At 44.2% G+C, this 72,089-nt stretch overlaps 1 protein-coding gene across 1 annotated transcript; it reads left to right on the forward strand.

The window, feature by feature from the left end:
* The first annotated feature begins 37,366 nt into the window (after nucleotides 1–37,366).
* On the forward strand, nucleotides 37,367–57,925 carry LOC138670991 (aquaporin-5-like). The gene is made up of 4 exons (XM_069758818.1): nucleotides 37,367–37,816; nucleotides 39,386–39,547; nucleotides 44,920–45,000; nucleotides 54,813–57,925. Exons 1-4 carry the CDS (start codon nucleotides 37,454–37,456, stop codon nucleotides 55,029–55,031), a joined length of 825 nt encoding a protein of 274 aa, XP_069614919.1. The 5' UTR covers nucleotides 37,367–37,453; the 3' UTR covers nucleotides 55,032–57,925.
* The last annotated feature ends 14,164 nt before the right edge of the window (nucleotides 57,926–72,089 follow it).

The following is a 72,089-nucleotide window of genomic DNA, read 5'->3' on the forward strand; positions in this document are numbered from 1 at the left end:
TGGTTAGGGTTTTGTAGTGGAGTCTCTGGGCAATGGGGAGCCAGTGAAGGGATTGACAGAGGGGAGAGGCCGGGGAATAGCGGGGGGACAGGTGGATTAGTCGGGCAGCAGAGTTTAGAATAGATTGGAGGGGTGCGAGAGTGTTAGCGGGGAGGCCACAGAGCAGGAGGTTGCAGTAGTCAAGGCGAGAGATGATGAGGGCATGGACTAGGGTTTTTGCAGATTCATGGTTGAGGAATGAACGGATTCGTGAAATATTTTTGAGTTGCAGTCGGCAGGAAGTGGAAAGGGCTTGGATATGTGGTTTGAAGGAGAGATCAGCGTCAAGGATTACCCCGAGGCAGCGAGCTTGTGGGACTGGGGAGAGTGGGCAGCCATTTACTGTAATTGATAGGTTCGTTGGGGGGGTCGCGTGAGATGGGGGAAAGATGTACCCAACATCTGTCATTAATCCCTCCTAAAGAAGGCTCAGAGGCTCCCTCATTTCCCGTCAGACCCTGTCCTGGGGAATATATAATATAATAAACTTGGCACTCAACTTAGGTATCTTGGATGAAAAAGTATTTAATTCAGTCCCAAAGTAGTACAATCCAAGCGTTTCGGTCATGCAATGACCTTTCTCAGTGTACTAAGAAATATATATATTTATATATATATACTAGCTGTTTCCAGCCAGCTAATGCTCGGCATGCTCATTGCTATCTAATTAACGCTGCTGGTGATTAAACTAAAGTAAATAATGACAACATTCAATAGCGCTTACGCAGGTGGTAACTTAAAATGAAGTTAATAACAATAATAATCATGGCCTCACAAGGCCCATTCATACAAATAAATAAACAAACCAGACACTATTTGGAATGAATGGCCGTGTAACTTATTTTTGAGTTACTTGAATTTTAATATTCACCAATTTTCCTTAAATTAACTCTTAAAATAACCAACAGTTTAACCACCATAAAACCAATCCACCCGCTAAGGGCGATTTTCCCACAAAACAAATGATCACGACAGGAAAGAATACATAAAATAAGGGAGGGAGGGTGGGACCTTCAGTTTCTTCAGAAAACCATTGAATGAGGTAACCAAGCACCAACAGGGCTTTTTATATCCAATAAAAAGCCCGCCAACAACTAAACCAGCCAATGAACGACCGTTATTTTGGGCGCCAAAGGACTGGACAAAACCGGTTCTAACTGCTCATGGCATTAATGCCACAGCTAACTTGGTCTCCAAATTACCACACCAGGCACAGTAAAAAACATATGTAAATTGTTCCTTTAGGGTCTGTGAGGCTATGAGACCCCCCTATAATGTTTTTTGTTATGATGCGGTGGTCTAGGAGCAACATGGAACGAGCTCTGAGGGAAGTGGTAACTGTACTGACCGCAGACCCTAAGCTCAACACAACACTAGAAGCAGCCGTGGAATGCTCCTAACTCTCCCTAGGCATCTCGTCACAGCCTAAGAGCTAACTACCCCTGAAGACAGAAGCAGAAAACTATCTTGCCTCAGAGAAAATCCCCAAAGGATAGATTAGCCCCCCACAAATAATGACTGTGAGTGGAGAGGAAAAAGACATACACAGAATGAAACCAGGATGAGCACAGGAGGCCAGTCTAGCTTGATAGATAGGACAGGATGGAACACTGTGCGGTTAGTATAAAACACTACAAAAATCTACGCAGAGTAAACAAAAAATCTCCACACCTGACTAAAGGTGTGGAGGGTCACTCTGCTTCCCAGAGCTTCCAGCAAGACAGAAAATAATTCAAACTGATAATGCTGGACAAACAAAGAAAGCACAGAATAGATAAGTCCACAAACTATGGACAGAGAAAGTAAGCAAAAACTTAGCTTTGCAGAACTGGTCAGGATAACAGGGAACTCCAAAGAGACGTGAATCCAACCAGGAACCATTTACAAGTGGCACTAGCTGAAGGAACAGCCAGGCTTAAATAGGCGAGAGAGGAGATGATAAGTGATAAGTGATAAGATGATAATGTGTGTAAAGCGCTGCGGAATATGTTAGCGCTATATAAAAATAAAGATTATTATTATTATTATTATAAGTGGAGGCAGCTGACAACAGCTAACTCCAAGGAGCAGCCATACCACTTGAAACCACAAGAGGGAGCCCAAGAGCAGAACTCACAAAAGTGCCACTTACAACCACCGGAGGGAGCCCAAGAGCAGAATTCACAACAGTTTTTATTATGTACGGGGGAGGGCCGACATTAAAAATCTGAATAATACTAATAATACATTTTATTCACAGTGTAAAATCAAAAACAAACTGGATTCAGTAAGATGTGCGTTTTTTATTCATTCCAGCATCTAAACAAATTTCATTATGAAACATCAATTAAGTAAAAATTTCTCTGTAAACACAATCACATGAGTGAGGACGGAGCCTTGTGTGGTAATGTGTGGGGACGGAACCTTGTGTGGTAATGTGTGGGGATGGAGCCTCGTGTGGTAATGTGTGGGGGCGGAGCCTCGTGTGGTAATGTGCGGGGACGGAGCCTCATGTGGTAATGTGGGGGGGCGGTATTATGTGTGGTAATGTGGTGGGGGGCGGTATTATATGTGGTGATGTGGTGGGGGCGGGATTATGTGTGGTGATGTGGTGGGGGCAGGATTATGTGTGGTGATGTGGTGAGTGACGGGATTATGTGTGGTAATAAAGTGGGGGGTGGGATTATGTGTGGTGATGTGGTGGGCAGGCGGGATTATGTGTGGTGATGTGGTGGGGGGCCGGATTATGTGTGGTGATGTGGTGCGGATTGTGTATGGTAATGTGGTGGGGGCGGGATTGTGTGTGGTAATGGGGTGGGGGCGGGATTATGTGTGATGATGTGGTGGGGCGGAGCTACTGTGCAGGTGGCGGGATTAGTGAGTAATCACGATGCCTCTTATATATAGTTCATGCGGTTTTTTGGTCCTGGGGTTTTTGCCCCTATGCTGCTTGCCACCTGGGAAGAGCTCTGCTAAAGTTCCCCCTTGCCAAGACCTGGAGGTGAGTAAAGCGTATGCCCCGCCCTTAAGGGTGTGAGGCAGTGGGACAGCTAGCGCCAAGTGTGACCGTCACACTGTTCTTGCTGGCTAGCAGTAGGTCAGTTTACCATCACCCAGCATAACACTGACCAAGAGACTTTTGCAGTGACTCATGAGTCATGTAGGAAAATTGCCTTTTTAATCACATGATATTATAGAGCTAATGGAAATAAGAATTAGCTGTGTGGAGCCAATGCCAAAAAAAAAGTTATATTTTGGTCTCATCTGATCACATGACCTCCTTCCATGCCTCCGCTGGATACCAAATACTTATTAGCGAACTTCAAATGGGCCTGGACATGGTTCATATGCTGGTGTGTGCAGGGGGACCTTACATGCCCTACAGGACTTTAATCCATGACGACATAGTGTGTTAGGGTATGTTCCCACGGTCAGTAAATGCTGCAGGTCCAACCCACAACATCCAGATGTTACAGCATAGTGGATGGAATTTTAAGAAATCCCATGTCCATTATGTGTGCACAGGCACCCACGGCTTCCATGCGGAGACAGACATGCGGCGCGTCTTTCCAGACTGCAGCATGTCTATTTATCTTGTGGAGACGCTCAGTCTCCACGAGATAAATATCACCCGTACAATGTATTACACGCAGTGATTCCACACAGTTCAACACATGCAGAATCACCTGCTTTCAAAAGCCAGCAGCGCTTTGGACACAGTGGACATGTGCTGCGTCCAAAGCATTGCCTAATACTGAACATGTCCACATACCCTTATTAATGGTATTGTTTGAGACTTCCCAGCTCTATTCGGGTCATTGTCCAGGTCCTATAGTTCTGGGCTGATTCCTGATCTTCCTGACAATCATTTTTACCCCATGAGGCGAGATCCTGTATGGAGCCACAGACTGAGGAGGATTGGCAGTCATCTTGTGTTTCTTTCATTTTCTAATAATTGTACGAACATTTGTTGCCTTCTCACCAAGCTGCTTGCTTACTGTCCTGTAGCCCAAAATAGCTTTTTGCAGTTCTACGATTTTGTCCCTGGTGTCCTTAGACAGCTCTTTAGTCTCGGCTATGGTGGAGAGGTGAGTGCCAGCCGTGCCACACAAATCACACCAGCCCACATACTATAACACGTTCCACCCCCGATCAGTAGATTTTTATTTACTTACCCCAGTGGTTTGGGTTTTTTCCAGCGCTGGAATGGCGCTTCAAGTGTAAGCCTCCTAGCCCCAGTGATATTCTCATCCTCCAGCATCTTCCCCACTTTCCAGCACCGCTCCAGTCCCACGGCGCCATTATGTAAGCACAGCTTCTGATAGCCGGAAGTCACAAGTTACATCACAAGCTGTCAATACAATGTTATGAGAGCCAGAACAAGGCAAGGACTAGGTTCTCATAGACTTGTATTGAAAAGTGACCTCCACACCGCTCCATGAAACACTAGAGCTGCGAGTAGGTCACTTTTCACAGGAGACAAACCGGAGCAATGCTGGAAACCAATGAAGGCAGCGGAATACGAGAATGAGACAAGGGGCAGTGAACTTACTTTTAAAGTACTACTCCTGGCGTACAATAAAAAAAAAATACTGGAATGGTGCTTTAAAGGAGTTATTTGAGGAGCTACATGTGAATGGTGCCACAGTGCGCAGAATCAACCAAAGCTCTAGTTACGTGATGCCCTTCAGTAGGGTTGAGCGACTTTTACTTTTTCAGGATCGAGTCGGGTTTCGCGAAACCCGACTTTGTCAAAAGTCGGGTCGGGTGAAATCGGCCGATCATTGCGAAAAGTCGGGGGGCCGACTGAAACACGAAACCCAATGCAAGTAAATGCGGAATAAAAGTCAGCAGTGAGTGGAGGACAGAAAAACACCTACAGAGCCCATTTTAATGTCAAACACATCAATTCTTGTTACTTAAGCTTGTCAATCTTAATTAACCTTAAAATAATAGTTAGGTATTGAAAATTGGGGGTCATTTGGTTAAAGTTGTGGGGGGGGGAGGGCTGGCTCAATTTTTTCTTGGGCCCAGGAAATGTGGAATACGTCACGGCGGTGGAGCAGGGAGAGGTAAGTATTTCAACTGTGCAAGTGCTGTGATCCTGAGCAAGCAGGGGGGCACACTCGTTCACATTGCCACTGGCACAGGGCCCCTCAAAGTACGGCGTTGTGATTGACGGCGGGGGCGCCTCCCACCGGCAGAGACACTTTTGCGTACTATGAGGGGCCCTGTGCCAGTGACGTCGCCAATGAATATGCCCCCCCCACCTGTTGAAGGAACCTGCACTTTCATCTGCACCTTCCTCTTTGTCCCCATGTAAGGTGGTATAGTATGCGGGAAGGGGAACCTGAGTTTCAGCAGGGTCAGATTCAGGCTGTGTAGAGTGCAAGGGGAATGTAGTTGTCTGTGTCAATGTACCAGCAGACTCATCTAGCAGTGGCTGGGCAATGGGCAGGAATGAGGAGGAAACACAGATATAGGCCCAAAATAAAAAAATTGGTAACAGGAGTAAACAGGCGGCATTGGTTTGTTCAGTGGAGGAGAACAATAATCAGCAGCAGACACCGTTAGTAGGCCCAACCAAACAAGTAGGCCAAATGCAGTTTCATATTCTAAATATAGGCCGAAAGCCTGAAGATTGAAGCTCAGCTTTGTGTAGTAGAGGAAAACAAGAGGCAGCAGCAGACAATGTTACTAGGCCCAAACCAAGAACTAGGCCAAATGTAGTTTCATATTGTTGTTACAGGCCGAAAGCCTGAAGGTTCAAGCTCAGCTTTGTTTAGTAGAGGAAAACAAGAGGCGGCAGCAGACAATGTTACTAGGCCCAACCCAACAAGTAGGCCAAATGCAGTTTAATATAAAAAATATTTAAACGAAAGCCTGAAGATTGAAGCGCAAGAAAAATAAACCAGGAGAACACCAAGGAGCGGCAGACACCGTTAGTAGGCCCCAACCCAACAAGTAGGGCAAATGCAGTTTAATATTTGAAACGGGACAACAGTTGAAGTTCAGCTTTGTTCAGTGAAGGAAAAAAAAGATGCAGCGGCAGACACCGTTATTACGCCCAAATAATAAAGACAGTGGTAGTAGGCGCAAAGTATCAAATGGAGTCCAGGGCCCCTGTATATTTTAACTATCATCTATCATTTCAAATAATTCGTATTGGCAGTGCCATTTCAGGTTTTACCCGAACAGACTACACAGTGGTGGAGCTAGGAGAGGTAGTATTGCAAGTGGTAGAGCACAGTTCAATCTGGGGGGGAACACTCTCTCGTGGGCGGCGGTACTGGCACAGGGCCCCTCATATTACGACGGTGTAATATGAGTTGTGGTTCAGTGTCTCCCCCCCCAAAAATGAGGAAGTCTGGTGGAAGGGGCCGTGGGCGGGGGTTGCCAGCTGGTACTGATGGTGCTGGTGGTGTTGCATCTCATGGTAGTGGCAAAAGCACAGTAGCACCTAAGGCTGGAGGTGTTCAGCCTGCGTCATCGTTTGGCTACACAAGGCCTCAAAGGCTCCCTTACCTGGGAGTAGGAAAACAGCTTTTAAAGCCGGAGAAGCAGGAAAAAGTGTTGTCTTTCCTTGCTGACTCACCCTCTAGCTCTTTCTCCTCCTCTTCCCAAAGTTCTAAATGTAAGAGCAGCCAGTTGTCAGTGGATGCTCCCGGTCAGGAAAAAGACGTTTCCTTGTGTCCTTCTCCCAAACCAAAAGTGAAGGATGCAGCAGGCGACACTACAGGTTACTCCATGAAGCTCTTTACACATACCGTGCCTGGGTTCGAAAGGGAAATTGTACACTGCCAATTACAAGAAGATTAGGACATGGAGTGCACTGATGCACAGCCACAGCTAGATTGTGATGCTGTTCCATTGACTGTGATCACTACATTGCCCTCGCAGTTTACTGAGCCAGAATGTGACCCTGATGAGACTATGGTGCCCTGTCCCGAACGATATAGCACCTTACACGGTGACACTGAGGAAGGTGCACATGACATTGAGGAGGAGGTGATAGATGACCCAGTTGTTGACCCAGATTGGCAGCCATTGGAGGAAGAGGGTGCCGCTGCCACTAGCTCAGAAGCGGAGGAGGATGATCCGCATCAGCCATCTATATTGCAACAGCTGTCATCTGGCAGGCCCGTATCAGGCCAAAAATGATTGCGAAAAACAAAAACAGTGTTAGGAGAGCATGGTCATTCGGTGAAAGTAGCACAGCGCACAATGCCTGAAAAGGTTTTCGATAGTAGGAAGAGTGTAGCGTAGCAATTCTTTCACCAAGATCAGAATGATCAGTCAAAAGTTATCTGTAAGAAATGCTTCAAGACCTTTAGCAGAGAGAAGAATCTTCAAAATTTAAACACAACGTGCATGCTTAGATATTTAACCACCATGCACTTGCAAGCCTGGACTAACTACGAAACATCCCGTACCGTTGGTTCACCTGCTCGGAGTGAAGGTAGTCAGCAATGCTACATTGCTTCCCTTACTGTAAGCCCACTGGTTAGGACACCACCAGCAGCAAATGTGGAGGTATCGTCGTAAGGCCAAAGCAGTCAGGGAATCACAAGGTTATTGGTAGGAAAGACTCTATGTTGGGCAACAACAAGAATACCATAACAAACTCTCTCTCAATCCGCCATGTCCACCACCACCACCACCGCTAGTTCCGCCATATGCAGCTCTCCAGTCCAGCTCACCCTACAAGAGACTCTCATTAGGAAAAGAAAGTACTCATCCTCTCATCCGCGTACCCAGGATTTGAATGCCCACATTGCTATACTAATCTCATTACAGATGATGCCCTACCGTTTGGTTGAAAGCGAAGCTTTCAAAGACCTGATGGCCCACGCAGTACCACGCTATGACCTACCCAGTTGACATTTCTTTGCGAGAAAAGCCATCCCAGCCCTCCACCAGCATGTCAAAGACCGCATTGTCCATGCCTTGAGGCAATCAGTCAGTGGAAAGGTGCACCTCACAACAGATGGATGGACCAGTAGGCATGGCCGGGGAAGTTACGTGTCCAATAACAGCGCACTGGGTTAATGTGTAGGATGCAGGATCCACAGGGGGCAGCCATAGTGCGACAGTTCAGCCTATCCCACAGTCTCAGGAAAAAGTTGGCATACGGCGTTCGCAACTCCTCCTCCTCCTCCAAAAGTGAAAGCTCGTGCACAGAGCGCAGTCGCCCTACCACTCCATCCGCAGCTGCCAGTGTTGCACACGGGGTGTCCCATTATCGAACAGCTAGTGGTAAGCGTCAGCAGGCTGTGTTGCAAATGAAGTGTTTGGGCGACAACAGACACACCGCGGAAGTACTGGTGGAGTACTTGCAGCATCAAACTCAGTCATGGCTGGGCAGTGTACATCTTGAGGCAGGCAAGGTATTCAGTGATAACGGAAGGAATTTTATGGCTGCCATAGCCCTTTCAGAACTGAAACACATACCTTGCCTGGCTCACACCTTTAACCTGGTGGTGCAGGGCTTCCTCAAAAATTATCCAAAGTTACCAGCCCTGCTCCTGAAGGTGCGAAGACTTTGCTCGCACATCCGCCGGGTGCCCATACACTCCAGCCGTATGCTGAACCATCAGCGATCGCTGAATCTTCCCCAGCACCGCCTAACAATCAACGTTGCAACAAGGTGGAACTCCACACTGCACATGATTCAGAGGCTGTGCGAACAGAGGCGTGCTGTTATAAATTTGTGGGAGGATACACGGGCAGGCACTTGGATGGCAGACATGGAGTTGTCTGGTGTGCAGTGGTCGACGCCATCATAAGCATTAACATCCCAATTATGCGTCTGCTGATGCTAAGTTTGATGCACATTAAGGAGCAGGCGTCTGCAGCCGAGGAGGAGGGAAGCCTTGATGACTGTCAGCCATTGTCTGCTCAGGGAACTGTACAGGACGAATTGGCGGACGAAGAGGATGAGGAGGAGGATGATGGGGATGAATATGTATGGGAGGAGGATGATTCTCAGGTGGCAATAGAAACTGGTGGCATTGCAAGGTCTGGTACAGGTTTATTGCGGGACACTTGTGATGTTGATTTGCAAGAAAGTGGGCCTCAACCCAGCAGAAACAGTTAATTCACACCTGGAACATTGGCCCACATGGCTGAGTATGCCTTGCGTATCCTAAAAAGGGACCCCCGCATTTTTAAAATGATGACCGATGACAACAACCGGTTGGCCTGCCTCCTGGATACAAGATATAAAGGAAAACTGCAAAATATCATGCCACATGAGAACCTAGGTCAAATATTGGCTACCAAACAAGCAACTCTTGTAGACCGTTTGGTTCAGGCATTCCCAGCACACAGCGCCGGTGATGGTTCTCACACTAGCTGCAGGGTGCAACATGGCAGAGGTGCTAGAGGTGCAGAAATCCGAAGTGGCGTTGGACAGAGGGGATTTACGACAAGGTTGTGGAATGATTTCGCAATGACCGCTGATACGACAGGGACAGCTGCATCGATTCAAAGTGACAGGAGACAGCATTTGTGCAGTATGGTTACAAACTACTTTTCCGCCCTTAACGATGTTCTCCCTCTCAGGTCATTCCCCTTTGATTACTGGGCATCTAAACTAGACACCTGGCCTGAATTGCCAGAATATGGATTACAAAACCTCGATTGCCTTGCTGTCAGTGTGCTTTCAGAAAGAGTGTTCAGTGCTGCTGGTTCAATACTGACCGAAAAAAGGACACGTCTGGCTACCAAAAATGTTGATGTTCTAACCTTCATTTAAATTAACCAATCATGGATTTCACATTCTTTTGCCCCACCTTCCCCTGCTGACACGTAGCTTGCCTGAAAGATGACTTGCTTTTGGGGGGAGACACAGAACCCCAACTCTGGCCCTGTGGTATAACACAACACTATGAACGCGGAAGAAAGTGTCTGCCTGATATACGACGCACTAGCAGTACAGCTGAATATACACTGTGTGAGAATTTGAATCTCCATTTTTGGGGGGGAGACACTGAACCCTAACTCTGGCCCTGTGGGATAACACAACACTATGAACGTGGCAGAAAGTGGCTGCCTGATATACGACGCACTAGCAGTACAGCTGAATATACACTGTGTGAGAATTTGGATCTCCATTTTTGGGGAGGAGACACTGAACCCTAACTCTGGCCCTGTGGGATAACACAACACTATGAACGTGGCAGAAAGTGGCTGCCTGATATACGACACATTAGCAGTACAGCAGAATATACACTGTGTGCGAATTTTAATCTCCCTTTTTTTTGGGGGGAGACACAGAACCACAACTCTGGCCCAGTGGTATAACAGTAAACTATGAACGTGCCAGAAAGTGGCTGCCTGATATATACGACACACTAGCAGTACAGCTGAATATACACTGTGTGCGAATTTTAATCTCCCTTTTTTTTGGGGGGAGACACTGAACCACAACTCTGGCCCAGTGGTATAACAGTAAACTATGAACGTGCCAGAAAGTGGCTGCCTGATATATACGACACACTAGCAGTACAGCTGAATATACACTGTGTGCGAATTTTAATCTCCCTTTTTTTTTGGGGGGGGGAGACACAGAACCACAACTCTGGCCCAGTGGTATAACACAACACTATGAACGTGCCAGAAAGAGGCTGGAATTATTATTTTAAAAAAATAAATAAATAAAAAAAATAACAAGCTCCCTACAATGAGCTCAGGACAAGTATGGCAGCAATAAAAAGGACTGATTAACACAAAAAATGTGGACAAATAAACAAGATAGGTAACTGTGCAGAAAGGAGCAACAGGAATTTTGCTTTAAAAAAAGCAGTTGGTTTGCACAGCACCGTGCACACAGCTATGCAGCTGCTGCACTAAAATACGACCTCCACTGTCCCTGCACAAAAAGGTGGTGTGGGACAGTGAAAATCGCTCCAGCACAAGCGGTTTGGGGGTTTATATTTCCTCCCTATCTCTGTCCCTGCTTCTGACTAACTGCAGCAACACCTCTCCCTATGCTCAGATCGGCAGAAGTAAGATGGCGGTCAGCGTGCACGCACCTTTATACCCCCTGTGATGCCACAGACAGCAAGCCAATCACTGCCATGCCCTTCTCAAAGATGGTGGGGACCGAGACCTATGTCATCACGCTGCCCACACTCTGCGTCCACCTTCATTGGATGAAAAACGGCGGTGACAGCGTCATATGAAACGCGACTTTGGCGCTCTAATCGTGTACCGCATGGCCGATCCCACTGTAGGATCGGTTCGGGTTTCATGAAACCCGACTTTGCCTAAAAGTCACCGATTTATGAAAATGACCGATCCGTTTTGCTCAATCCTACCCTTCAGAGCTCCAGTTCTCGAGATTATGGAGGTCCCAGAGATTGGCAAGTTATCCCATTTACCCAGGAGAGGGAGTTACTTGGGGTAACCCATTTAAACAGATTTTCCAAGATTTCTTTTTGCTTGGCCATAGGAATATACAAAATAAACCAATAATGACAATCCAGATGTGGAATTCAGCCTCTCGGACAACATGACAGGAGAAGTGGTACTGTACAGTGTATATATGCAGAATAAGTCCCGTTCACACGTTCAGTATTTTACATCAGAATTTGTAAACCACAACTACAGCCTGCGCAGCAGCAGCTATCGGTGTATATAAAGGTTTTTTTTCTCTATAAAGAATTTTTTTAATGAATTTCAGGATAACATTTAACCCCTTAACCCCCAAGGGTTGTTTGCATGTTAATGACAGGGCCAATTTTTTACAATTCTGACCACTGTCCTTTTATGAGGTAATAACTCTGGAACGCTTGCATGGATCACGGTGATTCTGACAATGCTTTCTCGTGACATATTATACTTCATGTTAGTGGTAAAATTTCTTTGACTTTTTTATGGACCGCATCACATTTAAAGTCACTTTGAGGGGTCTATATGATAGAAAATACCCAAAAGTGACAGAATTCTGAAAACTGCACCCCTCAAAGTGTTCAAAACCACATTCAAGAAGTTTAGTAACCCTTCAGGTGCCTCACAGGAATTTTTGGAATGTTTTTAAAAAAATGAACATTTATTTTTTTTTTCACAAAAATTTACTTCAGATCCAATTTATTTTACCAAGGGTGACAAGAGAAATTGGGCCCCAAAAGTTGTTGTACAATTTGTCCAGAGTACGCTGATACCCCATTTGTGCAGGTAAACTACTGTTTGGGCGCACGGCAGAGGTCGGAAGGGAAGGAGTGTCGTTTGACTTTTCAATGCAAAATTGGCTGGAATTGAGATAGGACGCCATGTCGCGTTTGCAGAGCCCCTGATGTGCCTAAACAGTGGAAACCCCCACAAGTGACACCACTTTGGAAAGTAGACCCCCTAAGGAATGTATCTAGATGTGTGGTGAGCACTTTAAACCCCCAAGTGCTACACAGAAGATTATAATGTAGAGCTGTAAAAATAAAAAAATCATATTTTTTCATAAAAATGATATTTTTGCCCCCATTTTTTTATTTTCCCAAGGGTAACAGGAGAAATTAGACCCCAAGAGTTGTTGTGCAATTTGTCCTGAGTATGCTGATACCCCATATGTGGGGGGGAACCACCGTTGGGCGTATGGCAGAGCTTGGAAGGGAAGGAGCGCCGTTTTGGAATGCAGACTTTGATGGAATGGTCTAGGGGCGTCACATTGCGTTGGCAGAGCCCCTGATGTACCTAAACAGTAGAAACCCCTCACAATTGACCCTATATTGGAAACTAGTCCCCCAAGGAACTTATCTAGATGAGTTGTGAGAACGTTGAATCCCCAAGTGTTTTGCAAAAGTTTATAACGCACAGCCGTGAAAATAAAAAAAATCCTTTTTTCCACAAAAATTATTTTTTAGCCCCCAATTTTGTATTTTTCCAAGGGTAACAGACGACTTTTACCCCAAAAGTTGTCCAATTTGTCCTGAGTTTGCTCATACCCCATATGTGGGAGAAAACTACTGTTTGGGCACTGATGGAATGGTCTGCGAGCGTCTTGTTCCGTTTGCAGAGCCCCTGGTGTGCCTAAACAGTAAAAAAAAACATGTGACCCCATTATGGAAACTACATGTTTTATGTTTCACTAAAGTTTATAACGTAGAGCCGTGAAAATATTTCTTTCCCACAAAAATTATTTTTTTAGCCCCAAAATTTTTATTTTCCCAAGGGTAACAGGAGAAATTGGACCACAAAAGTTTTTTTCCAATTTGTCCTAAGTAGGTTGATACCCTATATTGGGGGTAAACCACTGTTTGGGCGCACGGCAGGTCTCGGGAGAGAAGAAGCACCATTTTACTTTTTCAATGCAGAATTGGCTGGAATTGAGATCGGACACCATGCACACCCATAACTCTAATCGCAAGGCTAACCACAACCCTAACCCCAACACACCCCTAACCCCAACACATTCCTAACCCTAACAATAACCCCAACCACACCCCTAACCCTGACACACCCATAACCCTAATCCCAACCCTAATCCCATCCCTAACCCAGGGTTAGGATTGAGGCTAAAGTTAGGGTTAGGGTTGGGGCTAAAGTTAGAATTTGAATTATGTTGGGGTTAGGGTTGGGATTAGGGTTAGGGGTGTGTCAGGGTTAGGGGTGTGGTTTGGGTTATGGTTAGGGTTGAGATTAGGGCTGGTATTAGGGTTAGGGGTGTGTTGGGGTTAGGGGTGTGGTCAGGGTTATGGTTAGGGTTGGGATTAGGGTTAGGGGTGTGGTTAGGGTTATGGTTGGGATTAGGTTTAGGGGTGCATTGGGGTTAGGGTTGGAGTTAGAATTGGTGGGTTTCCACTGTTCAGGCACATCAGGGGCTCTCCAAATGCAACATGGTGTCCGATCTCATTTCCAGCCAATTCTGCATTGAAAAAGTAAAAAGGTGCTCCTTTTATTCCGAGTTCTGTCATGTGCCCAAATAGTGGTTCCCCCCCACACGTGGGGTATCAGCATACTCAGGGCAAATTGAACAACAAATTTGGCAGTCAAATTTCTCCTGTTACCCTTGTGAAAATAAAAATTTGGGGGCTAAAATATTTTCGTGGAAAAAAAATATTTTTAATTTTCACAGCTCTGCATTATAAACTTTAGCAAAACACTTGGGAGTTCAAAGTTCTCACAACACATCTAGATAAGTTCCTTGGGGGGTCTAGTTTCCAATAAGGGGTCACTTGTGGGGGTTTCTACTGTTTAGGTACATCAGGGGCTCTGCAAAAGCAACGTGATCATTCCATCAAAGTCTGCATTCCAAAACAGCACTCCTTCCCTTCCGAGCTCTGCCATGCACCCAAATGGTGGTCCCCCCACATATTGAGTATCAGTGTACTCAGGACAAACTGGACAACTTTTGAGGTCCAGTTTCTCCTGTTACCCTTTGGAAAGTAAAAAATTGTGAGCTAAAAGATCATTTTGTGAAAAAAAAGGATTTTTTAATTTTCACGGCTCTACATTCTAAACTTTAGTGAATCAATCGGGGGTTCAAAGTGCTAACCACACATCTAGATAAGTTCCTTAGAGGGTCTACTTTCCAAAATTGAGTCACTTGTGGGGGGTTTCCACTGTTTAGACATATCAGGGACTCTCAAAACGCGACATGGCGTCCTATCTCAATTCCAGCCAATTTTGCATTGAAAAGTCAAACGACACTCCTTCCTTTCCGAGCTCTGCCATGTGCCCAAACAGTGGTTTACCACCACATATGGACTATCAGCATACTCAGAACAAATTACGCAACAACTTTTGGCGTCCAATTTCTCCTACTACCCTTGGGACAATAAAAAATTTTTGGACGAAAATATAATTTTTGTGAAAAAAATATGATTTTTCTTTTTACGTCTCTACATTATAAACTTGTGTGAAACACTTTGTTGCTCAAAGTGCTCACTGCACATCTAGATTAGTTCCTTAGGGGGTCTACTTTCCAAAATGGTGTCACTTGTGGGGGTTTCCACCGTTTAGGCACATCAGGGGCTCTCCAAACGCGACATGGTGCCCGATCTCAATTCCAGCCAATTTTGCATTGAAAAGTCAAACGGAGCTCCTTCCCTTCCGAGCTCTGCCATATGCCCAAACAGTGGTTTACCCCCACGTATAAGGTATCGGCGTACTCAGAACAAATTGTTCAATTACTTTTGTGGTCCAATTTCTCCTGTTACCTTTGGTAACATAAAACAAATTGGATCTGAAGTAAAAATTTTGTGAAAAAAAAGTTAAATGTTCAATTTTTTTTAAAACATTCCAAAAATTCCTGTGAAGCACCTAAAGGGTTGATAAACTTCTTTAATGTGGTTTTGAGTACCTTGAGGGGAGCAGTTTTTAGAATGCTGTCACTTTTGGGCATTTTCTGTCATATAGGCACCTCAAAGTCACTTCAAGTGTGAGGTGGTCCCTAAAAAAATGGTTTTGCAAATTTTGTTGTAAAAATGAGAAATCGCTGGTCAACTTTTAACCCTTATAACTTCCTAACAAAAAAATTGTTTCCAAAATTGTGCTAATGTAAAGCAGACATGTGGGTAATGTTATTTATTAACTATTTTGTATGATATGACTATCTAATTTAAGGGTATAAAAACTAAAATTTAAAAATTGCAAAATTTGCAAAATTTTTGCCAAATTTCCATTTTTTTCACAAATAAACGTAAGTCCTATTGAAGAAATTTTACCACCATCATAAAGTACAATATGTCTCGAGAAAACGTTCTCAGAATCACCAGAATCCGTTGAAGTGTTTCAGAGTTATGACCTCATAAAGTGACAGTGGTCAGAATTGAAAAAAATGGCCTGGTCAGGAAGTTGAAAACAGGCATCGGGATGAAGGGGTTAAAAGGTGTTTGATTTATGGTTTATAGGCACGAGCATATCATTTTCTCAAAACTGAAAATAATGATTAAACAACAACCACAAGTCTGATTTCATCACCAGGTATCATTTTAATCAGTATAACGGCGCCAACCTGACGACACTGTGTGTACAGTCATGGCCAAAAGTTTTGAGAATGAGACAAATATTAATTTTTCCAAAGTCTACTGCTTCATTTTTTCTAATGGCAATTTGCATATACTCCTGAATGTCAGAGTGATCAGCTTAACAGCAATTACTGTACTTGCAAAGTCAATATTTGCCCAGAAAATGAACTTTAACCCCCAAAACACATTTCAACATCATTGCAGTCCTGCCTTAAAAGGAGCAGCTAACATCGTTTTAGTGATTGATCCATTAACACAGGTGTGGGTGTTGATGAGGACAGGGCTGTCGATCAATCAGTCATGATTAGGTAAGAATGACATCACTGGACACTTTAAAAGGAGGCTGGTGCTTGGTATCATTGTTTCTCTTCAGTTAACCATGGTTATCTGTAAAGAAACACGTGCAGCCATCATTGCACTGCACAAAAATGGCCTAACAGGGAAGAGTATCGCAGCTACAAAGATTGCACCTCAGTCAACAATCTATCGCATCATCAAGAACTTCAAGGAGAGAGCTTCCATTGTTGTCAAAAAGGCTCCAGGGCGCCCAAGAAAGACCAGCAAGCGCCAGGACCGTATCTTAGAACTGTTTCAGCTGCGGGATCGGACTACCAGCAGTGCCGAGCTTGCTCAGGAATGGCAGCAGGCTGGTGGGAGTGCTTCTGCACGTGCTGTGAGGCGGAGACTCTGTGAGCAAGGCCTGGTTTCAAGGAGGGCAGCAAAGAAGCCACTTCTCTCCAGAAAAAACATCAGGGACTGACTGATATTCTGCAAAAGGTACAGGGAGTGGACTGCTGAGGACTGGGGCAAAGTCATTTTCTCTGATGAATCCCCTTTTGGATTGTTTGGGACATCTGGAAAACAGCTTATTCGGAGAAGAAGAGGTGAGCGATACCACCAGTCTTGTCTCATGCCAACTGTAAAGAATCCTGAAACCATTCATGTGAGGGGTTGCTTCTCAGCCAAGGGAATTGGCTCACTCACAGTCTTGCCTAAAAACACAGCCATGAATAAAGAATGGTACCAGAATGTCCTCCAAGAGCAACTTCTCCCAACCGTCCAAGAGCAGTTTGGCGCCCAACAATGCCTTTTCCAGCATGATGGAGCACATTGCCATAAAGCAAAGGTGATAACTAAATGGCTCATGGAACAAAACATAGAGATTTTGGGTCCATGGCCTGGAAACTCCCCAGATCTTAATCCCATTGAGAACTTGTGGTTAGAGTTGAGCGACCTTGACCTTTTTAGAGTCGAGCCGGGTTTCGCGAAACCCGACTATCTCAAAAGTCGGGTCGAGTGAAATCGGCCGATTATGACGTAAAGTCGGGATCGACCGAAACACGAAACCCAATGCAAGTCAATGGGGCAGCATAGTCGGCAGTGAGTGGGGGCCAGGAAAACACCTAGAGTGCCCATTTTAATGTCAAAACCATCCATTCTTCTTAATGAAGCTTGTCAAGCGTAATTTACCTTATAATAATTGGAAGGCATTTGAAATTGGGGGTCATTTGGCTAAAGTTGTGGTGGGTAGGGCTGGTTCAAGTAATTAGTGGGCCTAGGAAATCTGGACCACGTCACGGCAGTGGAGCAGGGAGAGGTAAGTATTTCAACTTTGCAAGTGCTGTGAACCTGAGCAAGCAGGGGGGGGCCCACTCGTTGGCATTGGCACTGGCACAGGGCCCCTCAAAGTACAGCGGTGTGTTTGCACGGCGGGGGCGCCTCCCACCGGCAGCAACACTTTTGCGTACTATGAGAGGCCCTGTGCCAGTGACGTCGCCAACTAGTATTCCTCCCCCCACCTGATGAAGGAACCTGCACTTTCATCTGCACCTTCCTCTTTGTCCCCGTGTAAGGTGGTATGGTATGCGGGAAGAGCAACCTGACTTTCAGCAGGGTCACAATGTTGTTGTGTAGCGTGCACGGGGAATGTTGCGTTATGGGTCAATGTACCAGCAGACTCATCTATCACTGGCTGGGCAATGGGCAGGATGAGGAGGAAACACAGATATAGGCCCAAATAATAAAGTGGGCTAAATGCAGTTCAAAATTGGTAACACAGGAATAACCAGGGGGCATTGCAGTGGAGGACAACTGGAATGAGAGGCTGACACAGAGAGTAGGCCCAAATCAGTAAGTAGTCGAAATGCAGTTCAAAATTGGCAACCGTAGTAAACAGGCGGCACAGCTTTGTTCAGTGGAGGAGAACAGCAAGGAGTGGCAGACACCGATAGTAGGCCCCAACCCAACTAGTAGGCCAAATGCAGTCTAACATTAACAACTACTTAACGAGCGCCTGAAAACGGAATTTCAGGACAGGAAACCAGGAGAACAGCAAGGAGCGGCAGACACTGTTAGTAGGCCCCAAACCAACTAGTACGCCAAATGCAGTTGTTCCATTTAACCACAATTTAACGAGAGCCTGAAGATAGAAGCTAAGGAAAGGCAACCTGGAGAACACCTTGGAGTGGAACACACCATCTCTCTCCACCCCATACCCATTTTGTAGGCCTAATGCTGTGTAGTTTTCTACAACTACTAAACGAGAGTCGGAAGACCGAAGCAATGGCAAGGCAACCTGGGGAACACCTTGGAGTGTAACACACCATCTCTCTCCACCCGATACCCATTTTGTAGGCCTAATGCAGTGTAGTTTTCTACAACTACTAAACGAAAGTCGGAAGACCGAAGCAATGGCAAGGCAACCTGGGGAACACCTTGGAGTGTAACACACCATCTCTCTCCACCCGATACCCATTTTGTAGGCCTAATGCAGTGTAGTTTTCTACAACTACTAAACGAGAGTCGGAAGATCGAAGCAATGGCGAGGAAACCTGGAGAACACCTTGGAGTGTAACACACCATCTCTCTCCACCCCATACCCATTTTGTAGGCCTAATGCTGTGTAGTTTTCTACAACTACTAAACGAGAGTCGGAAGACCGAAGCAATGGCAAGGCAACCTGGGGAACACCTTGGAGTCTAACACACCATCTCTCTCCACCCGATACCCATTTTGTAGGCCTAATGCAGTGTAGTTTTCTACAACTACTAAACGAGAGTCGGAAGACCGAAGCAATGGCAAGGCAACCTGGGGAACACCTTGGAGTGTAACACACCATCTCTCTCCACCCGATACCCATTTTGTAGGCCTAATGCTGTGTAGTTTTCTGCAACTACTAAATGAGAGTCGGAAGATCGAAGCAATGGCGAGGAAACCTGGAGAACACCTTGGAGTGTAGCACACCATCTCTCTCCACCCCATACCCATTTTGTAGGCCTAATGCTGTGTAGTTTTCTGCAACTACTAAACGAGAGTCGGAAGACCGAAGCAATGGCAAGGCAACCTGGGGAACACCTTGGAGTGTAACACACCATCTCTCTCCACCCGATACCCATTTTGTAGGCCTAATGCAGTGTAGTTTTCTACAACTACTAAACGAGAGTCGGAAGACCGAAGCAATGGCAAGGCAACCTGGGGAACACCTTGGAGTGTAACACACCATCTCTCTCCACCCGATACCCATTTTGTAGGCCTAATGCAGTGTAGTTTTCTACAACCACTAAACGAGAGTCGGAAGATCGAAGCAATGGCGAGGAAACCTGGAGAACACCTTGGAGTGTAACACACCATCTCTCTCCACCCCATACCCATTTTGTAGGCCTAATGCTGTGTAGTTTTCTACAACTACTAAACGAGAGTCGGAAGACCGAAGCAATGGCAAGGCAACCTGGGGAACACCTTGGAGTGTAACACACCATCTCTCTCCACCCGATACCCATTTTGTAGGCCTAATGCAGTGTAGTTTTCTACAACTACTAAACGAGAGTCGGAAGACCGAAGCAATGGCAAGGCAACCTGGGGAACACCTTGAAGTGTAACACACCATCTCTCTCCACCCGATACCCATTTTGTAGGCCTAATGCAGTGTAGTTTTCTACAACTACTAAACGAGAGTCGGAAGATCGAAGCAATGGCGAGGAAACCTGGAGAACACCTTGGAGTGTAACACACCATCTCTCTCCACCCCATACCCATTTTGTAGGCCTAATGATGTGTAGTTTTCTACAACTACTAAACGAGAGTCGGAAGACCGAAGCAATGGCAAGGCAACCTGGGGAACACCTTGGAGTGTAACACACCATCTCTCTCCACCCGATACCCATTTTGTAGGCCTAATGCAGTGTAGTTTTCTACAACTACTAAACGAGAGTCGGAAGACCGAAGCAATGGCAAGGCAACCTGGGGAACACCTTGGAGTGTAACACACCATCTCTCTCCACCCGATACCCATTTTGTAGGCCTAATGCAGTGTAGTTTTCTACAACTACTAAACGAGAGTCAGAAGATCGAAGCAATGGCGAGGAAACCTGGAGAACACCTTGGAGTGTAACACACCATCTCTCTCCACCCCATACCCATTTTGTAGGCCTAATGCTGTGTAGTGTTCTACAACTACTAAACGAGAGTCGGAAGACCGAAGCAATGGCAAGGCAACCTGGGGAACACCTTGGAGTGTGACACACCATTTCTCTCCACCCGATACCCATTTTGTAGGCCTAATGCAGTGTTGTTTTCTACAACTACTAAACGAGAGTCGGAAGACCGAAGCAATGGCAAGGCAACCTGGGGAACACCTTGGAGTGTAACACACCATCTCTCTCCACCCGATACCCATTTTGTAGGCCTAATGCAGTGTAGTTTTTTACAACTACTAAATGAGAGTCGGAAGATCGAAGCAATGGCGAGGAAACCTGGAGAACACCTTGGAGTGTAACACACCATCTCTCTCCACCCCATACCCATTTTGTAGGCCTAATGCTGTGTAGTTTTCTACAACTACTAAACGAGAGTCGGAAGACCAAAGCAATGGCAAGGCAACCTGGGGAACACCTTGGAGTGTAACACACCATCTCTCTCCACCCGATACCCATTTTGTAGGCCTAATGCAGTGTAGTTTTCTACAACTACTAAACGAGAGTCGGAAGACCGAAGCAATGGCAAGGCAACCTGGGGAACACCTTGGAGTGTAACACACCATCTCTCTCCACCCGATACCCATTTTGTAGGCCTAATGCAGTGCAGTTTTCTACAACTACTAAACGAGAGTCGGAAGATCGAAGCAATGGCGAGGAAACCTGGAGAACACCTTGGAGTGTAGCACACCATCTCTCTCCACCCCATACCCATTTTGTAGGCCTAATGCTGTGTAGTTTTCTACAACTACTAAACGAGAGTCGGAAGACCAAAGCAATGGCAAGGCAACCTGGGGAACACCTTGGAGTGTAACACACCATCTCTCTCCACCTGATACCCATTTTGTAGGCCTAATGCAGTGTAGTTTTCTACAACTACTAAACGAGAGTCGGAAGACCGAAGCAATGGCAAGGGAACCTGGGGAACACCTTGGAGTGTAACACACCATCTCTCTCCACCCGATACCCATTTTGTAGGCCTAATGCAGTGTAGTTTTCTACAACTACTAAACGAGAGTCGGAAGATCGAAGCAATGGCGAGGAAACCTGGAGAACACCTTGGAGTGTAACACACCATCTCTCTCCACCCCATACCCATTTTGTAGGCCTAATGCTGTGTAGTTTTCTACAACTACTAAACGAGAGTCGGAAGACCGAAGCAATGGCAAGGCAACCTGGGGAACACCTTGGAGTGTAACACACCATCTCTCTCCACCCGATACCCATTTTGTAGGCCTAATGCAGTGTAGTTTTCTACAACTACTAAACGAGAGTCGGAAGACCGAAGCAATGGCAAGGCAACCTGGGGAACACCTTGGAGTGTAACACACCATCTCTCTCCACCCGATACCCATTTTGTAGGCCTAATGCAGTGTAGTTTTCTACAACTACTAAACAAGAGTCGGAAGATCGAAGCAATGGCGAGGAAACCTGGAGAACACCTTGGAGTGTAACACACCATCTCTCTCCACCTGATACCCATTTTGTAGGCCTAATGCAGTGTAGTTTTCTACAACTACTAAACGAGAGTCGGAAGACCGAAGCAATGGCGAGGAAACCTGGAGAACACCTTGGAGTGTAACACACCATCTCTCTCCACCCCATACCCATTTTGTAGGCCTAATGCTGTGTAGTTTTCTACAACCACTAAACGAGAGTCGGAAGATCGAAGCAATGGCGAGGAAACCTGGAGAACACCTGGGAGTGTAACACACCATCTCTCTCCACCCCATACCCATTTTGTAGGCCTAATGCTGTGTAGTTTTCTACAACTACTAAACGAGAGTCGGAAGACCGAAGCAATGGCAAGGCAACCTGGGGAACACCTTGGAGTGTAACACACCATCTCTCTCCACCCGATACCCATTTTGTAGGCCTAATGCAGTGTAGTTTTCTACAACTACTAAACGAGAGTCGGAAGACCGAAGCAATGGCAAGGCAACCTGGGGAACACCTTGGAGTGTAACACACCATCTCTCTCCACCCGATACCCATTTTGTAGGCCTAATGCAGTGTAGTTTTCTACAACTACTAAACGAGAGTCGGAAGATCGAAGCAATGGCGAGGAAACCTGGAGAACACCTTGGAGTGTAACACACCATCTCTCTCCACCCCATACCCATTTTGTAGGCCTAATGCTGTGTAGTTTTCTACAACTACTAAACGAGAGTCGGAAGACCGAAGCAATGGCAAGGCAACCTGGGGAACACCTTGGAGTGTAACACACCATCTCTCTCCACCCGATACCCATTTTGTAGGCCTAATGCAGTGTAGTTTTCTACAACTACTAAACGAGAGTCGGAAGATCGAAGCAATGGCGAGGAAACCTGGAGAACACCTTGGAGTGTAACACACCATCTCTCTCCACCCCATACCCATTTTGTAGGCCTAATGCTGTGTAGTTTTCTACAACTACTAAACGAGAGTCGGAAGACCGAAGCAATGGCAAGGCAACCTGGGGAACACCTTGGAGTGTAAGACACCATCTCTCTCCACCCGATACCCATTTTGTAGGCCTAATGCAGTGTAGTTTTCTACAACTACTAAACGAGAGTCGGAAGACCGAAGCAATGGCAAGGCAACCTGGGGAACACCTTGGAGTGTAACACACCATCTCTCTCCACCCGATACCCATTTTGTAGGCCTAATGCAGTGTAGTTTTCTACAACTACTAAACGAGAGTCGGAAGATCGAAGCAATGGCGAGGAAACCTGGAGAACACCTTGGAGTGTAACACACCATCTCTCTCCACCCCATACCCATTTTGTAGGCCTAATGCTGTGTAGTTTTCTACAACTACTAAACGAGAGTCGGAAGACCGAAGCAATGGCAAGGCAACCTGGGGAACACCTTGGAGTGTAACACACCATCTCTCTCCACCCGATACCCATTTTGTAGGCCTAATGCAGTGTAGTTTTCTATAACTACTAAACGAGAGTCGGAAGACCGAAGCAATGGCAAGGCAACCTGGGGAACACCTTGGAGTGTAACACACCATCTCTCTCCACCCGATACCCATTTTGTAGGCCTAATGCAGTGTAGTTTTCTACAACTACTAAACGAGAGTCGGAAGATCGAAGCAATGGCGAGGAAACCTGGAGAACACCTTGGAGTGTAACACACCATCTCTCTCCACCCCATACCCATTTTGTAGGCCTAATGCAGCCTACTTTCCGACAACTACTAAGCGAGAGCATGAAGATCGAAGCTCAGGAAAGGCAACCTGGGGAACACCTTGGAGTGTAACACACCCTCTCTCTACACCATGGAAGGGCTGATTCTTAGGAAGGAAGGCTGTCGGAAAGAAGCAGGGCGCGTCCGAGGGTGATTATATTCTTATTAGGTATATACTCACCCTCGGACGCGCCCTGCTTCTTTATTTGTAATGAATGTTTATTTGCAATGTGGTTTTGACTTACTCTATTTTTTTGGTAAATAATGATTTTATTATTTTCATTGTTTTGCATCTTCTTGGCAATAATATAAAGAAGACGCAACAGGACAACACTCGGTGGATGCCATATCTGTGTTTTAAATTGAAAAAAACTTTCAGTTAACTACTTGCAGGAGAAAGTTATTGTAGCTGGTGGCCATTTTTAGTACTGTACCAGATTTTTGTTGTATGTGTTTGTTTTTAATGTTAAAATGTCTGCATTTGATATCTCTCCAGTATTTTCTTTTTTATAAGCAAAATACTTATTTTTATATTTTCTGATGTTGGTTCAAGGGGTACACGGGCAGCAGTAGACAGGTCAGTGGAGGCCTAGTGGAAGGAGGGACCGCAGACAGGCTTCGAAGCCCTAACATAATAAATTGGCCTGGCTGTAGGCAATTTACAATTGGTTCCAGGGGAACACGGGCGGCAGTAGACAGGTCAGTGGAGGCCTAGTGGAAGGAGGGCCCGCAGACAGGCTTCGAAGCCCTAACATAATAAATTGGGCTGGCTGTAGGCAATTTAAAATTGGTTCCAGGGGAACCCGGGCAGCAGTAGACAGGTCAGTGGAGGCCTAGTGGAAGGAGGGACCGCAGACAGGCTTCGAAGCCCTAACATAATAAATTGGGCTGGCTGTAGGCAATTTAAAATTGGTTCCAGGGGAACCCGGGCAGCAGTAGACAGGTCAGTGGAGGCCTAGTGGAAGGAGGGACCGCAGACAGGCTTCGAAGCCCTAACATAATAAATTGGGCTGGCTGTAGGCAATTTAAAATTGGTTCCAGGGGAACCCGGGCAGCAGTAGACAGGTCAGTGGAGGCCTAGTGGAAGGAGGGACCGCAGACAGGCTTCGAAGCCCTAACATAATAAATTGGGCTGGCTGTAGGCAATTTAAAATTGGTTCCAGGGGAACCCGGGCAGCAGTAGACAGGTCAGTGGAGGCCTAGTGGAAGGAGGGACCGCAGACAGGCTTCGAAGCCCTAACATAATAAATTGGGCTGGCTGTAGGCAATTTAAAATTGGTTCCAGGGGAACCCGGGCAGCAGTAGACAGGTCAGTGGAGGCCTAGTGGAAGGAGGGACCGCAGACAGGCTTCGAAGCCCTAACATAATAAATTGGGCTGGCTGTAGGCAATTTAAAATTGGTTCCAGGGGAACCCGGGCAGCAGTAGACAGGTCAGTGGAGGCCTAGTGGAAGGAGGGACCGCAGACAGGCTTCGAAGCCCTAACATAATAAATTGGGCTGGCTGTAGGCAATTTAAAATTGGTTCCAGGGGAACCCGGGCAGCAGTAGACAGGTCAGTGGAGGCCTAGTGGAAGGAGTGACCGCAGACAGGCTTCGAAGGCCTAACATAAGAAAAATGTCAATACAATGGTATTGACAGTGCCAGGCATTGAAGGATGTCAGCGCATAGACTAAACATTGGTGGAGCTGTGAGAGAAAATTTTGCAAGTGGTAGAGCACTGTTTGACCTGGGGGGGGGGACTGTCTTGTGGCCGGCGGTACAGGCACAGGGCCCCTCATATTACAACGGTGTGTCTGACGTTGGGTGCGCACCACCACCGCCAGACACTTTATTGTACTATGAGGGACCTAGTGGCAGTGCCGTCGACCAAAAGCGGGCACACCCACCTCTTCAGACAAACAGTACTCTCACGGGTGCTGGCGCCAAGTGGCGATACCACGGCCCCGTGTGGGGACTTTGGCCATTTAGGGAGGTGTTAACATGTCGGATGCTGGACAATCAGGTGCTGCAAATTACGAGATTGGAAAAGTCGTTCAGAATAGTCCACAGGCAAGACCTTTACATAGGAAAGCTAGGTATCAGCCGGGCAAGGTGGGGCAAAAGATTTCGAAATCCAGTTGTGGTTCATTTTAATGAAGGTTAGATCATCTACATTTTGGGTAGCCAGACAAGTCCTTTTTTCTGTTAGTATTGAACCTGCAGCACTGAATACTCTTTCTGATAGGACACTAGCTGCCGGGCAAGCAAGCTCCTGCAATGCATATTCTGCCAATTCTGGCCAGGTGTCTAATTTTGATGCCCAGTAATCAAATGGGAATGACGGTTGAGGGAGAATGTCGATAAGGGATGAAAAATAGTTAGTAACCATACTGGACAAATGTTGTCTCCTGTCACTTTGAATTGATGCTGCAGTACCTGTCCTGTCTGCGGTCATAGCAAAATCACTCCACAACCTGGTCAGAAAACCCCTCTGGCCAACGACACTTCTGATTTCTGCCCCTCTAACACCTCTGGTCTGCTGGCCCCTGCAGCTCGTGTTAGAACGATCACGGGCGCTGTGTGCAGGGAATGCCAGAAGCAAACGGTCAACAAGAGTTGATTGTTTGGTTGCTAATATTAGTTCCAAGTTCTCATGTGGCATTATATTTTGCAATTTGCCTTTATAGCGAGGATCAAGGAGGCAGGCCAACCAGTAATCGTCATTGTTCATCATTTTTGTTATGCGTGTGTTCCTTTTGAGGATACGTAAGGCATAATCCGCCATGTGGGCCAAAGTTCCAGTTCTCAAATCTGTGGTTGTGCTTGGTTGAGGGGCAGTTTCAGGCAAATCCTCGTCACTTGTGTCCCTCCAAAAACCAGAACCCGGCCTTGCCGCGCCAACAATTTCCACTGGCCCCGGAAAAGCTTCCTCATTAAAAATATAATCATCCCCATCATCCTCCTCGTCCTCCTCCTCCTCTTCGCCCGCTACCTCGTCCTGTACACTGCCCTGGCCAGACAATGGCTGACAATCATCAAGGCTTTCCTCTTCCTCAGCTGCAGACGCCTGATCCTTTATGTGAGTCAAACTTTGCATCAGCAGACGCATTAGGGGGATGCTCATGCTTATTATGGCGTTGTCTGCACTAATCAGCGGTGTGCATTCCTCAAAACACTGAAGGACTTGACACATGTCTTGAATCTTCGACCACTGCACACCTGACAACTCCATGTCTGCCATCCTACTGCCTGCCCGTGTATGTATATCCTCCCACAAAAACATAACAGCCCGCCTCTGTTCACACAGTCTCTGAAGCATGTGCAGTGTTGAGTTCCACCTTGTTGCAACGTCTATGATTAGGCGATGCTGGGGAAGGTTCAAAGAACGCTGATAGGTCTGCATACGGCTGGAGTGTACGGGCGAACGGCGGATATGTGAGCAAAGTCCACGCACTTTGAGGAGCAGGTCGGATAACCCCGGATAACTTTTCAGGAAGCACTGCACCACCAGGTTTAAGGTGTGAGCCAGGCAAGGAATGTGTTTCAGTTGGGAAATGGAGATGGCAGCCATGAAATTCCTTCCGTTATCACTCACTACCTTGCCTGCCTCAAGATCTACAGTGCCCAGCCACGACTGCGTTTCTTTCTGCAAGAACTCGGACAGAACTTCAGCGGTGTGTCTGTTGTCGCCCAAACACTTCATAGCCAATACAGCCTGCTGACGTTTGCCAGTAGCTGCCCCATAATGGGAGACCTGGTGTGCAACAGTGGCAGCTGCGGATGGAGTGGTTGTGCGACTGCGGTCTGTGGACGAGGTCTCGCTTCTGCAGGAGGACGAGGAGGAGGAGGAGGGGGTGCGAATGGCTACAGCCAACTGTTTCCTAGACCGTGGGCTAGGCAGAACTGTCCCAAACTTGCTGTCCCCTGTGGACCCTGCATCCACCACATTTACCCAGTGTGCCGTGATGGACACGTAACGTCCCTGGCCATGCCTACTGGTCCATGCATCTGTTGTCAGGTGCACCTTTGTGCTCACAGATTGCCTGAGTGCATGGACGATGCGCTCTTTAACATGCTGGTGGAGGGCTGGGATGGCTTTTCTGGAAAAAAAGTGTCGACTGGGTAGCTCGTAGCGTGGTACAGCGTAGTCCATCAGGGCTTTGAAAGCTTCGCTTTCAACTAACCGGTAGGGCATCATCTCTAACGAGATTAGTCTAGCTATGTGGGCGTTCAAACCCTGTGTACGCGGATGCGAGGCTAAGTACTTCCTTTTTCTAACCATAGTCTCATGTAGGGTGAGCTGGACTGGAGAGCTGGAGATCGTGGAACTAGCGGGGGTGCCGGTGGACATGGCAGACTGAGAGACGGTGGGAGATGGTATTGTTGCCGCCGGTGCCCTAGATGCAGTGTTTCCTACTACGAAACTGGTGATTCCCTGACCCTGACTTCTTTGGCCTGGCAAAGAAACCTGCACAGATACTGCAGGTGGTGCAGAAAATGGTGGCCCTACACTGCCGGAAGGGATGTAGCGTTGATGACTAGCTTAATTGGCCGAGGGTGCTACAACCTTAAGGGACGTTTGGTAGTTAGTCCAAGCTTGCAAATGCATGGTGGTTAAATGTCTATGCATGCAACTTGTATTGAGACTTTTCAGATTCTGCCCTCTGCTTAAGGTAGTTGAACATTTTTGACAGATGACTTTGCGCTGATCAATTGGGTGTTGTTAAAAAAAATGCCAAACTGCACTCTTTCTAGCATCGGATACCTTTTCAGGCATTGCAGACTGAGCTTTAACCGGATGGCCACGCTGTCCTCCAACAGGTTTTGACTTTGCCACGCGTTTTGGGCAAGATACGGGCCCGGCAGATGGAACCTGTTGCGATGTTGATGCCTGCTGCGGCCCCTCCTCCTCCGCTTCAGAACTGCTGCCGCCTGCACCCTGTTCCCCCAATGGCTGCCAATCGGGGTCAAGAACTGGGTCATCTATTACCTCTTCTTGTAGCTCGTGTGCAACTTCGTCTGTGTCACTTTGTCGGTCGGTGGTATAGCGTTCGTGATGGGGCAACATAGTCTCATCAGGGTCTGATTCTTGATCAGCACCCTGCGAGGGCAATGTTGTGGTCTGAGTCAAAGGACCAGCATAGTAGTCTGGCTGTGGCTGTGCATCAGTGCACTCCATGTCAGATTCAACTTGTAATGGGCATGGACTGTTAACTGCTTCACTTTCTAAGCCAGGGACGGTATGTGTAAAGAGCTCCATGGAGTAACCCGTTGTGTCGCCTGCTGCATTCTTCTCTGTTGTTGTTTTTGCTGAAGAGGACAAGGAAGCGACTTGTCCCTGACCGTGAACATCCACTAACGACGCGCTGCTTTTACTTTTACCAGTTTCACGAGAGGAGGCAAAAGAGCTAGAGGCTGAGTCAGCAAGATAAGCCAAAACTTGCTCTTGCTGCTCCGGCTTTAAAAGCGGTTTTCCTACTCCCAGAAAAGGGAGCGTTCGAGGCCTTGTGTAGCCAGACGACGAACCTGGCTCCACAGCTCCAGACTTAGGTGCAATATTTTTTTTCCCACGACCACCTGATGCTCCACCACTACCACTACCCTCATTACCAGCTGACAATGAACGCCCCCGGCCACGACCTCTTCCACCAGACTTCCTCATTGTTTTAAAAACGTTACCAAACTAACGGTATTTGTTGCAGTCACACAACTTACACGGTGAGCTATAACTTCAGTATGATTTAGCTACCCCTTTACAGGTGGGTGAGACCACAACGAAAATCAGGCACAATGTTACACACTCTGTTGTTGGTGGCAACAAATGAGAGAGATGCCACACACGCAGGACTGTCACTGAAGCGCAAATGTAAATATTAATCTCCCACTGATTTGTGTTTTTTTTTTTAAAACGGAGACTTTAGAAGAAAAAAAAAAAAAAATTATTTTTTAAGGAAGAATATATAAACCAAATAAAATGAAATGATTTTTTCAGGGAGAATTTAGAAAACAAATAAAACATAAAATAGCCTTTCTAGGGCCCAGTGAGTGAGAGAGGACGCACACAGGAGTCAGGAGTGGCACACAAGCCCAGAGGCCAATATTTATCTCCCACTGATTGATTTAGTGATTTTTTCAGGTAGATTTTGGAACCCAAATCAAGCAAAAAAATTAATAGGCTTTCTATGGCCCACAATTGGAGAGAGAGAGATGGCACACCCAGGAGTCAAGACTGGCACACAAGCAGAAAGGGCAATATTAATCTCCCACTGATTTGATTTTTTTTTTTTTTTTTCAGGGAGACTTTAGAAAAAAAAATACAAAAAAATGAATTTTTCAGGAAGAATTTAGAAACAAAATAAAATAAAATGATTGTTTCAGGGAGAATTTAGAAAACAAATAAAAAAAAAATAGGCTTTGTAGGGCCCACTGAGTGAGAGAGGACGCCCACAGGAGTCAGGAGTGGCACACAAGCCCAGAGGCCAATATTTATCTCCCACTGATTGATTTAGTGATTTTTTCAGGTAGATTTTGGAACCCAAATCAAGCAAAAAAATTAATAGGCTTTCTATGGCCCACAATTGGAGAGAGAGAGATGGCACACCCAGGAGTCAAGACTGGCACACAAGCAGAAAGGGCAATATTAATCTCCCACTGATTTGTTTTTTTTTTTTTTTCAGGGAGACTTTAGAAAAAAAAAATACAAAAAAAATGATTTTTTTCAGGAATAATTTAGAAACCAAATAAAATAAAATGATTTTTTCAGGGAGAATTTAGAAAACAAATAAAACAAAAAATAGGCTTTCTAGGGCAAACTGAGTGAGAGAGGACGCACACAGGAGTCAGGAGTGGCACACAAGCCCAGAGGCCAATATTTATCTCCCACTGATTGATTTAGTGATTTTTTCAGGTAGATTTTGGAACCCAAATCAAGCAAAAAAATTAATAGGCTTTCTATGGCCCACAATTGGAGAGAGAGAGATGGCACACCCAGGAGTCAAGACTGGCACACAAGCAGAAAGGGCAATATTAATCTCCCACTGATTTGTTTTTTTGTTTTTTTTTCAGGGAGACTTTAGAAAAAAAAAATACAAAAAAAATGATTTTTTTCAGGAATAATTTAGAAACCAAATAAAATAAAATGATTTTTTCAGGGAGAATTTAGAAAACAAATAAAACAAAAAATAGGCTTTCTAGGGCCCACTGAGTGAGAGAGGACGCACACAGGAGTCAGGAGTGGCACACAAGCCCAGAGGCCAATATTTATCTCCCACTGATTGATTTATTGATTTTTTCAGGTAGAATTTAGAACCCAAATCAACCAAAAAAATAAATAGGCTTTCTATGGCCCACTATTTGTGAGAGATATGGCACGCTCAGGACTGGCACACAAGCCCAGAGGCCAATATTAATCTCCCACTTTTTTTTTTTTTTCCAGGGAACATTTATAAACCCAATAAAAAAAATAATAAATAGGCTTTCTATGGCCCACTATCTGAGAGAGAGAGATGGCACGCTTAGGACTGGCACACAAGCCCAAAGGCCAATATTAATCTCCCACTGATTGATTTATTGATTTTTTCAGGTAGAATTTGGAACCCAAATCAACCAAAAAAATAAATAGGCTTTCTATGGCCCACTATTTGTGAGAGAGATGGCACGCTCAGGACTGGCACACAAGCCCAGAGGCCAATATTAATCTCCCACTTTTTTTTTTTTTTTCCAGGGAAAATTTATAAACCCAATAAAAAAAATAATAAATAGGCTTTCTATGGCCCACTATCTGAGAGAGAGAGATGGCACGCTTAGGACTGGCACACAAGCCCAAAGCGAATATTAATCTCCCACTGATTGATTTATTGATTTTTTCAGGTAGATTTTGGAACCCAAATCAAGCAAAAAAATAAATAGGCTTTCTATGGCCCACTGAGAGATGGCACACACAGGAGTAAGGAGTGGCACACAAGCCCTGAGGCCAATATTTTTCTCCCACTAATTGATGTAGTGATTTTTTCAGGTAGATTTTAGAACCCAAATCAAGCAAAAAAATAAATAGGCTTTCTATGGCCCACTGAGTGAGAGATGACACAGACAGGGATGGCACTCTAGCAGAAATGCCAATCTTAATCTCCCACAAAAAAAAAAAAAAGGAACTGTCCTTCAATTACTATCTCCCTGCAGTAATCTCAGCCAGGTATGGCAGGCAGCAATAAGGAGTGGACTGATGCACAAATTAAATAAAAAGTGTGGCCAAACAAACAAGATAGCTGTGCAGAAAGGAAGGAACAAGAGGATTTGTGCTTTGAAAAAAGCAGTTGGTTTGCACAGCGGCGTACACACAGCAATGCAGCTATCAGGGAGCCTTCTAGGGCAGCCAAATGAGCTACAGCGCTGAGGGGAAAAAAAAAAAATGTAGCTTCCACTGTCCCTGCACACCGAAGGTGGTGTTGGGCAGTGGAAATCGCTACAGCACAAGCGGTTTGGTGGTTAATGGACCCTGCCTAACGCTATCCCTGCTTCTGACGAAGCGGCGGCAACCTCTCCCTAGGCTCAGATCAGCAGCAGTAACATGGCGGTCGGCGGGAACGCCCCTTTATAGCCCCTGTGACGCCGCGGACAGCAAGCCAATCACTGCAATGCCCTTCTCTAAGATGGTGGGGACCAGGACCTATGTCATCACGCTGCCCACACTCTGCGTTTACCTTCATTGGCTGAGAAATGGCGCTTTTCGCGTAATTGAAACGCGACTTTGGCGCGAAAGTCGCGTACCGCATGGCCGACCCCGCACAGGGGTCGGATCGGGTTTCATGAAACCCGACTTTGTCAAAAGTCGGTGACTTTTGAAAATGTTCGACCCGTTTCGCTCAACCCTACTTGTGGTCAATCATCAAGAGACGGGTGGACAAACAAAAACCAACAAATTCTGGCAAAATGCAAGCATTGATTATGCAAGAATGGACCGCTATCAGTCAGGATTTGGTCCAGAAGTTGATTGAGAGCATGCCAGGGAGAATTGCAGAGGTCTTGAAGAAGAAGGGTCAACACTGCAAATATTGACTTGCTGCATTAACTCATTCTAACTGTCAATATAACCTATTGGTACTCATAATATGATTGCAATTATATTTCTGTATGTGATATAAACATCAGACAAACACTAATAAAAACCAGAGGGCAGCAGATCATGTGAAAATATAATTTTGGTGTCATTCTCAAAACTTCTGGCCATGACTGTAGTTTACTGTGCACAATTCTGTTGACAGGTTCCCTTTAATTATGGAGTTTACATCACAAGAGATGCGACTGGGCCGACGACTATCCGCCACGTGGGATACGCCGGGGCCGACAACTTTCTGCCACGTGGGTTCCGTCGGGGCTGACCACTATTAGCCACGCCGGATACGCCGAGGCCGACCACTATCCGCCATACGGGGTACTCTGGGACTGATATACATACATTACAAATTTAAAATATTTGGAAGTGAAATTATGGGCTATCCACATGCTCACACACATGCACGCTTGCACACATGCGCACTGAAAGACAGGAAAAACACAGGCACTCTCACACACATGCACGCTCAAAGACAAGAAAAACACACGCACACATGCACACTTGCACACATGCATGCGCACACTTAAGAAAACACACATAGGCAAACACATACTCAGGAAAACACAGATACACACCCAGGAAAACACACATGCACCCAGGAAAACACACACACAACCAGGGAAACACACACAGACTCATAGAAAAACGCACATACCCAGGAAAACACATACTCTAACCTGCCATGTTTAATTTGTCAAATCCCCCCCCTGCTACTTAGCACAGCAAATGTTGAGATGGGTAACTGGAGAGGTTACCTGGAGTGTGCTGGGCAATGGCCACACAGGGCAGTTATCTCACCTTGTCCTGCTATCCTGTGCTGCTGCTCTGGAAGCTGCTGCTCCTCCCCCTCCAGGTCCTGACTAATCCAACATTGTAGCAGATCTGAACACAGAAGAGGAGGATGCTGTGCACTTCTTAGTTGTGTGCTAGGAGCTGCCCCATCTCACCGCTTTGTACACATTACTGAATCCGGCCATGGCTCCAGCCACATGTGCACGCAGTGTGTTCCACCCCCCGTCATGCTACACAACTGGGTGCCTGAAAAATTAAAGGGGCCGCCAGCCGGATAACGGGCTGGTGGCCCCACAAGAGGTGTCATACCGTGGCCCACCGGGCAAATGCAATCAGGACCTGGGCTGCAGTCAGTCCCGTTTATCACCAACTTGGTCTGGCTGTCTCCTATCTCTAGAACTCAGCTCAAGTCCTGTCAATTTCCTTTCATTAGGACACCTTGCCTGCTGCTCACCAAAGTGAAATTCCATCCCTTCGATCAGGCCTCTAGACCTGCTGCTCATTCGAGTGAACTTCCTTCCCTTTAATTAGGACACCTGACCTGCTGCTCACCGAAGAGTTCCATCACTTTAATTAGGCCTCCTGGCCTGCTGCTTCCTAGAGTGAAGTATTGTCCCTTTAATTAGACCACCTGGCCTGCTGCTCATCCAAGCAAAGTTTTGACCCTTTAGTTAGGCCTCTTGGCCTGCTGCCTACCCTAACAAATTTCAATCCCTTTAATTAGGTCACCTTGCCTGTTTCATACCATGATGAAGTTCCATCCCTTTAATAGAACCTCCTGGCATTCTGCTCACCCAAGTGAAGTTTTGTCCCTTTACTTAGGCCTACTGGCCTATTGTTCACCCTTTAATTAGACCCACCTGCCTGCTACTCACCTGAGCTAATTTCTGTCCCATTAATTAGGCCTCCTGGCCTGCTGCTCACCCAAGCAAATTTATGTCCCTTTATTCAGGATCACTCAAATTCCCTGTTCCTTGAAGAGGAACCTGACCACTGTACAAGTCCAATATTGAAGGTAGTCATAAGTCTCTAGCCACACTTTTATAGGATTCAGCTATAAGCCAGTTCACAAGACACTTCATATGTGGCTCAATGCAAGTTTGGGCAATGACTGACTTCTGCCCTAACCGATGGGGCCTTTTGTATTTTCTTGCTGTGTCACTGCAAATCAAGTGTTCCTATTCATCTAGCTTTTTCCTTCTTTCCATTCAATCAGTAATTCTCCTTTTGGTTCCTACATTCTTTTTCAGTTCCTGTGGAGACATGGGAGTCAGCTGGTGCTCTAGTTCGCTAGCCTGAAACCACATGGACCAGGGCTCATCCCACTGGACGCCCACTCTTCTTTTACAGTTGGCATAATACTACTCAGACAACACAGGGTGAGGGCAAAACAGTTTGGCAGTACTTTACTGAACCACAAAACAGGCAAACACCACATAGAACAATCCCAGCAAAATACCCAATATGGTGTAAAATTACAGTCTCACCATTCCGCTGACTCACCAGGATTAGAGCAGCCATGACTTCAGAGCTTCCAGGGCTGACTAACACCACCTGTGGCTTGCACAGAGAAAAGGTAACGACAAGGTTAGGAAGCTGACAGTCCATTGATGTACAAGGTCAATAGACCAGAGGTGTCCCTCATGATGGAGCCATGATCTGGCAGCTATCCTGTAGAATTTTCCTGGCTGTGGTTTTGTAAAGAGTCTATGGTTCTTTGGATCTATTGGATGTCCTGTTACAAAGGCATATCCCCTGTTTATAGTTCATAGCTGATCTAGAAGCTATCATTCACAGGTCAAGGGGAAGGGTTGATGAGATTAACTCACCTTATTTGATTATTTATAGTTTAACCTTCAGGGTATGTTCACACGTTCCTGATTTCCCTGCGGATTTTTCCGCAGCTGTTTTTGAAAATCCGCAGTGCAAAATCAATGCGGTTTTCACTGCGGATTTTCATGCGTTTTCTTCTGCGGATTCCTCTGCGGGTTTTCAACTGCACTTTCCTATTGGTGCAGGCTGAAAACCGCTGCGGAATCTGCAGAAAGAATTGACATGGTACTTCTTTTTTTCCGCAGCGTTTCCGCGCGGTTTTTTAAGGGAAATTCAGGATCATGTGCACAGCAGGTTTTGTTTTACATAGGGTTACATTGTACTGTACACCACATGGAAAACGGCTGTGGATCCGCAGCAAAAACCACACCGTGTGAACATAGCCTCAATGTTTATAAGTCAATAAACTGCATGGCCTGGTATAATGTGTAATCACCATATAAGCAAACATCATTGTTTAGTGATGCTGGATCCCAGATTTTCAAAGATAACAGTACAGTGAACTGCAGGAGCTGATATTAGAGGTAATTAACAACCATTCATCAACTTACAGATATCAATTTAACACAAGAAGAATGATCATAAAGACAAAAGTCTATGCCTCCTGGCTTACTGAAGATAGACATTTGGATAATTAAGATTACATGCTGTGTCGTCACAGTTCCCATCCCTACATTCTCTGGTCAGCAGATAGTAGCGTTCATTCACAAAAGCTTCACTGTACATTACTATTGCATGAGTTACTCCCTTACACATGTATATCACATGGGTGTCACAGGAACATAGAAAACGGACATACAAATAAAAACTAATTATAAAAGGATTAGTATTAAAGGGAATCTGTTAGCAGGTTTTGCTATTTAATCTGAAAACAGATGGAGATAGAGTATGAAATACACATTTCAATAATGTGTCACTTATTAAATTTAAAATTAAGGTTTCATCATCATCAGGTAATTATCATTGCTGTCACGAGTTGCTAGGCCAACTCTGACCCCTCCTACGATAAGCAGCTCACGGTCAATAGATATTGTAAATAGAGAGTCTGGTGTGGGCGGAGGCAGCTTTCTCAGCTCTGCTGCATGCTACATCTAAAAACTCTCATTATGTCAGAACCACTGCACCCAGTAAACTAAGTGATACATTGCTGGAATCAGGGTCTTTTCCCTACATTATGCTGCTCTGAGATGTTGTAGTAAAAACGTTCTCACAGATTCACTTAAATTACGGGTTTAGGTCAGTGATCGGGATGTAACCAATCTCTATACCACCCATCTTTACATTCCAACTCTGTCTTCCTTTTTTCTGGAAGTCTCAATTTGCAATTATCTACTTCTTTTCTCTTGCTTTACAGAGTTATTCTTATCTTGTATTTTTATGGTACAGCCACAATAGGATACATGGTAAAGTTAGAATATGGACTTCTTATTTCTTTGAGTTATGGCTCTATTTGACACCATAGAAGTGACGGCAGCATAAATGTAAAAATTGTAAAGGTTGCCCATCCCCCCTGACTACAAACCATCAGCAGCTTTCCCAGTAGAGTGTAGTCAGCTAATAAAGATACATTTTGCAGTAGTATATAGTTAAAGTATCTGGAGTTTGGTGGTTGTTAGTGATGGATACTGAAATCCCTGACTCAAGTAGAGTCTCTGGCACGTGCAGATCATGTGAATAAGGTATAATAAAAAAAAAAGATCTTTCTCCATTTTGAAAGCCATAGTGACGAATGTTTGCTATGTTAGTTAATTGCACATTGTTGTCTTTAGCAAGTTCTATTAATAATTGTATTCCTCAGGAGAAACTTGGCAGTGAATGAAGCAATGTGAATGTCGCTTAACAAATTGTGCCACATGGGTGTTGCCAGTTTGCAGCACATTTGTGAAAATTAGAACTTTCTATTTTGCCATTACAGAAGGACAGGATTCCTGCGAGCTGGAAACTTTTAAAGATGTGTCTTGTTTCTTGGGTCCAGCCCTTTCTGGAATGGTTCCCTACTCTTCCTGTTGATATATATATGCCAATGTAATGCCTCCTGAGTAAATAGCAGGGACCAAGGCAAAGAACAAACATCCTGATCCTGCTCCGATTTCTACTTACAGCACAATGAGGAATGAAATTTGCTCTTTAGCGTTTGTCCGGGCTGTATTTTCAGAATTTGTAGCCACTTTAATATTTGTATTTTTGGGATTGGGGTCTGCCCTAAATTGGCCATCAGCTCTCCCCAGTGTACTACAAATTTCCATAGCTTTTGGCCTTGCCATTGGCACCTTGGTACAAATATTTGGACATGTAAGCGGGGCCCATATAAATCCAGCCGTCACGATAGCGTTCCTTTTGGGGTCTCACATCTCTATTCTGCGTGCAGTATTCTATATAGTTGCCCAGCTTGTTGGAGCAATTGCAGGAGCTGGTATCCTATATGGAGTGGCTCCAAGTCACATCCGTGGGCACCTGGCCATTAATCAGGTACGTATTAACTGAATATTTGTGATTTTGTATGAATGTGTCCTTCTAAATATAAAAAATCCATCAAATCTAACCAAAAGGTATCACTAGTGTCTGAGTGTGGGGATAGTGGTCACAAGAGGTTTTCCATATGGGAAATAGCAGGACAGGATTTTTTTTTTGATGATTACATCTTTTTCTATTTCCAATGTAGCAAAGTAGTTATTCAAGTAAAAAAATCATAATTCTTTAAAAGTTCAGTTAAAATCATATTGTTGGAAAATAGTTCTCTCTAAGACGTCCTGCTTAACATTGTATATAGATTTTCAACAAAAATATATATAATTATCACTTGGATGGGAAATTCTATGTTGATAGCAAGTGGTCCTGCTGATGATCTGGAAGATATAAATTATTGCAAGGATAAATATATAATGAAGACATAGATGATAGATAGATTAGAGATATATAGATGGATAGATAATAGATAGATAGATAGATAAATAGATAGATAGATAAATAGATGATAGATAATGAAGAGATAGATAGATAGATAGATAGATAGATAGATAGATAGATGATAGATAGATAGATAATTAAGAGATAGATAGATAGATAGATAGATAGATAGATAGATAGATAGTGAAGAGATAGATAGATAGATAGATAGATAGATGATAGATAATGAGGAGATAGATAGATAGTGAAGAGATAGATAGATAAATAGATGATAGATAATGAGGAGATAGATAGATAAATAGATGATGGATAGATAATGAAGAGATAGATAGATAGATAGATAGATAGATAGATAGATAGATAGATAGATAGATAGATAGATAGATAGATAGATACAATTCACAAATTTTGGCAATTTTATAATGAATCTGTCATTTTGGACATGGTTAGTTATGCAAATAAGGTTTTAGACCAATTTATGAATTGACACTTTAAAAAAAAAAAAAGTTAAAAAAATTGCAATCTCGCCCAAGGGAATGGTGTAAAAAGTGGAGCAATATTTGAAGGCAGAAGTGTGGAGTTTTAAAATGTGCCAAATTTATGCAACCTTGTGAAATACTTTGATGAGTTTGGCACAAATTATGGCCACGTGGCGAAATGATTGTGAAGAGTCCTCTCGTCACAACTTCCCTCCTTGAAGTGTATAATATTCTCATTGAATCTCCTGCATTCGTGTGTTTGGAGATCTCGGGAACCGCAATGAGACTCGTTCTTTCCTTGTCACCATATGCTTTGTATTTTCCCTGCATCGTACATATGTGATACGTGGTGAACGCTGCAAACATTACATACTTCACATATAATGGACGCTCACTGTCGCATAATACTGATGAGCGATTCATCAGAAGGAATATGAGCGATTTACAGCATTTGTGTTACTCACTGATTAATTTTGCGCATGAGGGGAAATGTCTAATTAGAGTTATCTAGATGATTCCCTGAAAGATAATTGCAGTGTATTATATGAAGAGTCAATTAATTATAATTATAGTTTATTCTTCTAATAGCAGAATGGGGCTGCCAGGATTAATCAAGCCTGCAAGATATATGCTAACAATTTCCCCCTTGCAGGTATCGCTGGGATCCTCGGGTCTGGCCATGGTTGTGGAGCTGGTACTGACATTCCAGCTGGTCCTCTGCATCTTCGCATCCACAGACAGCAGACGAAATGACAATGTAGGGTCACCCGCTCTGTCCATTGGGCTCTCTGTGACTCTGGGACATCTCCTGGGGGTAAGATAACTGTGACTGCATTAACAATATGGAATGAAATATTTGTCTAAAAGGGAAAGTTTTATCTAAGTAATTATTTAATGACCTTGATATACGGTATTTATACGGAAAATAAAATAGGCAAAATTAACACTGCAAAAAAATGGGAAAAAGGCAGATTCACTTTCTGCATGTAAAATAGAAAAAAGCAATGGGTAATATCTTTTTTTGTTCTCTCTGGTTAATAATGGGGGGCTATGAGTAGGGGACCCTCGTATATGACATTTAGAAACCTTTAAGAAGCTCTCTTATAAAGTTTTTTTCCTTTTTACCATATCTATGCATACGTGCATGTAGTGTAGTGTTAGTGTATTAATATACTCACCTACTGCCGTCTTCTCCAGTATCCAGCGCCATTCTGCTCCTCTTCTGAGTGACGTCACCGCTCTTCAGACCATTCGGATCACTCTATGCATGATTGGTAAGTCTCTTTTACAATGTAAGTCTATGGAGCCTTGTTCTCACTCTCCATAGACTTACATTATAAAAGTCACTTCAGGGTCACACAGAGCGGAGTGAGACCCTGAGAGTCAGCAGAGTGGTGACATCACTGAGAAGAGGAGCAGAACAGACCTGGATAGCTGAGTAGGTGAGTATAATATCACACCCTACACTTCATACACATGTACACAGATTTAGTGCAATAGTTCTTGGGAGGCTTCTTTAATAGGACGTTGCATTCACTAGACAACCACTTTCAGTAAAGAATTCTTAACTTTTTAAATACAGAATAGATAACATTTTATGTTAATAATTCTTTAATTTTTCTTATAATTGGTTCGCTAATTCTTTGCAGACAGCAATTTCTTAATTTCTTTTATTATTTTTTTGTGCTATTTTGAATCAAAATGAGATAATGAAAGTGAAGGAAGGCAAAGAAAAGATGCACTAATTATGCATTAGTTATACAGAAATACCACAATACCTCAAATATTCCCACTATACTGTATGTATTCAATATTACGTGCAGGGTTTATCAGTGAGGAATGTCCGGAATTTTCTATTACTCTGTATTTGGTAATTTTAAGACGCTCTTCACTGCTCTTCTACATGTCCAGGAGGAATTCAACATGTTCATTCAAATATTATGGCAATGATTCATAGTTTTTTTTTTCTTCCTGTCGAATTCGTTCTCATTTTTGTGTCAAATTATTCAAAATGGTTCAGTTGGGTTGATGAGTTTTGCACAAAATCAAAGATACTTTAATTTTGCCTTTTGCCATTTTTGGTGCTTTTTTTAGAGCTAAACTATGCATGATTCTTTAAAATGTTGCATGTCAGGACATGTGAAGTTGTTTCGTATTTGGTCAGTATTTGACCTCAGTTTTTGTAAGTCAAAACCAGGAGCAGAACAATCAGAGGTAAGATACTGACCAAATACTGAATGTGGGACCGTGGTCTTAGTTACCAATTGTGCTAAAATATAATTAGGCTGCGTTCCCACAATGATATTTTGGTGCGTTTTTGACATTGCGTTTTGCTACACTTTCGTGGGTCCCATTGGCGCGTACATCCGAATCCCGTTTTATGGGGGGTTTGAACGCTAGCCCTAATGGGATCCACAAATGTATAACTAAATGCAATGTGAACGCAAATTAAAAAATAGCTGCCAATATAATCTTTTACTCATGAAATGGAAAAAGACAATGATGAATTGGGACCTATATTTTTTTCTATTGGGTTTCATTATTGTACATCAAGAAATTCATGTGAAATAAAATTTATGTTGGTTTTCATTATTACTATTTGAGCAATTGCAGACTTTTGATATCCATCTTCTCCTCACATTGTGTTACGATTCTCTCATCCTCCTATCACATTATGATCACACTCTGATCAAACTCCGATTCTCACGAATGTGAGAATTTATGGCTGTCTCCACTTGTCCCTTATATTAATTATGTAGTTTAATTTTTTTCTTGACACTACAACAAAAAGAAACAGCACCTCTCTGAAGGATAGATGGTGTGTGATCACTTGAATGACTTCTGAAACAACCTATATACAAGATTTGGTGCTGTTTTTTGGGGGGTTTTGGTGGAGGGAACCTTTCTTTCTCATCTCATAGAAACTCAAATTTCTTGTCAGTGAATAGATATTCAAGTGATTAAAGGGGTATATTAATCTACAGAATATGCCATAAATGTATGGGAGATAAGGGATCCACCAGTGGGACCTGCATCTATCTTGAAAATGGGGCCCTGATCACTGACTACTTCTTCATTAAATGTAGTGCGGTGAAGATCCTTTCTCAGGGTAATTATGTTTTGCTCGGTGGGACCTGCATCTGCCATAGTTTTACTCGGTTTTATCATTTTCTGTAAGAATTTGCTGTCTTTCCAGTCACTGCTGTACAAGTTTGATCATTTTAATATATACTTACCTTGTAATGTCTTCACATCCTGTTCCTTCCAGATGTGTCCGGAACCCAGAATTCCAAGCGGCGGAAGTTCACTGACCGCCATATTGGGACAACCAAGTGATGGGTGTCTCAATATGTAAACTGCTGGTGGTACCAGCCTCTTGCGCGGTACCATCAGTGGAACACCGTCGCACCACACACACTGTATATGCCGTACACACCACACACACACGCACACACTGTATATGCTGTATACAGCCTCTTGCACGGTACCACCAGCGGAAAACTGTCGCGAACACACCACCAGGATCAGAAGAATGAACCACTGACTGCCATCTTTGTACAGGAGGAGCGCATGCACAGTTTTAATGTGACCGCCATTATCTGTCTGCACAAAGACGGCGGCGGTCTGATTTACTGCGCCTGCAGGAATTCCGCACAGGTGCAGTGAATCATTTGGCTGATCCTGGCGGCAGATGCATGACGTGTCTACAGGCAGAGGAAACCGGTCACATTAAAGGGGTTTTCCCATGAACGAAAGCTCATTTTAAAAATTGTCTGTGTCTGACTGTATACTTAGCATACCACATCTTCTGGGCAGGGGAGGAAGAAAAAGACAATACTGACATTAGAGCATGGGATCACAGAGGATTCATTTTGTCAGGTAAAATATTTTACTGACTGTTTTTAAACAATATTTTACCTCTCCTGTTGTAATGTCAGTATTGTCTTTTGCTTCCTCCCCTGCCCATGAGCTGTGGTATGTTCTGTAAATGGTGAGACACAGACAATTTTTAAAATGAACTTTCGTTCATGGGAAAACCCCTTTAAAAAGCAAATATCATTGCCAACATGGCTCCTCCTAAAGAGTACGCCAATGAACATGAAAGGAAAGCAGCAAAGGCACAATGTGAGTGAGCACATGGGAGGGAGATTCTCAAAGCTGCAAAGCCTGCCCCCATCGTGACATGGCCACCCTCCCAATGTGATAGCATCGGGCCTCCATCTTAAATGACATAAGTTAATCTGTCACTGCGATGTGAGAAACAATGGTTGGTTGCCCAACTTGAGATCTGCATTTACAAAGAGTGGCATATAGTGTTTTGTTTTCTGCGGTCTCAAGGTGTCTGCTGACGATATTTATCATAGAGTTTGTGCACAGTATGAAGAAATTTGGAAACCAAAGAAGAGGACTGCTACCCAAAGTTTGTTGCATAACATTGCACATCCGCAAACCTCTGCCCCACTGTCAACACTCTCTAAAAACTATGTTTTGAAGTGTGAAAGCATGCTCGCTCTAGTCTTGATCCTACCCATTGGATTATGTTTAGTACCCCACGAAAATCCAACAATGATGAAAAGTCATGTCTGTTGAAGAGGTGAAAACCTAAGTACTTTCACAGCTCAGTCTAAAACATTTTTAATGAGGGAATAAGAAAGCTTGATCTCAGATTGACAAAATATATTAAAAAGCAAGGAGATTATGTTGAAAATGCATTTTATGAAAGGCAATTAAAATAAATTGTAAAGCTAAAGTGTGGATAATTTAAATAAAATCAGTATTTAGTTAAGCATGGTGGAAGCCTTCAAAAGAGCATCAAAACATCTATTCCTCTAGGTATGCTTGAACAAAGTCAGGGATTTTGAATGATTATAGACATGTGTGTGAGTAATCAGTTATACCAAACATGTGATGAAAGCCATAATTTTTATATGTAAGTTGGCAAAGCTATTAACTGAAAAAGAAACAGCTGTCTAGAAGGCTTAAAACTTTGTGGTGAGGCTGTGGAGGACAGTTTCATATCACAGGTTATACACCATGGCAAGAATGAGCACAGCAAGAAACAAGGTAGTTATACTGCATCATATACTGCAAGTCTTTCCCAGGCAATGATTTTAAAGCTGACTGGAGTTTCAACATGGCTGTTCAAACTCATTCGAAAACGTAAAAAGAAATGGACAATGTTGTGAATTGTAGACACAGTGGTCAGCCAAGGAAACTTGGTTCAGCAGATGAAAGATACATCATGCTTACTCCCCCACAAAATTGAAAGTACCATCAGCTCTTAAGTGGCCGAAACCAGTCTGGCCAATAGTAGTAGTATTCATGGAATAATTGTGGTGACAAAGCTATGCCTTCAAATTGGCCAAGTTATCGTACTCAACTTCAACTATGCATGAAAACATTGTAGCTGAGGTGCAGAAATATATCAGCAGATGGTCTGGATTGAAGAGTCAGAATGTGAAAATTTGGCTGCAACAGAAGGCGGTTTGTTCATGATACAATAATGAGAGTCTGCAAGCATCAGTGAAGAATTTCGGAGGTCCCTTGTAAGTTTGTTGCAGCATGTCAGCAAATGGAGTTGGAGATTTGGTCAAGATTAATGATGTCCTTAATGTCAAGAAATACAACCAGATAATTATCCAACAAGCAATGCCATTAGGGAGGCATCTGACTGGCTCCAAATTCATTCTGCAGTAATACAATGACACCAAATATACAGCCAAATTCATTAATAACTCTCTTTAGCCTAAACAAGAACAAGTAGTCGTGAAAGTGATAATATGACCCCGACAGAGCAACATATTCAAACCTGTCTGGAATTACATAAAGAAACAACAGGATTTTTGAAAGCCTAAATCCATAGGAGATCAGTGGTTAGTTCTCCAAGATGTTTGGAGCAATCTCTCTGCCTAGTTCCTTCACAGACTGTGTGCGCTTGTGCCTAGAAGAACTGGTGTTGTTTTGAAGACAAAGGGCGCTCATAACAAATATTTACTTGATTTAGATTTCTCTGCCGTTCATTCACTTTCCATTTTAATGCGTAAAAAAACTAAAACACATATTTTTAAATGCATTCTTATTTTGCAGCATTTTTCCACAAACACAATCACATATATAAAAAATGTACTTACTTAAAATCCAGATATAAACATTGCAGCTAATTAAATGTTTTAAATTTATTGGCAGATTTACTTCACTGGATGTTCTATGAACCCAGCTCGATCCCTTGGTCCTGCAGCCATTACTGGAATCTTTAAAGATCAATGGGTGAGATATTATATTGAATGTTTTAAAATGTATGATCAATTTAAGTTGAAAAAATATAAAAAAAAGCTATTGATTCCATACTGTACTAGACAAAACTACCTTTTATTCCTTGACACCTATAGGCACAGGCCTATATTAGCTAGAGACTATTTTTTCCAGGTTTCTGAGAAAACTGATCTTTGATAAAACTGATCTAGAATAAAAATCTTTGGGAAGGGGACATTTATTTAGACTTATGTTTTATGCACTAGCCTTGAAACTATAGCTCGTGGGAAGTAGTACCAAATTTATATAAAAGTGCACACTTCTAAATATATTTGGCAGGTTATTGGGCTGGCCTTGTGCCATAAAATTAAATGTATGCCAGCCATAGATTTTAGCTACAATATATGCAAGTTTTCTGTTGCACGCCTGTAGGAAATGGCCACCTTTACTAAGACTCGCGCACTCTTTGAAAAGGTGTCGGGCCAAAATTGTCACAAATTACCACTTTCGACAAATTTTTCAACTTTTTGATTCTCTATGATGGCTCCATGTAAATCAGACGTTATAAAGAGCGTTACTAAATTGGTAGGTAAGAAGTAGTGTTGAGCATTCCGATACCGCAAGTATCGGGTATCAGCCGATACTTGCGGTATCGGAATTCCGATACCGAGATCCGATACTTTTGTGATATCGGGTATCGGTATCGGATCAATAGGGATGTGTAAAATAAAGAATTAAAATAAAAAATATTGATATGCTCACCTCTCCGGCGGCCCCTGGACATCACGCTGCTAACCGGAGGCTTCTGTGTTTAAAATGCGCGCCTTTAGGACCTGCGAATGACGTCCCGGCTTCTGATTGGTCGCGTGCCGCCCATGTGACCGGCACGCGACCAATCAGAAGCCGTGACGTCATTCGCAGGTCCTCAATTCCTAGAATTAGGAGTTTAGTGAATGAGAATGACGTCGCGGCTTCTGATTGGTCGCGTGCCGCCCATGTGACCGGCACGCGACCAATCAGAAGCCGCGACGTCATTCTCATTCACAAAAACTCCTAATTCTAGGAATTAAGGACCTGCGAATGACGTCGCGGCTTCTGATTGGTCGCGTGCCGGTCACATGGGCGGCACGCGACCAATCAGAAGCCGGGACGTCATTCGCAGGTCCTAAAGGCGCACATTTTAAACACAGAAGCCTCCCGGTTAGCAGCGTGATGTCCAGGGGCCGCCGGAGAGGTGAGCATATCAATATTTTTTATTTTAATTCTTTATTTTACACATCCCTATGGATCCCAGGGCCTGAAGGAGAGTTTCCTCTCCTTCAGACCCTGGGAACCATGAGAATACCTTCCGATACTTGATGTCCCATTGACTTGTATTGGTATCGGATATCGGTATTGGCGATATCCGATATTTTTCGGGTATCGGCCGATACTATCCGATACCGATACTTTCAAGTATCGGACGGTATTGCTCAACACTAGTAAGAAGTCTAAGATAATTATCTCATAGGATTAACCGCCATAGTGGTAGAGTAATTATTTTTAATTACTGTATATCACATAGTTTATATCCCCTCTGCTGACAAAAATATCGGCACATCTTAATAAAACAACACAACCGAACAGCTAAAAGCAGGAATATAAAGGGATATTGCAAAAATGTAATAATAACGCACAACATAATTATACACAAAAGATAAACATGAAATAAATGTAATTTCAAATTGCAACATACCATCAAGAGTAACTACAGAAACAGAACGTATCTGTGGTACCTCACTGCCTATACTGTACCTGCGTAAATTATTTTAATAGCTCAGTTAAATACAGGGTTAAAGGCTGTTTGCATATTAGCTTAAGTATATACGCACCCATAATAAAAATGATAATCAACACCATTGTTAAAGTGATTCAGACCTACATCAGAGATTCATAAAGCGAGTAATAAACGCTTTTATGTAATAAGAAGTTGTTTTAGGTGAGCTCATTTTAGTTTTGTAACATTTTTGTGATCCTGGTAGATCACACTTTTTACTTTCTGTAATCTTTTTCAAGGCTTTGTTCACACGTTTTTCAATCAGAAACTGCTTCAGGAAATTACAATTTGGAGAAAATTTTTGTTCCCTTGAAGGGGTTGTCCACTACTACCACAACACCTTTTGCATCCCTATGTTTCCTTCCAGTAAAATAATAACTAGTAATGAGCGATACCGTCCGATACTTGAAAGTATCGCTATCGGATAGTATCGGCCGATACCCAAAAAATATCGGATATCGCCGATACCGATATCCGATACCAATACAAGTCAATGGGACATCAAGTATCGGAATGTATCCTGATGGTTCCCAGGGTCTGAAGGAGAGGAAGCTCTCCTTCAGGCCCTGGGATCCATAGTGAGGTGTAAAATAAAGAATTAAAATAAAAAATATTGATATGCTCACCTCTCCGGCGGCCCCTGGACATCACGCTGGTAACGGCCGGCTTCTTTGTTTAAAATGAGCGCGTTTAGGACCTGCGAATGACGTCGCAGCTTCTGATTGGTCGCGTGCCGCTCTTGTGACCGCCACGCGACCAATCAGAAGCCGTAACATCATTCGCAGGTCCTTAATTCCTAGAATTAGGAGTTTAGTGAATGAGAATGACGTCGCGGCTTCTGATTGGTCGCGTGGCGGTCACATGAGCGGCACGCGACCAATCAAAAGCCGCGACGTCATTCGCAGGTCCTAAACGCGCTCATTTTAAACAAAGAAGCCGGCCGGTTACCAGCGTGATGTCCAGGGGCCGCCGGAGAGGTGAACATATCAATATTTTTTATTTTAATTCTTTATTTTACACATCCCTATTGATCCGATACCGATACCCGATACCACAAAAGTATCGGATCTCGGTATCGGAATTCCGATACCGCAAGTATCGGCTGATACCCGATACTTGCGGTATCGGAATGCTCAACACTAATAATAACACATATACTCACCTCCAATGATGGCACCGTTCCGGCAGTATCAGCATTGGCTCTCCTGGGGATCGTATAACAATGTTAGGTCACACGATCTCGAACCCAGAGGTGAGTATAAATGTTATTAATTTACTTAGGGTAAACAATGGGGTTCAGAAGGGGATTTATGAGAAATGGACAACCTCTTTAAGTACAGTCATGGTCAAAAGTCTTGACACCCCTTCAATTCTGTCAGATAATACTCATTTTCTTCCTGAAAATGATTGTAAACACAAAATTATTTTTTATTATTATCTTCATTTAATTTGTCTTAAATGAAAAAACAAAAAGAATTGTCCTAAAGCCAAATTGGATATAATTCCACACCAAACATAAAAAAGGGGGTGGACAAAAGTATTGGCACTGTTCGAAAAATCATGTGAAGCTTCTCTTTATTTTGTGTAATTAACAGTATCTGTAACTTACCTGTGGCACCTAACAGGTGTTGGCAATAACTAAATCACACTTGCAGCCAGTTGACATGGATTAAAGTTGACTCAACCTCTGTCCTGTGTCCTTGTGTGTACCACATTGAGCATGGAGAAAAGAAAGAAGACCAAAGAACTGTCTGAGGACTTGAGAAACCAAATTGTGAGGAAGCATGAGCAATCTCAACGCTACAAGTCTATCTCCAAAGACCTGAATGTTCCTGTGTCTACCGTGCGCTGTGTCATCAAGAAGTTTAAAGCCCATGGCACTGTGTCTAACCTCCCTAGATGTGGACGGAAAAGAAAAATTGAAAAGAGATTTCAACGCAAGATTGTGCGGATGTTGGATAAAGAACCTCGACTAACATCCAAACAAGTTCAAGGTGCCCTGCAGGCCGAGGGTACAACAGTGTCAACCCGTACTATCTGTCGGCATCTGAATGAAAAGGGACTGTATGGTAGAAGACCCAGGAAGACCCCACTTCTTACCCCGAGACATAAAAAAGCCAGGCTGGAGTTTGCTAAAACTTACCTGAAAAAGCCTAAAACGTTTTGGAAGAATGTTCTCTGGTCAGATGAGACAGAAGTAGAGCTTTTTGGGCAAAGGCATCAACATAGAGTTTACAGGAGAAAAAAAGAGGCATTCAAAGAAAAGAACACGGTCCCTACAGTCAAACATGGCGGAGGTTCCCTGATGTTTTGGGGTTGCTTTGCTGCCTCTGGCACTGGACTGTTTGACCGTGTGCATGGCTTTATGAAGTCTGAAGACTACCAACAAATTTTGCAGCATAATGTAGGGTCCAGTGTGAGAAAGCTGGAACTCCCTCAGAGGTCATGGGTCTTCCAGCAGGACAATGACCCAAAACACACTTCAAAAAGCACTAGAAAATGGTTTGAGAGAAAGCACTGGAGACTTCTAAGGTGGCCAGCAATGAGTCCAGACCTGAATCCCATAGAACACCTGTGGAGAGATCTAAAAATGGCAGTTTGGAGAAGGCACCCTTCAAATATCAGGGACCTGGAGCAGTTTGCCAAAGAAGAATGGTCTAAAATTCCAGCAGAGCATTGTAAGAAACTCATTGATGGTTACCAGAAGTGGTTGGTCGCAGTTATTTTGGCTAAAGGTTGTGCAACCAAGTATTAGGCTGAGGGTGCCAATACTTTTGTCTGGCCCATTTTTGGAGTTTTGTGTGAAATAATCAATATTTTGCTTTTTGATTCATTCTCTTTTGTGTTTTTTTCATTTAAGACAAATTAAATGAAGATAATAATACCAAAAAATTTGTGTTTGCAATCATTTTCAGGAAGAAAATGAGTATTATCTGACAGAATTGCAGGGGTGTCAATATTTTTGGCCATTACTGTATTACTTCAAGAGGTTTTCAAGAGTTTTAGAAGAGTTTTTTCCTCAAGTGCTTTCCATGGCCTTTTGATTTGACATTGCCTACTTTATTATTATTATTATTATTATACATTTTTATAGCGCCATTTATTCCATGGCGCTTTACATGTGAATACGAGGCAAATATAGACAAATACATTAAACATGAGCAGATAACAGGCACACGGGTACATAAGGAGGGAGGACCCTGCCCGCGAGGGCTCACAGTCTGCAGGGGATGGGTGATGAAACACTAGGAGAGGGTAGGGCAGGTTGCGCGGCGGTTCAGTAACTTCAGGATCACTGCAGGCTGTAGGCTTGTCGGAAGAGATGAGTCTTCAGGTTCTTTTTGAAGGTTTCTATGGTAACTTTAGAGTAGATTTCATCAGGATTTACTTAAAAAAAGTGAGATGCTATTTTATTTTGGCCACCAAGTGTTTTTCAAGATCTCTTCAAGAAACAAAGCATGCTCAGAAAAAACTCCACATATTATAGCAAACTGGATTTCCTTCTCAAAAAATGAATAAGAAGCATCTTCCAAGCATTTTTGAAGTGGCTTCAAGGAGGATTTTGAAGTGGATCCTCTGAAAAATGTCCTCAAAGTATACATGTAAAGATAGCCTTAGTGAGCCACAGATTGGAGTTAGATGTAATGGAGAGTTGTCAAGGTAGACATATGGCCTCATGATTTTTTTGGTTTTAATTCACTGCCTTTAATGTAATCATGAGTAGTGTTGAGCATTCCGATACTGCAAGTATCGGATATCGGCCGATATTTGCGGTATCGGAATTCCGATACCGAGTTCCGATATTTTTGCGATATCGGGAATCGGTATCGGGATGAAGATTGATGTGTAAAATAAAGAATAAAAATAAAAAATATTGATATACTCACCCTCGGACGCGCCCTGGTTGTAACCGCTGCAACCGCCATGCTTCCGTTCCTAAGAATGAGCGCGTGAAGGACCTTCGATGACGTCGCGGCTTGTGATTGGTCGCGTGAGCGGTCACATGAGTGGTCACGCGACCAATCACAAGCCGCAACGTCATTGAAGGTCCTTCACGTGCTCATTCTTAGGAACGGAAGGCTGCCGGTAAGAACCAGGGCGCGTCCGAGGGTGAGTATATTCCTATTAGGGATATACTCACCCTCGGACGCGCCCTGGTTCTAACCGGCAGCCTTCCTTCCTAAGAATGAGCAAGTGAAGGACCTTCGATGACGTCGCAGCTTGTGATTGGTCGCGTGACCGCTCATGTGACCGCTCACGCGACCAATCACAAGCCGCGACGTCATCGAAGGTCCTTCACTTGCTCATTTTTAGGAACGCAGGCTGCCGGTTAGAACCAGGGCGCGTCCAAGGGTGAGTATATCCCTATTTTTTATTTTTATTCTTTATTTTACACATTAATATGGATCCCAGGGCCTGAAGGAGAGTTTCCTCTCCTTCAGACCCTGGGAACCACAGAGGATACCTTCCGATATTTGTGTCCCATTGACTTGTATTGGTATCGGATATCGGTATCGGCGATATCCGATATTTTTCGGATATCGGCTGATACCATCCGATACCGATACTTTCAAATATCGGACGGTATTGCTCAACACTAATCATGAGCAATGTAACTATATACACAATATATTATTAATCTTTATACTGATTCTGAGTAACAGCCTGCATTAACATTCAGAGCTAAATTCATCATTCCGCTAACAGCTGAGCTGAAATATTCCAGCTTTCCAATTTCTGCTCTCTGTAGCTACACTGAATTTGATCTGAAAAATACCTTTTTTTAAAATGATAGCCTTCTAAAGGCAATGTACAGATTCTGGAAAGAGTCTCCCTCTATTGTGGGGTTAACCCTTTAATGAACACCAATACGCATTAAAACAGTGGTTGTTAAGAGACCGTATTTCCTCTTTACAGTTTTAATATGGTGATCAGGAATTAGGCTATAGTATGTTAGGGGTCGAGTTCCCGCCTCTGCACAGGGGGAATCTCGGGCCATCTCCGCTGCGGTCTCTCATTCTTCTGCCGCAGTGGAGTCTGCTCAGCGGAGACGTTGGTCCCAGCGTCTCGCTCAGTCTGACTCTATGCAAAGGGTTACTGCTGCCTTTCCAGCTTCTGCTATTGTAGCCAGTACTGGGCAGCGGCGAGCAGACTTTTTGGGACTAAGTTCTGCTTTTCCCCTTCTGAGCATGCCCAGGGTAAGATCTCTCATTGGAGATCAAGGGTCACATGTTAAGATACTGCAGCTAATCCCATTGGTCCTCTAGGAAGGTCATGAAGGTGCTCAACTTCTGTGGCAGCCTCCCATTGGTCCTTCTGGGAAGGTCCTGTACTTGCTGGAGCTATAAAAGGTTCTCATGAGTGCACGGCCATACGCTAGTATCAATCCATGTTATGTGCTTTGCGCCAGTGTGGTTATGTGTGATTGTATTCAGTGACCCGGCTGAAATATGCCCCTAGAATACCGGCACCTCTGGTGAGGAGATTGTGTGATTGTATTCAGGGACCCAGCTCAAATTAGACCCTAGAATACCGGCACCTCCGGTGAGATTGTGTGCTTGCATGACCACTGACTGCTATCAGTTTGGCAGTTAGCTTGTGCTCTTGTGAGTCTAACAGGGCGCAGTGCTTTCCTTTCACGGCTACTCTGTGAAGTAACAGAGCTAGCCTATACCGCCAAATAGTGCCACCATTCACTAGCAGCAGGTTCCTCCTGCACAGTGGACTCCGGGCTGCGAACACACCAATAATAATAAACATCTATATTTACTAGGTCCGTTCCGCTAGCCTTAACAGAGTGCCCCCCAATGTCAGAAATTCTGCAAGGTTTCAGTTATCGAGGGTAGCTGAGACCCAGGAGAACATGATCAGGACTGGCTTTTCTAGTCGCTGATCATGTGATCGGCATTATTCTATGTATAACGGTGATCACATAAAAAAAGTGTGCGCTATTAAAAGAATTTATCTCTTGTGACATGATATACATGTCACAGGAGAGAGAAATTATGTCCCTAAGAACCTTGGTACCATCTTCTTTCATCTACCAACTCTTCCTGGAAAAAAATGGCATACACATGCGCAGTGCTCCAGCCGAGTTCTATCTGATGGTACCCGGCAACAGCTGGGATTTTTCTTATTGGTTCACTTTGATCACTGTGATAGACCATATCACAGTAATCATATTTTTTATTTTATAATTTTTATTTCTTTCATTATTTGCCATTAGTTTTAGAGTTGGGATTAGGCTAGGAATAGAGTTAGGCTAGGGTTAGGGTTGTGGTTAGGCAAGGGCTAGGGTTAGGGTTGGGGTTGGGATTAGCATTGGGGTTAGGGTTTTGCCAAACGTTAACAAAAATTATGAAGTGTTCGCTACCCAAGTTTGCATCAGTTGCTTTATGTATGGTTTGGGTGTCTAAGAGCCATGAAACATGCAGGGTGGGGACTCGAGCATGTCACTCAAGCACCCATGATACTTGATGCATACCTCAGCACCCGATGCAAATTCAAGTTGCTAGCATTTGCGCTCAACACTAATGATGACATATTCAATCTGACAACCTAAAGTTATCAAATTCTGTGTAGTACCTATGGGTTAAAAATTCCTCACTGTTCCCCTGGATTAAATCCTTGAGAGCTATAGCTACCAAAATGTGAACAGTTTAGGCACATCAGGGGCTCTCCAAATCAAACTTGGCGCATTTTTTACTTCAAAAACTAAAGCGGTGCAACTTCCTTTCCAAGCCCTGCTATGCGTACAAGCAGTAGTTTTCCCCTACAGATGTGGTATCAGAGTACTCAGGAGAAATTGAAATTTTGTGGTCCATTTTCTCTTTTTGTTCTTGTGAAAGTAAAAAATTTGGGGCTAAAGCAAAATTTTGTGAAAAACACATACTCATTTTTTCCTTCCACATTCCATTAATTTCTGTGAATGTTAACCTGAAGAGTTAACAAACTTCTTGACTATCATTTTGAAGACTTTGAGGGATGCAGTTTCTAGAATGGTGTCACTTTGGAGTATTTTCTGTCACATAAGCCCCTCAAATTCAACTCAAATTTGAGGTGGTCCCTAAAAAATGGTTTTGTAAATTTGTTGAAAAAATGAGAAATTCCTGGTCAATTTTTAACCGTTCTAACTTCATAGAAAAAACTATCTGATTTAAGAGCATAAAAATTGAAATTTTGAAATTGTGAAATTTTCCAATTTTTTGTCAAATTTTCAATATTTTCATAAATGTACGCAAATCATAGCAACCAAAATTTATGACTATCATGAAGTACAATTTGTCATAAAAAAGCATTCTCAGAATCAGTGGGTTCTGATGAAGCTTTCAAGACATATTACCACAATAAGTGACACTGGACAAATTTTAAATATTTGACCTGGTCATTAAGGTCAAGATTAGGTTTTTCACTAAGGGGTTAACTCAATCTGTTTTGGGTTTGTTTACAGTTTCCAATAATATCCACCAGAATAGTGAATACAGCTCTGAAGTATAACATATGCTCTACTAATACTAGAATTGTAACCCAGTTTATGTATCATTTATCACACATTTTTCTAAAATTATATCCATAAATAAACCGTAACAATTGCACTCAAAAGTCCTTACATTTTTATAAATTTTTACTAACGTAAAAATAGAGATCGCCATAAAACACATTTAAGGTTTACAATAAGTAAATAAACAAAATAAACCAATAGATCAGAGTGCGGTGCAGATGGAAGACCCAATAAAGATATCTTTTGATCAAAACGTCGCAACTGGAGGCAGAATAAATGTGATGCAAATTCACCAACTTGTGAGGTGCTGTCCTTATTTATGTTTTTGGGTTTTGGACATGTTCCGAGAAGGACTCCTTGGATGTGACGTGCGCTTCACCTTTCGGTAATGTTGACCCTATTACTCCATGAGGTGTTGTGAGTCTAAGTTGTATGATTAAATAGGAAGACCCAACTAGTCACAAGTGAAGTGTTTTCAGATGAAATTGATTATTTGCATTTTTTCATTAGGTCTTCTGGATTGGGCCTATCATTGGTGGAATTCTGGCTTCCCTCCTATACAACTTTGTCCTGTTCCCATGCAACAAGAGCCTCTCTGATAGGATCTCTATCCTGATAGGTACATATGAACCTGAGGAGGAAACATGGGAAAACAAGCAGGATAACAAGAGGCAGTCAGTGGAATTGTACTCTGCCCACCCTTTGCCCAAGGTCACAGAGAAATTTTAAGCTTTTCAAACTTCATACCAATTTATTAAAAGTCATTTGGCCAAGCTTAATCCGAGGCTTTTCAGCAACCGAGGTTGGAGTGCACATAATTCTGTGCTGTAAGTTCTCTTCACACGTAATCCTTTGTAAATATACTTTTGTTTTGTAGTGCTTTACGGCATTAGTTGATATAATACCATTATCTTCTCTATTAATCTTTGAGGCTCAGGAGCTTGTAAACCACAGATGTCTGTCATATCCCATTTTATGTTTAGCGCCTCTTCCTAATGTCAGTGGCATCTAGTCACACTGGGCATCGAGTCATCAATCATGCAAATAATTCAGTCTGACAGAAGAATATATTGATCTAAGAGCCATGGATTGTTTGCAACAAATACATTCGCGGCCTCCTAGGTGGATTGTAGTTACTCATCTCTGAATAAACAATGTCTCTTTCTATTCTTCATCAGAGCAGTTTTATGGCAGTAGATTATATTTTTGTATTTACTGTACAATAGAGTTAAGTAGTATTCAAGCAAAATGAAGGGGATCATTGCTTATGGCATAGAATATCATTAAATTAAAACTATATGTAGCAGAAGACATAGAAACAACGTTTAGTATTTGTGTAGCCTACTTCATCTCTGTTGGGGAATTACCATGTAAAAAGTAAAGATATATTATAAGTAAATATTCTCTCCTGAGTAGTCATCTTCTATCAAGTCATTGGAAAGTGTCAAACGGTATGGCAGCCAAGTTTTTTCACTCAACATTTTCAGACTCGTAAATAATATATATCTCTAGTATTTCTTCCGTATGGCTACATAACTAGACATGGGATTAGTTCAGGACTATCGAAAGGGTTGGTGATAACCAAAATCAGAGTTGCCGTGTTTTAGCTCTTCCAGAAATAACAAACAGCTGGACTGAGTCTTTAAGAGAATTTTGATAAGTCCACCGTGATTGTCCACCACGACTGTCTACCATGATCGTCCACCATGATCATCCACCATGATTGTCCACCATGATCGTCCAGCATGATTGTCCATCATGATCATCCACCATGCTTGTTCACTATGGTTGATCACCAGTACTCTGGTCTGGCTACTACAGAAACATCGGAAATAAAGAAGGCTCCTCTATGGCATCCATATGTCATAATACGGCACATGGAAAGATTCTTTCAGGATAAGACCACCATGTTTCCAGAAAAGAACAGTAGTGATTTCTCAATTTGGGAGTGGGTGGGATAATCTCTCAATGTTTTCTAAAAGTATTTAATATGTATTTTTCATCCTTCATTTAGTTTAAATCTAATTTATATGTAAAGTGAGATGTAAGATCGTATGCTTTCTTCACAGACCCACAGTTTTTACCCCCTTGTACATTGAGCCTGTAAACTACTATTAATTGCTGCCATTTCTGTCATTTTAAATATTTTTGATGTTAGAAAAAATTCTATACATTGAACACTGTACGGAAAGTACATCAGTCCCCAAATCCTGAATATTCTATATGGCATTTTGGCTCTGATATTGAAGGATATGCTGTTAGTTTAATACTTTGTATAGCTTTTCTCTTATTGAATGTTTTTGGTCAATCTTACTGTATGTATTTATTAGCTTGTCTCAGTCGTCTTTAGAAATCATTGGGCAGGCTTTATGCTTGACTGTATATGTTATTGCAGGTTTTTGCTATGTACTCTAACAGCGGCATGATGAAGGGACTGAGAGCCTGAATCCAGTGATCTATTACTTAAGATACTGTGTGTTCTTTTATCAACAGGAGTTTATCACTACAGGACTAGTTCTCTTGTGCCCCCTAGTGCTTACGCTCTGTGTAATCCTGCCCCCAACACTCATTAGCAGCTATCTGTCAAAGTACAGTACACAAATAAAGCTGTGAATCAGTGATGTGGGCGGGGTTACACAGAGCTCAGTATTCTGAGCACTGCTAGATCTGCAGCAGAAAAAGCTGCAATTTTATCACAACTGCTGCACCCAGAAAGCTAAGTGATATACTGCTGGAATCAGGGTGTCTGGTCCTACATTATGCTGCTCTCAGATGAGGTAGCAAAACCTGATGACAGAGTCCCTTTAAGGGCTTGTATATATGCTGCTATACTGTGTCTTATATGAAGTGCACTTTTAACAATGTACACTAGGTCACAACTGTTGATTATCATTGATTCTTGGCCTGATCATATACTGTGTGCTATGTTGTGCTCTTGTACGGCGCCTTGATAAGGAAGAATACCTCTGTAATCTAGCATTCAATGGACCATCGTTTGATTTGTTTCCTTGCGGTACAATATGAACCTATAGATTCTTGTAGATGCCATATTACAGCTCCCTGCAACTTGTATGGAGTATGGAGCCGTGATACATTTATATGCTTGAGGCCTTACTGTAAGGCTGTGTTCACATGTAGTTTATTTGCAACCGATTTTTATGCATCAAAACCCAGAGTCATAACAGCAAAAATACTGCATTTTGAAACCCATGTTTTTGCTGCATTTTTATGCATTTTTACATGCATTTTTATGTGTTTTTATGTTTGTTTGCATTTCTCCCATTCATTTGGAAAAAACACCTTGGTTCAAATCTACGAGGAAAAAATAAGCAGCATGTGTGTGAGATGTCAGAAATTTAATTCACTTTATTGGTACTGTCAAATGCTGTGGGGGGGTTTTATCACAGTAAGAAACGCGCAGATGAAAAGTTGTAAAAATGCAAAATATGAACGAGCCCTTAAGGTGTGAGTTAGTGGGCTGGGCATTAGCCCTTGTACGTGTACCTCTGTATGACTTGTTTTGGCCTTCCTAATGTTCGTGTATTTATATGTGATGGTGCTTCCAATGTAATCTTCTAATATGTGTATAATTGAATTAAATGTTAAATTTGTTATAAATGAAAGGTTTACTGTGCTACGTATAATTATTCTATGGTCCTCAGCTATTAATGTACAGTATTTTTGTCAATATACCCCAGAATTGAGATTTATTTGCTTTGGGACACATTTTGCAAGCATTTTTTCAGGAATTTAGAGCCATATGCATCCACTATGCCCTTTAATATCCAATAGTGGAGTAAGGGGTAATGTATCTCCCTCTGGGGAGTGACATACCTGACATGGCAGTGTATGGAGACTTATAGGCCATGCACTGCTCTTCTGAGAAATTAAATATGGAAATTGCCTCTAATACAGCCAAATCCAAATGGCTTCACTATTCCACACAGACCTTAGCTGACAAAGTGTAAGTCCTCTTCATTCTAAAGATAGATGGAGTTCCTATAGGTCAGACTCACTACCTAGTTATGTGTAACATCTCAGGTAACCGGTTGTTACAGTGGCATTGCTTTCCTCACGGGGAGAGTGATGTCATGCTTGGAAGCGAGGAAGTATCCCTTTAACAGGTATTCAGCACATACAACACTGTTCTCACTCCAGGCCAGAAGGGGGAGCTCTACACCCAACTTCAGGGGAGCTGCTCCTTCTGGTCGGGAGGAGGAGTCAGTTGCTAGGCAGTTGCTAGGCAGTTGGAGTTAGACAGTTGGTGAGGGGAGAGCGAGGAGTGAGGAAGGAAAGCTGAGGCTGTGCAGACGAGTGATTCTGCAGCTCCTGGGAAGGAAAAAGAGCAGAGCAAATTGTAAATAGACTAAAAAGAGGAAGGAGCAAAGACGAAGTAAAGAGGTGGAGAGAGAAGTTGCGACTGAACTTCCTCCACGCTGAGAACATTTACCGGTAGCCAGAAGACCGAGGTTGTGGGGGTAACTTCATGCCCCACGGCATAAACCGGCGGACAGCTAGATTTGAAGTTACCTGTCCACCATTAACACCTGAGGACACAGTCACAGATAGAGTCCTGGTCGTGAAAGAGATCCTGTAAAAACGATCGCGTTACCTGTCATATGGGTTAGTGTCCTACCTAAAGGGGGACAGAGAAAGAACGTGAGGACCTTGTGTGAGGTCTAAAGCAGCAAGGGACTACAACACAGTGCTAGAAGGAAGGCTTCCAACTGCACCTGGTTAGGGGGATTCCTGAGATGCTTCCTAGCTAGTCAGACCACCACCAGCACCTCTGATCCGGTACCCTGGACTGTGGCTGCCTGAATCATACAGTAAAGAGGTAAAGAGACTGCAACCCTGTGTTCTCCGTTTCTTTCTACACCACCTACCACCTGTCCCTACAACACCGGGAGCCCTGGGGACCCAGCTTCACGTGTGGGAAGCCATACCATCAATGCCATAACATCACCCTTCTGGACCCCTTTAAGCAGCGTTGGTCACCCCTGACCGAATACCACAGGTGGCGTCACAAACTTTTATTATTTCACATACCCCTTTAAAGACTGTCCCTTTTACATGGGTGCCCAGTGCCACAGACCGGGTCACCGCCACCATGACACATCCCTTTAAGTAGCGGACCCGGTACCGAGTACCCCATGGCCCTGGCGGGCGTTTCATATGCATCATATGTTACGGTTGGCGGAATGCACTGAGTATATATATATATGTATAAATAGGTGCGTTCGCCACCCGGGGTCCAACGTGCAGGAGAGGAACCTGCTGCTGGCAAATGGCGGCACTATATGGCGGTATAAGCGAACTCTGTTAACTACACAGAGTCGCTAGAAATAAGATGCTGTGTCCTGTTAGCGTCACAGGGGAACACAGCTAACTGCTGAGCTGGAGACAGTCAGTGGTCGCGCACCCAGAAAAGCATACAAATAGTCCTCACTGGAGGAGCCGGTATTCTAGGGGCTTATTTCAGCCGGGTCCCTGAATACATTCATGCAATATTCCTCACCGGAGGTGCCAGTATTCTAGGGGCTTATTTCAGCCGGGTCCCTGAACACACACATACAGGCACAACCACAATTAACAAGCTCATGACATGAGGTGATACTAGTGCATGGCCGTGCGGTCATGCAAACCTATTATAGCTGCAGCATGTACAGGACCTTCCAAGAAGGACCAATGGAAGGCTGCCACAGAACTTGATCAGGTACAGGGCCTTCCTGGAGGACCAATGGAAGTCACAGCAGTACCTGAGCATGTGATCCTAGACCTCCACTGAGAGATCTTACCCTGGGCATGCTCAGTGTGTGCAAAGCAGGACTTAGTCCCAGAAAAGCCTGCTCACCGCAGACCAGTGCAGGGTACAATAGCAGAGCATGAAAAGGCAGCAGTAACCCTTTGCATAGTATCAGGCTGAGTGAGATGCTGGGACTGACGTATCCGATGAGCAGGCTCCACTGCGGCTGATGCAGAATGGGAGACCGCAGCAGACACGGCTCGAGATTCCCCCTGTGTAGTGGCGGCAACTCGACTCCTAGCATCATAATTTTATGGCATAGAAAAAATCCCTGTAATGGTAGTGATAAATGTTGTAACAGAATTATGAAAAAAGGCAAATACAAAAATGTTGTAATATGGGCATCGTTAAACAGTAGGTTTTCTTTGCAGTAAGACAGTAGAGCAGTAAATTCAGTATGACCGTTCAGCTTTACTTTTCTCTTTTTCACATACAGTGTCATATGAAGCCAAGTAATGGTTATGGTAAGACATATTGTACAATATATTTCATGGTTACCCTCAGAATAAAATCTTAGTGGTTTGTTGCAGAAAGCAAAGTGATCTGAGGAGACCACGTTTCTTCTGGCAGGCCATGCACTCAGTATTATTTTGTTTCATACAACCTCTATCTTATTTTTTTACCATAAATCACATGGGATGTTCCTTTTTAACAATGACATGCTCTCAAGATCCCACAACACATCACCTCTTGTGTAAATGATTCCATAATGTTTGCTACACCTCAGCACTGAACTATCCAATCACACATCAGGTCTCCAGGTATTCAGGTCATGTTGGTCCACACATGGCCCAACTTGAGCTGGCTTCTATCACTATACAAAAGCTACAACTCATCCCCACTCTCTGTACCTCAACATTACCAACAGCCACACCTAGTGGTACTGCCTGGAGATTCACCGTCCAGAGGACCCACAACAGGGGCGGACACTGACAGTTTGGGGCCCCTTTGCAAGAAATGTGTCTGGGCCCCCTACTTTTATGACGACAAAGCTACAGATATCTACATGCTATTTCAGCCTTCTTTTCTGCTCGCTTTCTCCAACTGAACATGGACAAAACAAAATTCATCATCTTTCCCCCAACTCACTCTACCCCTCCACCAGACCTATCCATCAATGTCAATGGTTGCTCACTTTCCCCAGTCCCACACGCCCGGTGCCTCGGGGTGATCCTCGACTCAGCTCTCTCTTTCAAGCCACATATCCAAGAACTTGCCTCCTCTTGCCATCTCAAACTCAAAAATATTTCCCGGATCCGTGCATTTCTTGACCACGACACCACAAAAACACTAGTGGATGCCCTTATCATCTCCTGCCTTGACTACTGCAACTTCCTACTCTCTGGACTCCCCTCTAGCACTCTGGCACCACTCCAATCCATCCTGCACTCTGCTGCCTGACTAATCTACCTGTCTCCCTGCTATTCCCCAGCCTCCCCCCTATGCCAAGCCCTTCACTGGCTTCCTATCGCCCAGAGACTCCAGTTCAAAACCCTCACAAAGACATACAATGCCATCCACAACCTATCTCCTCCATACATCTGTCACATGGTCTCCCGATACCTACCTACACGCAACCCCCGATCCTCTCAAGACCTCCTTCTCTACTCCCCTCTCATCTCTTCTTCCCACAACAGCATCCAAGACTTCTCCCGTGCTTCCCCCATACTCTGGAACTCTCTACCCCAACACATCAGACTCTCGCCTACCATAGAAACCTTCAAAAAGAACCTGAAGACTCACCTCTTCCGACAAGCCTACTGCCTGCAGTGATCCTCAACCTACTGAAATGCCGCACAGCCTTCCCTACCCTCTCCTAGTGTATCCTCACGCATCTGCTGCAGACTGTGAGCCCTCACGGGCAGGGTCCTCCCTTCTTATGTACCTGTGTGCCTTGTTTTTTGCTCATGTTTAATGTACTTGTCTATATTTGCCCCGTATTCACATGTAAAGTGCCATGCAATAAATGGCGCTATAAAAATGTATAATAATAATAATATCCACACATATATATTTTACATAGTTTCCTTTATTATGTATATTGTCGTCCCTTATTACACAGTGCCCTTGTTAACAAGAATATGCTATGTAAGTGACAGCACTGTACATAACAGCAGAGGAAGCTATATAATAAGGGACTGCACCATACATAACTAGAGAGGATGGTATGTAATAAGGGATGGTGTTATATATAATAAAAGAGGAAACTATGTAACTAAGGATGGCGCTATACATAATAAATGAGTACACTATATACTAAGGGACTGTGTTATACATAATAAGTGAGTACACTATATACTAAAGGACTGTGCTATACATAATAAGTGAGTACTAGTGTTGAGCATTCCGATACCGCAAGTATCGGGTATCGGCCGATATTTGCGGTATCGGAATTCCGATACCGAATTCCGATGTTTCCCGCGTATCGGATACCGGAATCGGAAGTTCCCAGAATTCAAACTGCACGCAGCAGCCAATGAGGAATGAATGGAAGTGTGGGCACATCCTGTTTAGCATGGTGGGCATGTAAGTACTGGCAAGGCTGTGATTGGCTGCTGAAATGATGTCACTCTGCACTATAAAAAATGCTGCCACCATTTTGCGCTCACTCTGCTGTGATTTCAGTTAGGGACAGGATGCTGTGTTCTAACTGAGGGCCAGTTGAGATAGCTAATTGCTTTATTTTGCTTTTCCAAGGCTAATTTAGCAAACGCTGTGTGTTCACCTTGCTCTTGCCTTGCAGCGCTGTTTTAACAGCGTTCTGCAAGGTCTCTGTGTGTGTGTGTGTGTGTGTGTGTGCAGCTCACTCTGTAGTCTGTGTGCAGCCATATACCCGGTTGTATTCAGCTCAGGGGGGGGGTTCACACTGCCTCATACAGTTCTATCCATTGTCCTTTTTTGCTCATAGTGCAGCCTGCTGCACATTTTTTCTAAAATTTCCTATTAGTGTTTTTCCACCCGTCTCCAGCTAAATAGTGGAAAAACACTACATAGGATAACCTAGAGGAGTGTTTTTGGGTCTTGCAGCGCCGTTTACGGCTGTCTGCACGGTCTCCGTGTGAGCGCAGCTCGCCCTGTAGTCTGTGTGCAGCCACAGCCGGTTGTATTCAGCTCAGGGTGCGTTACTGCCTCATACCGTTAAATAACTTGTCCTTTTTTTCAAATAGTGCAGCCTGTTCAAAATTTATTAAAAAATTTCCTATTAGTGTCTTTCCACCCGTCGCCAGCTAAATAGTGGAAAAACACTACATCGGATAACCTAGAGGAGTGTTTTTGGGCCTTGCAGCGCCGTTTACGGCTGTCTGCACGGTCTCTGTGTGAGCGCAGCTCGCCCTGTAGTCTGTGTGCAGCCACAGCCGGTTGTATTCAGCTCAGGGTGCGTCACTGCCTCATACCGCTGAATAACTTGTACTTTTTTTCAAATAGTGTAGCCTGTTGAAAATTTTTCCAAAAATTTCCTATTAGTGTCTTTCCACCCGTCTCCAGCTAAATAGTGGAAAAACACTACATAGGATAACCTAGAGGAGTGTTTTTGGGCCTTGCAGCGCCGTTTACGGCTGTCTGCACGGTCCCCGTGTGAGTTAAACTCGCTCTGTAGCCTGATCTGCAGAAGAAAAAAAAAGTAAAGTTCACCAAACACCACTTAACACTTGTGTAGGCCACACTTTATAAATAATAAAGTCTAGAAAACCAGGGATTCAAGCTTCAGGAGATTAATTTGCATATTCCAGGTGCCTTCTGGGAGAAGCGAAGTCTCCCAAAGCTAGAAGATCGTTGGGTACAGCCGGGACCAGCTGCTTCGAAAGCATCACCAAACCAGGGATTCAAGCTTCAGGAGGCTAATTTGCATATTCCAGGTGCCTTCTGGGAGAAGCGAAGTCTCCCTAACCTAGAAGATCGTTGGGTACAGCCGGGACCAGCTGCTTCGAAAGCATCACCAAACCAGGGATTCAAGCTTCAGGAGGCTAATTTGCATATTCCAGGTGCCTTCTGGGAGAAGCGAAGTCTCCCTAAGCTAGAAGATCGTTGGGTACAGCCGGGACCAGCTGCTTCGAAAGCATCACCAAACCAGGGATTCAAGCTTCAGGAGGCTAATTTGCATATTCCAGGTGCCTTCTGGGAGAAGCGAAGTCTCCCTAAGCTAGAAGATCGTTGGGTACAGCCGGGACCAGCTGCTTCGAAAGCATCACAAAACCAGGGATTCAAGCTTCAGGAGGCTAATTTGCATATTCCAGGTGCCTTCTGGGAGAAGCGAAGTCTCCCTAAGCTAGAAGATCGTTGGGTACAGCCGGGACCAGCTGCTTCGAAAGCATCACCAAACCAGGGATTCAAGCTTCAGGAGGCTAATTTGCATATTCCAGGTGCCTTCTGGGAGAAGCGAAGTCTCCCTAAGCTAGAAGATCGTCGGGTACAGCCGGGACCAGCTGCTTCGAAAGCATCACCAAACCAGGGATTCAAGCTTCAGGAGGCTAATTTGCATATTCCAGGTGCCTTCTGGGAGAAGCAAAGTCTCCCTAAGCTAGAAGATCGTTGGGTACAGCCGGGACCAGCTGCTTCGAAAGCATCACCAAACCAGGGATTCAAGCTTCAGGAGGCTAATTTGCATATTCCAGGTGCCTTCTGGGAGAAGCGAAGTCTCCCTAAGCTAGAAGATCGTTGGGTACAGCCGGGACCAGCTGCTTCGAAAGCATCACCAAACCAGGGATTCAAGCTTCAGGAGGCTAATTTGCATATTCCAGGTGCCTTCTGGGAGAAGCGAAGTCTCCCTAAGCTAGAAGATCGTTGGGTACAGCCGGGACCAGCTGCTTCGAAAGCATCACCAAACCAGGGATTCAAGCTTCAGGAGGCTAATTTGCATATTCCAGGTGCCTTCTGGGAGAAGCGAAGTCTCCCTAAGCTAGAAGATCGTTGGGTACAGCCGGGACCAGCTGCTTCGAAAGCATCACCAAACCAGGGATTCAAGCTTCAGGAGGCTAATTTGCATATTCCAGGTGCCTTCTGGGAGAAGCGAAGTCTCCCTAAGCTAGAAGATCGTTGGGTACAGCCGGGACCAGCTGCTTCGAAAGCATCACCAAACCAGGGATTCAAGCTTCAGGAGGCTAATTTGCATATTCCAGGTGCCTTCTGGGAGAAGGGAAGTCTCCCTAAGCTAGAAGATCGTTGGGTACAGCCGGGACCAGCTGCTTCGAAAGCATCACCAAACCAGGCATTCAAGCTTCAGGAGGCTAATTTGCATATTCCAGGTGCCTTCTGGGAGAAGCGAAGTCTCCCTAAGTTAGAAGATCGTTGGGTACAGCCAGGACCAGCTGCTTCGAAAGCATCACCAAACCAGGGATTCAAGCTTCAGGAGGCTAATTTGCATATTCCAGGTGCCTTCTGGGAGAAGCGAAGTCTCCCTAAGCTAGAAGATCGTTGGGTACAGCCGGGACCAGCTGCTTCGAAAGCATCACCAAACCAGGGATTCAAGCTTCAGGAGGCTAATTTGCATATTCCAGGTGCCTTCTGGGAGAAGCGAAGTCTCCCTAAGCTAGAAGATCGTTGGGTACAGCCGGGACCAGCTGCTTCGAAAGCATCACCAAACCAGGGATTCAAGCTTCAGGAGGCTAATTTGCATATTCCAGGTGCCTTCTGGGAGAAGCGAAGTCTCCCTAAGCTAGAAGATCGTTGGGTACAGCCGGGACCAGCTGCTTCGAAAGCATCACCAAACCAGGGATTCAAGCTTCAGGAGGCTAATTTGCATATTCCAGGTGCCTTCTGGGAGAAGCGAAGTCTCCCTAACCTAGAAGATCGTTGGGTACAGCCGGGACCAGCTGCTTCGAAAGCATCACCAAACCAGGGATTCAAGCTTCAGGAGGCTAATTTGCATATTCCAGGTGCCTTCTGGGAGAAGCGAAGTCTCCCTAAGCTAGAAGATCGTTGGGTACAGCCGGGACCAGCTGCTTCGAAAGCATCACCAAACCAGGGATTCAAGCTTCAGGAGGCTAATTTGCATATTCCAGGTGCCTTCTGGGAGAAGCGAAGTCTCCCTAAGCTAGAAGATCGTTGGGTACAGCCGGGACCAGCTGCTTCGAAAGCATCACCAAACCAGGGATTCAAGCTTCAGGAGGCTAATTTGCATATTCCAGGTGCCTTCTGGGAGAAGCGAAGTCTCTCTAAGCTAGAAGATCGTTGGGTACAGCCGGGACCAGCTGCTTCGAAAGCATCACCAAACCGCGCGCCGTAAGGCGCGCCGTAATGCCTGTAGGACATTATTGCAAGAAAGCTTGGCTGAGTAGATTGCACAAGAAGGAAAACACACAGCAAGTCAGCAGGATCTAGGAGCAACATGGCAGATGTGACAACCTACATGGTGAGCTGCAGCATGTGCTACATGTTCACAGATCGACCAGAAGAAGAATCCAATTTCACCTGTCAGAAGTGTAGACTAGTGGCCCTTTTAGAAGAAAAGGTGCGGGGTCTGGAAGAAAGAATAGCAACTTTGAAACTCATCAAAGAGAATGAAGACTTTCTAGACAGAACAGAAGCATCTCTACTGGTCACAGAAGGTGCAAAAAGTGTCAGAGAACCTCCAAAAGCAGATGAGTGGAAGCATGTGACCAAAAGAAGCAAGAAGACCATGGAGAAATCACCAACCACACAACTGAAGAACCGATATCAAATCTTTGTAGAGGATGAAGATGGCACACCTAAGAATGAAGCAATACCAGCAAGCAAAAAAGAAAAGGGCACACAGCAACAAGTGACAGCAAAAAGTACAGCCAAGAAGCAACGAAGAGTGGTGGTGGTGGGAGACTCACTACTGAGAGGCACAGAAGCAGCCATCTGCAGACCGGACATAACTGCAAGAGAAGTATGCTGCCTTCCAGGTGCGATGATCAAGGATGTGACCGATAGGATACCAAAGCTCTTCAGCTCCAAGGACGTCCACCCATTTCTTCTGATACATGTTGGCACCAATGACACGGCAAGGAAGGACCTACCGACAATCTGCAAGGACTTTGAAGAGTTGGGGAAGAAAGTAAAGGAACTGGATGCACAGGTAGTTTTTTCTTCTATCCTTCCAGTAGATGGGCATGGCACCAGGAGATGGAACAGGATCCTTGATGCAAACAACTGGCTAAGACGATGGTGCAGACAACAAGGATTCGGATTCCTGGACCACGGTGTGAATTACTTGTACGATGGACTCCTCGCCAGAGACGGACTACACCTCAACAAACCTGGGAAACACACATTCGCCAGAAGACTCACTACACTCATCAGGAGGGCGTTAAACTAGAAGAAGAGGGGACGGGAAGAAAAACATTAGACTCGAACAAAGACGACCCAGGAAAACATACTCAGAAGGGAGGTAAGAACATTTCTAAAACAATCCACAGTGAGGAGATTGGAAAAAAACAAAATCCTCTAAACTGCATGCTCGCAAACGCCAGAAGCCTGACAAACAAGATGGAAGAACTAGAAGCAGAAATATCTACAGGTAACTTTGACATAGTGGGAATAACCGAGACATGGTTAGATGAAAGCTATGACTGGGCAGTTAACTTACAGGGTTACAGTCTGTTTAGAAAGGATCGTAAAAATCGGAGAGGAGGAGGGGTTTGTCTCTATGTAAAGTCTTGTCTAAAGTCCACTTTAAGGGAGGATATTAGCGAAGGGAATGAGGATGTCGAGTCCATATGGGTTGAAATTCATGGAGGGAAAAATGGTAACAAAATTCTCATTGGGGTCTGTTACAAACCCCCAAATATAACAGAAACCATGGAAAGTCTACTTCTAAAGCAGATAGATGAAGCTGCAACCCATAATGAGGTCCTGGTTATGGGGGACTTTAACTACCCGGATATTAACTGGGAAACAGAAACCTGTGAAACCCATAAAGGCAACAGGTTTTTGCTAATAACCAAGAAAAATTATCTTTCACAATTGGTGCAGAATCCAACCAGAGGAGCAGCACTTTTAGACCTAATACTATCTAATAGACCTGACAGAATAACAAATCTGCAGGTGGTTGGGCATTTAGGAAATAGCGACCACAATATTGTGCAGTTTCACCTGTCTTTCACTAGGGGGACTTGTCAGGGAGTCACAAAAACATTGAACTTTAGGAAGGCAAAGTTTGAACAGCTTAGAGATGCCCTTAATCTGGTAGACTGGGACAATATCCTCAGAAATGAGAATACAGATAATAAATGGGAAATGTTTAAGAACATCCTAAATAGGCAGTGTAAGCGGTTTATACCTTGTGGGAATAAAAGGACTAGAAATAGGAAAAACCCAATGTGGCTAAACAAAGAAGTAAGGCAGGCAATTAACAGTAAAAAGAAAGCATTTGCACTACTAAAGCAGGATGGCACCACTGAAGCTCTAAAAAACTATAGGGAGAAAAATACTTTATCTAAAAAACTAATTAAAGCTGCCAAAAAGGAAACAGAGAAGCACATTGCTAAGGAGAGTAAAACTAATCCCAAACTGTTCTTCAACTATATCAATAGTAAAAGAATAAAAACTGAAAATGTAGGCCCCTTAAAAAATAGTGAGGAAAGAATGGTTGTAGATGACGAGGAAAAAGCTAACATATTAAACACCTTCTTCTCCACGGTATTCACGGTGGAAAATGAAATGCTAGGTGAAATCCCAAGAAACAATGAAAACCCTATATTAAGAGTCACCAATCTAACCCAAGAAGAGGTGCGAAACCGGCTAAATAAGATTAAAATAGATAAATCTCCAGGTCCGGATGGCATACACCCACGAGTATTAAGAGAACTAAGTAATGTAATAGATAAACCATTATTTCTTATTTTTAGTGACTCTATAGCGACAGGGTCTGTTCCGCAGGACTGGCGCATAGCAAATGTGGTGCCAATATTCAAAAAGGGCTCTAAAAGTGAACCTGGAAATTATAGGCCAGTAAGTCTAACCTCTATTGTTGGTAAAATATTTGAAGGGTTTCTGAGGGATGTTATTCTGGATTATCTCAATGAGAATAACTGTTTAACTCCATATCAGCATGGTTTTATGAGAAATCGCTCCTGTCAAACCAATCTAATCAGTTTTTATGAAGAGGTAAGCTATAGACTGGACCACGGTGAGTCATTGGACGTGGTATATCTCGATTTTTCCAAAGCGTTTGATACCGTGCCGCACAAGAGGTTGGTACACAAAATGAGAATGTTTGGTCTGGGGGAAAATGTGTGTAAATGGGTTAGTAACTGGCTTAGTGATAGAAAGCAGAGGGTGGTTATAAATGGTATAGTCTCTAACTGGGTCGCTGTGACCAGTGGGGTACCGCAGGGGTCAGTATTGGGACCTGTTCTCTTCAACATATTCATTAATGATCTGGTAGAAGGTTTACACAGTAAAATATCGATATTTGCAGATGATACAAAACTATGTAAAGCAGTTAATACAAGAGAAGATAGTATTCTGCTACAGATGGATCTGGATAAGTTGGAAACTTGGGCTGAAAGGTGGCAGATGAGGTTTAACAATGATAAATGTAAGGTTATACACATGGGAAGAGGGAATCAATATCACCATTACACACTGAACGGGAAACCACTGGGTAAATCTGACAGGGAGAAGGACTTGGGGATCCTAGTTAATGATAAACTTACCTGGAGCAGCCAGTGCCAGGCAGCAGCTGCCAAGGCAAACAGGATCATGGGGTGCATTAAAAGAGGTCTGGATACACATGATGAGAGCATTATACTGCCTCTGTACAAATCCCTAGTTAGACCGCACATGGAGTACTGTGTCCAGTTTTGGGCACCGGTGCTCAGGAAGGATATAATGGAACTAGAGAGAGTACAAAGGAGGGCAACAAAATTAATAAAGGGGATGGGAGAACTACAATACCCAGATAGATTAGCGAAATTAGGATTATTTAGTCTAGAAAAAAGACGACTGAGGGGCGATCTAATAACCATGTATAAGTATATAAGGGGACAATACAAATATCTCGCTGAGGATCTGTTTATACCAAGGAAGGTGACGGGCACAAGGGGGCATTCTTTGCGTCTGGAGGAGAGAAGGTTTTTCCACCAACATAGAAGAGGATTCTTTACTGTTAGGGCAGTGAGAATCTGGAATTGCTTGCCTGAGGAGGTGGTGATGGCGAACTCAGTCGAGGGGTTCAAGAGAGGCCTGGATGTCTTCCTGGAGCAGAACAATATTGTATCATACAATTATTAGGTTCTGTAGAAGGACGTAGATCTGGGGATTTATTATGATGGAATATAGGCTGAACTGGATGGACAAATGTCTTTTTTCGGCCTTACTAACTATGTTACTATATATGTTACTAGTCCACACTTTACAACATTAGTGTTTCTTACACCTGTTAGGAGGAGCATTTCAGGAATAAGCACACTAAGGCCTTAGTACTTTTCTGCTTATCTTTATCTGTCAACCAAGATGAAGAGGGCAGGGAGTAAGGCACGTGGGCGTGGGCGTGGAGCAGGGAGAGGAGCAGGGAGAGGACGTGGTGATTCTGTGCCTGCTGCGGGCACCGGTGACTCATCATCACTCAGTTTCAGCAGGGAACAGTCCTTCATGCGCAGCTTTGTCGGAGAGCGCCGTGCACCGCTGCTGTGTGAAGATCAAATTGAAGCCGTTGTCGGATGGATGGCAGCTAACGCATCGGCATCAACTTCAATTAGTGCCACATCCTCTCAGGCACCGACCACTGGAGAGCAGCCATCTGTCTCTTCACCACCTGCCAAATTGGCCAGGCAGTCAGAGAGCCCAGGACAGGAGCCGTCTCTACTTCTGTTCTCTGCATCTCTTGGCTTGGAAACAGGGGGCCAGCCAAGCAGCATTGGAGAAATGGAAGAAGAGAAAGTGTGCATTGATGCCCAACAGCTTTGTCTCTCTGACTCTGAAGAGGCGGGTGGGCCAGTGCCTGCGGTGACCACAGCGCAGTACGCATCTGATGATGAAACTCAGGTGCCGCTTTCTGGTGCGTACTGTGCTGCCGAGACTACCCAGGAGGAGCAGTTGGTGGCAGAGGGTAGTGGAGATGATGAGGTCCTTGACCCATCGTGGCATGAGGAACAGGAAGGTGGTGGGAGCAGCTCTGAGGAAGAGATTCCCCTAACGGGTCAAAGAGGGAGAGGGAGGGGGAAGACTGCGGAGCCTGTAGCCTCCACTTTGGCACCCGTTAGGAGCCTGTCTCTTTCAAAAGCCAAAAAGGGCGCTCCCAACACTTGCAGTGCCTGGTCCTTTTTTGACACAGTTGCAGATGGCATTTGTTTTGTCAAATGCAAGCTGTGTCATCAGAAAGTCAAAAGAGGTAAAAGTGTCAGCAACCTCAATACCACAAATATGTGGAAACATGTGCAGACCAGGCACGCGGTGGAGTTACAAAAACACACTGAAGACCTAGGCCAACCAACAGCGGCAGCTACCACCTCTTCAGCTCGTGTTGCCTCTTCCTCCAGCTCACGCACAGCTGGTTTGGCGTCCTCCCAGGATCGCCATGGAAGAACCTCTGGCACTGTTGTCCAGAGACCTAGTGTAATTCCACCCACAGCACCACATTCCCAGTCATCCTCACACTCCCAGTCTACTCTACAGCCATCGGTAGTACAGGCATGGGAGAAAAGGCGGGCATTCTCGGCCAACCACCCCCGAGCACAGGCTCTGAATGCAGGCATTGCCAAACTTCTGTCACTGGAAATGCTCTCATTCAGGCTGGTGGAGACTGACAGCTTCCGTGACTTGATGGCATTGGCAGTCCCACAGTACAAGGTGCCCAGCCGCTTTTACTTCAGCAGGCAAGCTGTCCCTGCCCTGCACAAGCATGTGGAGGGACACATAAAACACGCGCTACTGAACGCCGTCAGTAGCAAGGTCCACCTCACCACCGATGCGTGGACCAGTCAACATGGACAGGGGCGATACATTTCCCTCACTGCCCATTGGGTAAATGTTGTTGAGCCAGGTACAGATCGTGCGAGTGGCACAGGATGTGTCCT

Source organism: Ranitomeya imitator, chromosome 3 (genome assembly GCF_032444005.1).
Source record: "Ranitomeya imitator isolate aRanImi1 chromosome 3, aRanImi1.pri, whole genome shotgun sequence".
NCBI lineage: Eukaryota > Metazoa > Chordata > Amphibia > Anura > Dendrobatidae > Ranitomeya > Ranitomeya imitator.

What these genes read in the sequence shown, in the direction of transcription:
- LOC138670991 (XM_069758818.1), top strand. Translation starts at nt 37,454, where the DNA reads ATGAGGAATGAAATTTGCTCTTTAGCGTTTGTCCGGGCTGTATTTTCA. An exon ending in CTCTGGGACATCTCCTGGGG is followed by an intron (nt 39,548 to 44,919) that starts GTAAGATAACTG and finishes ATTTATTGGCAG; the next exon opens with ATTTACTTCACTGGATGTTC. An exon ending in GAATCTTTAAAGATCAATGG is followed by an intron (nt 45,001 to 54,812) that starts GTGAGATATTAT and finishes TTTTTTCATTAG; the next exon opens with GTCTTCTGGATTGGGCCTAT.